The 72,089-nt window shown below is 35.8% G+C and overlaps 4 protein-coding genes and 1 long non-coding RNA gene across 5 annotated transcripts; 4 read left to right on the top strand and 1 right to left on the bottom strand.

Moving 5' to 3' along the window:
- Nucleotides 1-5,055: 5,055 nt before the first annotated feature.
- On the top strand, nt 5,056-6,226 carry LOC114301563 (uncharacterized). The gene is made up of 3 exons (XR_014341009.1): nt 5,056-5,237; nt 5,350-5,439; nt 5,981-6,226. It is a non-coding gene; the product is annotated as an uncharacterized LOC114301563 (long non-coding RNA).
- Nucleotides 6,227-7,555: 1,329 nt separating this feature from the next.
- Nucleotides 7,556-8,557, top strand: LOC114257440 (uncharacterized). Its single transcript, XM_028197203.2, has one exon. It carries the CDS (start codon nt 7,556-7,558, stop codon nt 8,555-8,557), a length of 1,002 nt encoding a protein of 333 aa, XP_028053004.2.
- A 42-nt stretch (nt 8,558-8,599) lies between these two features.
- Nucleotides 8,600-9,751, top strand: LOC145799003 (uncharacterized). Its single transcript, XM_082888508.1, has one exon. It carries the CDS (start codon nt 8,600-8,602, stop codon nt 9,749-9,751), a length of 1,152 nt encoding a protein of 383 aa, XP_082744634.1.
- A 17,470-nt stretch (nt 9,752-27,221) lies between these two features.
- On the top strand, nt 27,222-43,761 carry LOC114257422 (subtilisin-like protease SBT2.2). Its single transcript, XM_028197167.2, has 10 exons — nt 27,222-28,113; nt 28,686-28,839; nt 28,954-29,351; nt 30,297-30,392; nt 34,283-34,355; nt 36,257-36,539; nt 36,977-37,308; nt 37,458-37,728; nt 37,981-38,262; nt 43,068-43,761. The coding sequence occupies exons 1-10, from the start codon at nt 27,887-27,889 to the stop codon at nt 43,487-43,489; spliced, it is 2,538 nt and encodes an 845-aa protein (XP_028052968.2). The 5' UTR covers nt 27,222-27,886; the 3' UTR covers nt 43,490-43,761.
- Nucleotides 43,762-44,767: 1,006 nt separating this feature from the next.
- LOC114257421 (alpha-glucosidase) lies at nt 44,768-67,407 on the bottom strand. Its single transcript, XM_028197166.2, has 5 exons — nt 66,965-67,407; nt 49,350-50,038; nt 48,447-48,677; nt 46,960-47,606; nt 44,768-45,840 (listed from the first exon to the last, which is right to left on the bottom strand). The coding sequence occupies exons 1-5, from the start codon at nt 67,267-67,269 to the stop codon at nt 44,938-44,940; spliced, it is 2,775 nt and encodes a 924-aa protein (XP_028052967.2). The 5' UTR covers nt 67,270-67,407; the 3' UTR covers nt 44,768-44,937.
- Nucleotides 67,408-72,089: the final 4,682 nt, after the last annotated feature.

Here is a 72,089-nt window from a genome sequence, read left to right as displayed (position 1 = left end):
TCCAAGTCATCCCAATATGCAAAATCTTTATTCTTGAAATCACCGAATTCTTCAATGAAGTTCTCTGCTTCGTACTGGGCATGAACTCGAAGAGACGAAAGTTGGTCTAAAGATTGTGTAGTGGCCATAGAATTTCGATGCCAGTAGAGGAGCAATGGAAGTTGGTCCAGGAACATATGAAGTTCTGCTTGGGCAAGGGGATTAAGGACATGGCCCCTAGTCAGAATATCACAAGCCCATCGAAGGTTCTTGAGAGGGACTTCGTCTTCAAGAACATTGAAGGGCAAGTGAGAGAAAGCTGCAAGTAGAAGTTGAGCTTGTTTCCGCTCAGCTGGAGTAGGGGAAGGTAGAGGTTTGTAAGGTGGAAAAACGTTACCTATGGAAAGAGCAAGCTTCAGTTTCTCTGTCCAGTAAAGAGTTGGTAAAGGAGAAGGTGTGAATGCTTCAATTTCAGGAGATGGAGAAGAAGGTGTGGATGCTTATATTATGGGAGATGGCACGGGAGCAGAAGGAACAAAGGCATTAATATAATCGAGCCAGTCAGAAGAACAAATCTTCGCCTTCTGGGCTAAGAATGATGGGTTGTACCCTTGTGCTTCTTCTAGGCGTCGGGCAGCGTGCACTATCTTTGTAGGCATGGAGGATGTATACCATGCTACAAGTAGATTCTCCTCCAGACTACGTCGATGGTCAATGGGCATGTAGGGGTAGACCACTGAACTTCGAGCATAGGAAGGAAACTCTAAAGAGTCAGTGAACTCAACAAAATGATGGTTGATTCGCTCCCTCAAATCACAGGTCTCAGGTGTTGACCAGCTTGTCCAGTCAGAACCCCCAGAAGAGGAAGAAGTTGCAGCTTTTCCCCATATATAGGCTTGTGAGGAAGAGTTTCCCAAGTCCATATTTGCAACTTTCCGAATCAAAGGCTTGAGAGCAGTTTGTTCGAACTGTAAGGGTGAGTTAGAGGAAGAACTTCTTGTGTCTATATCTGCAATTTTCTGAATTGAAGGATTAAGGGCAATATGTTCGTAATCCAAAGGTTGGTGATTTGCAAAGGCTTCCATAACTTGAATATAGAAGGGTGGATAAAGGTGGCTAATGAATGCGTGGAGGTTCTTTCGAGGGGAAGCAGCATTATTCAATGACTCTTCATGTGCCCGATCAATAGAGAAGAAAGTTGATTCGGCCATAGAAGAGGTATCAGCCTGTACGAGTGCTAAGGTATTGGGGTATTCAAAAGATTGAAAGAGAATTAATGCAAATGATCATCAATAAGTGATGGTTGTGTTTCCAGAATCTAGACCTTATGCATGTTCTAAGACGTAGGAAAAAGACCCCGATCCACTAATATCACCAAGTCTTTGGTATATTAGTGCGGGGGGTAATGTTGGCTGCATATTTTGTACAAGCCAGTTACAATTCGACTCGTGGCAAAGTAAGGGTAATATGGGGAGACCATTCAAGCCTTCGATCCTGATCGTACACATGGCAGTTGATATTGGTTGTTATGAGATCTGAGTAGCAGTGGATCAACAAAGAGATGCAAGGTGATGTGGCATCAACGGTTACTCTCATTTAAATTCAAAATTAGGAGGGGAGCTTAACTGCAAATGATGGCATAGTGGAGCTAATCTTGAGGCTACATAATCAGCGATCATGGGGGAGCAGTTCGACGGTTGGAAATACAGTTCGATTGTCATCTTTGAGCAGTATAAATAGAAGGGAAGGCCCTGAAAAAAGGCCCCAGACTCAGATCCAAGAAACCAGTCTTACTTTACATATTTCGTTCCAGTTTTTATATTTCCTGTTCTTTACATTCCTGTACTTTAAATTCCTGCATTGCACTTCATTCATAGGAGTAGTTTCAAGTAGATTGTCGCTGTAAACCTCTACGAGGCTGAGTTTGGATCATTGTAAGTTTTTCATACTAATGAAATGCTTCAATTGCTCTTTATTTAACTGTTCTTGTGCTTAAATTCTCCTAAATCAAGCTACCAGTAAAAGTCTTCTTCATTTAGGCTGAAAGAACTACAACACAATCGTCTGATAATTGGTTGGCAATCAAAATTCTGTAAGGACTGATTGATCCTTACTGTTACGCTCATAATTATAAAAATAACCTTTAAAAGCCAAAAAGCCAACAAGTGGGTTAATGAATATTCTGGATTAATGAATGAACTCTCTCGGATTTCTTTAATGCTCTGGAATTTTCATGTTTGGTCTTCGAATTTTCAATAATTAGATTACACATTAAGCTTTTAATGTTTGGTTTAGAAAGAAGTCTAATATAGTGTGTATAGTTATGTATCTTGGTATACAACTGTTCAATTTCTATAGAATACCATTTTTTTTATGTATTTATTTTTTTTTATAGTTGGAACGTATGATGAATTATGTGAATGCTTATGTCTTTTTTTTTTCAATAATGATATACAAGTTCATTTTTTATACTCATTTTATAGACCCAGTGATGTGTCAAGAAAATGTGGGTGAGAGTGAGATAATATTTAATTATCAACCAGTCCTCTTCTTGACATATCACTGGACCTATAAAATAGGTCTAACTTAAAAGATTTTGTTACAAGTTTATTTTTTTAAAAAATTTTCAAGTTCATATTTAATTATCAACCAGTCCTCTTCGTACAGTTACAAGTTCTTTTTTTTTTTTACAAACATTTTGTTACAGTTTAATTTTGTAATATGATAGGTCTTTTTTTTTTCTTTTTTTTTTCATCATCTCTCTTAGGCTGTATTTGGATTTAGGATTTAAAAACAATTTGTTGATTGAAAGGAAAAGAGAACATTAAAAAGTTAACTCTCTTAATTTGATGACCCTTATTTTTTTTCCTTTTAAGGAACTGTTTTTAGTTTGGTTTTTTATTGAATTGCTATTTTAAAATGTTTAGGCTTCTCTCTCTTTAAAAAGAGTCCAGTTTATTTAGCTTTTTCAATTTTGTTTTTGGAATTTGTCAAACAAAAAAAAAAGATTTTTTAGCTGTTTATCAGGACTTTTGAAAAAACTTAAACTTATTTTAAAATTTTTTTATAATAATTTTTTAATGATTTTTATGAGAGTATTACTCATTGGAGTAAATAAGCTACCGTGTAATATAATTTTTTGTGATGTGTATTGAAAAAGACATTTGTAATTATATAGATAATACAAAAGGTATTTGTAATTTTTCAGTTACAGTGTAGAGAGCCCTTTTATAAATTTTTATTGTAATTTTTTTACTTATTTTGTTTTCACATTTTAAAATGCAAATTTAGTAATTAAATTTCTGTAATTAAGTTTTGCTAAAATTTTATTCATTAGTATAATTTATATTTTTTTATAATTTACTTAGTTGTTAGTAGGAAAAATGGGCAATACAATCCATAAGAATTAACCTTTGTCAATGCAAAGTTACTATATAGAATCAACTACAAAATCATGTATTGCAATAGTTCTACATTTTGGTCAATAGAGAAAAATTATGAAGATTTCTATGAGAGTATTTAATTTTTCTTCTATCCTTTTTAATGCATATTGAAGATATAAAAAAATTATAATTTTTCTTCTATCCTGTAGTAGTTCAATTTCTCCATCTGTGATATTCATGCACAATTTAACTTCTTAAACTAGGTTGTTAACTAAAATATGTTAGGAGGTTGTTAATTTTGTAGTGATTAATTTCTCTTTATGGCAATTATTAAACCTCATTTTACCTTCATAAAGTTATCTTTGTCAAATTTATATAACCAGGCACTTTTAGGTTGAGACACTATTGACCTTCAACTACTAATTATGGACAACATTACTATTTTTGGTTACATAAGTTGTTTTCTTTTTTATTTATTTGAAAAAAAAAACATTTTTCTTATAAGCAAAAGTCAATTTTCTTTTATTTTCATTATTTTTTTTAATCTAATTCCTTATAACAAAATGCTCTTTTCTTAAATTTATAGATGATGGAGACTTACGTCGAACTGTAATATTGACTCATTTTACTCATTTTCTTACATGTATAATTTTTTTATTGTTTTTTACCTCTAATTCTTTTGTATTTTTAGGTCCAATTTCTTCAAGAAAGAAATGTTAATGTTGTTATCCGTGATGAACGTGACCTTAATGTCATCCGTGTTCGAGAGGTAGGCCCAATTTAATTATATAGATTTTTTTGTTTCAAAACACCGTATACACCGTATATTCTTATTTATATATTTTTTAAAAACTTTCTACATATATTTTTTTATTTTTTGTAGGCAAAGGAAAAGGAAATTGCCAAGGCATTGTTGAAGAAAAACGAAAAGACCACCTTTTCGGGCAAGAGAAAGAAAAATGCATGTTCAGTAGTATGGCTCTTCAACATTTCCATTTAAAGTTCTTTTTTTGAAATATTTATTTTTGGACCATGAACCTCGATTATTTATTTATTTATTTATTTTTAAATGTAAAATTGGCATATTACTTGCACAGTGACATATACTGTTTTTATAGTAAACAGTTTTATGTAAATTTGTGAAATATTTTTTTTGAAGCATGCTAAAATAGCATTTGTACAAAAGCATTATATTTGTTTTAAATTATTATTATTCTTTTTTGGCTTTTTGCTATTGACATGAACATCTACAAGAGAAGAAAAAATGAATAGAACAAAAAAGGAATGAAGGAGGGGAAGGATACAAAATTAAAAAGTTTTCAATTTTTTTACAAAATATCAGAAGGAAAGAGAATTAAGATAAACTAAATTAATAGAAATGAAAAATGAAGAGAAAAGTAGATGATAATATTCATATTTTAGGCATCTTATGAAATTAGTCTTCATGTTTTAGGCACATAACAATAATATTATATCGAAAGCTGTATTGACTCAACGTGCATGGCCAGAACGCGAAAGAAATGATAAGGCAAGCTCTTCATATCAATTGGGACAATGTTCGTGACGTGAACGAGAGAGATCGAGAGAATTGATTCCACCAAGCACAACTAATACTCCACCGGCTCAGAAAGGAGTAATGTTTACACATCTTACTTTGCCAAGCACATCTTTAGCTTTACAAAGGAATTGGTAAAACATTGTATTTAATTCTACAAATGCATATGCTTATTGTTAAGATTTTATTTTATAAATTTTATTTTGTACACAACAAATATTTGTAGGCCTACTCATGCAAGCCCATTCCTCCATGAGACTAGGAATATCGGTGTTGTTATTTGCGATGAGTGCAATCTTAATATTATCAGCAATTCTAAGGTAAGTAGAAAAATCAACTTCAACATATTCTTTTTTCGTAATCTTAATAAATTCTATAAATACATGTTCTTTTTTCGTATTCTAATTAATTTTTTTTTTTAATTTTTGGTAGGCAAAGGAAAAGGAAAAGGCCAAGGCAATGTCTAAAGGAAAAGAAAAGGCAACTTCTTTTGACAAAGGAAAGGAAAACGCATGTCCAATGGTATATATTCAACATTTTTAAAAAAATATTTATCGAGTAAAACAAAGCCAATCATATTGTTAAAGTGAACATTGATCATGTAAGTTTTTAAAATTTTAAACTGTGTTGTCAATTTTTTTTGTGTGCTCTTTATTTTCTGTACACTCAAACAAAGTATATTTAGCTCTCTTTAACATTTCCTAAAAATAATTGTAACCTTTATAAACTCCAAGAAAAACTTTATAACATCTAAGTAAAGGAACAGAGAAACATAGGCATAGAAAATATATTTAATTTTCTTAACATTATCATGAGGCAAGAAGAAAGAGAAAACAATAATTAAAAAACAAGTTGTTATATCACAAGGCATGAAGAGGGAAAATGAAGCAAAATGGAAAAGGAAGTAGGACAAAGAAAATGTAAAAATATTCTTAAAATTATCACAAGGCAGGAAGAAAAAGTAAAATATAATTAAAATAACAAAATTATTGAATCAAAAAATAAAATAGTATGCGATAATATTTGTATTTTAGGTATCAATGATATAATGTTCACATTTTAGGCACACAATAACAATGTTATATCAAAAGCTACATTGGCCCAACGTGCACGGCGAGAACGGGAGAAATCAAGAGAATGTATTCAACCGAGACAAACTTCTTTAATATCGTGTCGTCGTAGTCGTACTTGCTTGGAACTAGGAACAAAGGCAACTGAGGATACTCAGTCTGCGCAAAAACGAACAATGGTTGCACATCCTTCCACATGTTCGTTCTCAATGCCAAGCACATCTTTAGCTCCACAAACAAATTGGTAAAAGACTGTGTTTAATTCTTCAAACACATACTCCTACTATTACCATTCTATTTTAATTTACACAAAACCAATATTTGTAGGCCTACTCTTACAACTCCTTCCCTTCAAGAGGATCTATGTACTAATGAGAAATTAGAGGATATGCATATGAGTCCAATGGTTATTATTCGAGCACATATAAATTCATGTCGTCATTCTCTTGGCAAGATGGATGTATTATCTCCTTTCTGTTCAGCATTACATTGGATGGATGAAAAATTAGTAAAATCATCTCCAAACCGTCCTCTATTCGGAACATGTTGTTCAAAAGGGAAGGTTAAGCTTCCTCCGCTTATTACACCCCCTTCACTTCTTCAAGCATTATATGATGGGAATGATGATAAATCAAAATCATTTCGATGTTATACTCGAGTGTACAATGCAACAAATGCTTTTACAAGTCTTGGTGCTACATTAGATCCAAGAGTACTTACTGGAAGAGGCCCTACATCATTCACTATCCATGGGGAATTGCGACATCGAACAGGATCACTACTACCACAATCAGGGCAAGATGCAGCTTATGCACAATTGTACATTTATGACCCTGATTCAGCTTTAGAAGTTCGCAATCGTAGAAATCCTCAATTAAGAAGAGATGTTCTAAAAACTATTCAAGATAGTTTATTATAGGTTAATGCATTCGTTGCTAAATTTCGCCAGGCTCATGTAATTTTAAATCAATTAACCTTGACAGGATGAAATTTGCCTGCTCATCTCCACTACAGTTCATCGACAGATCGACGATGGTATAACCTACCAACTACAGATGAGATTGCAGTTGTAATACCAGGTGATGGAACCAAGGTTAGTGGAATGAGAGATCTTACATCTACAAGGAAATAATGAGCTAATGCAAATCATTGAATGTCACCCAGCATATTTGCCATTACATTATGTTGTATTATTTCCACATGGTGAGCTTGGATGGGAACCTGAGATAAAACTGTGGGATGTTCAACATGATCGGCCTTCAACTGATCGGCTTACTCAAATGGATTTTTATAGTTATAGTTTATTTGAACGACCCATAGAGTATTTAACAATTTTGAGAGCTGGAAAATTGTTCCAAGAGTTTTTGGTTGATGCTTCGGCCGCAACTGAACAAAATAGGTTAACTTACTACAAGCTTAATCAAGGGAAAATCTGTGATGAACTTTACCAAGATTTGACAGATATTGATCCAAATGATCTTCAGCCCAATCAAATTGGTCAAAGGTTTGTTTTGCCATCTTTATTTCCTTGAGGTCCTAGACACATGTTTGAAATCTTTCAAGACTCAATGGCTATCACACGATACAACCAACATCCAGACATTTTTCTCACCATAACTGCAAATCCTAATTGGCTAGAAATTACTTCAGCATTATTACAGCACCAAAAGCCTATTGATCGTCCTGATTTAATTGCCCGTGTTTTTGAGTTAAAGAGAAAGTGTTTGATGAAGGAGATAGAAACAAACCGAGTGTTTGGTAATAAAGTTGCGCATGTTTTTACAATTGAATTCCAAAAACGAGGCCTTCCTCATATACATGCACTTCTATTTCAGGGTCCAGACAAAATTCGGACATGTGCTCAAGTAGACAAATTGGTTTGTGCAGAATTTCTAGATCCAAAAGATGAACCTATGCTTTTTGAAACTATCAAGTGTTGTATGGTACATGGACCATGTGGTGCTCGAAATTCACAAGCACCATGTATGGAAAATGGTAAATGCACTAAGAGATACCCTCGAGCGTTCACAGAAACAACTACTATGGATCAAGATGGATATCCTATCTATCGTCGTCGCAATAATGGTCAAGTTCATATTGTGAGGGGGAAAAAAGTTGATAATAGAGACATTGTACCATGCAATGCATATCTTTCTAAACGTTTCAACTGTCACATAAACGTAGAAGTTTGTGCCGGAATGAGATGTGTCAAGTATATACACAAGTACATTTACAAGGGTTATGATTGCACAACGATGGTGTTGGGATTGATAAATGAGATGCAACAATATCTCGATGCGAGGTATATTGGACCTCCAGACGCTGCTTGGCGGATATTTGGTCATCCATTGCATGCTGAGATACCAACAGTTGTACGCTTAGCACTTCATTTACCTAGAATACACCGTGTTCTTTTTAATCCTGATGAATCATTAGAAGCAATTGTTTCTAGAGCTGGCCAACAAATGTCAACTCTTACTGGTTTTTTTGCATGTTGCGCTTCTATGGAAGATGAATGTCCATTCACTTACCAAGAATTTCCACAACATTTTGTTTGGCTTAATTCATAAAAGAGATGAAAACCAAGGCAGTAGGGCTATGCAATCGGTAGAATGTACTTTGCTAGCCCTAATTGTGGTGAGAGATTTTATTTACGTTTGCTATTAACTGTTGTCAAAGGACCAAAATCGTTTCAGTGCTTACGTACGGTCAACAATGTTTTGCATGATACGTTTAAATCAGCATGTGTTGCAAGAGGACTTTTAGAAGATGATGAAGAATGGATACAATGCCTTAAAGAGCCTGCAGTTATGAAAGTTGGTTATCAATTAAGGAGATTGTTTACTATTATTCTTACTCAGTGCTCTCCACTGCAACCATATGTGTTATGGAATCAATTTTCAATGCATATATGTGATGATCTTGCACATAAGATTCGAACGTTGTTTGCCATTTCTGAACCAACTGAGGCTCAAATTGAAGACTATGGTCTATATCTTTTGAATCAAATGCTCCAAGAATCAGGAAAAAGTTTAATTGACTTCCCGCCAATGCCACAACCTTCTACAAATTGGAGTGCAGTAGGTGGTAACAGGTTGATATTTGAACATCAACAACTGCAAAATGAGGCACAACAGGCAGATGTAGAAATTATTATTGATCGCCTCAACAATGATCAACGAACAGCTTATGATGCAATCACTTCCTCAGTCTTTGAAAATAAGGGAACTATTTTCTTTTTGAATGGAGGTGCCGGAACAGGAAAAACGTTTTTGTACAATGCGATTGCATTGAAGTGTCACAGCGTTGGTCATATTGTAATTACTGTGGCTTCATCTGGAATTGCATCATTATTATTGGTAGGAGGTCGTACTGCTCATTCAACATTTTCCATTCCGTTGGATGTATTGGAAAATTCAATTTGTGGATTTAGCAAGCAATCATTACAAGCAGAATTGTTTAGAGAAACAAAACTTATAATCTGGGATGAAGTTCCTATGCAGCATAGACATTGTGTTGAGGCAGTTGATCACACACTTCGGGACACTTGTGATAGTGAAAAGCCATTTGGGGGTATCACTGTTGTTTTTGGTCGAGATTTTCGACAAATCTTACCAGCTATAACTAAAGGAGTTCGTGAGCAAATTGTGAATGCATCATTAAGACACTCTTTTCTATGGAAGGATATACATGTTCTGTCTTTAAATTTGAACGTACGCTTGAATCATGCAATCTTGGAAATGTTAATTTTGCAAAATTCTTGATGGAGGTAATATTTCTTCAAACTTTTTCTCTATTATATGGTTCTTTTAAATTAACGAAATACATTTACGTTCATGTACTTTAATTGATTTTACTTACTATTTTATTTATTTATTTTTATAAATAGATTGGGACCAATCCTCAAGAAATTGTTAAACTTCCATCAACAATACACAAATGCTAAGATCTAAAAGACATAATCTCAGTGGTTTATCCGCAACTGGATGTGGCAATGACATCGATTGCAACATTTTTAACTGAACGTACAATTCTTTCTACACGGAATGATGATGTGAGTGCCATCAATACTGCAGCATTGAATATTTTTCCCGGTAACACACATACTTATTTGGCAGCAGACAAGATGTCTGAAGATGATGAAATTGATCATACTATAATAAATAAATATCCTAATGAATATTTAAATTCATTAGATCTTCCTGGGCTACCGGCTTTTAAGCTAGAGTTGAAAGTGGGTTGTCCTATAATGTTGTTAAGAAATATTGCACCAAAAGATGGACCGTGCAATGGCACAAGATTGATGGTTTCTAGATGCAATACTCGCATAATTGAAGCTCAAATTTTAACTGGAGAAAAATTTGGCAATTTGGTATTCATACCAAGGATATCCTTGACACCGTCTTCTTCAGAAATGCCTCCGAATGACAAGACGTCAATTTTCAGTTCGATTGGCATATGCCGTGACCATTAATAAATCTCAAGGGCAATCTTTGAAATTTGTTGGAGTTGATTTGCGCACACCAGTGTTTAGTCATGGGCAATTGTATGTGGCCCTATCTAGATGCACATCTTTTGATCGTATAAGTGTCCTCATTCCTAATGATGAGCCAGATTCTATTACAAACATTGTTTATCCTGAAATTTTGTTATAGTGTTACTTATGGATCAAACTACTTTTGTCAAAAGGTACAATTTACTTATTGATAAATTTGTTTCTATTGATTACAAATTGTTATTTTTAAAATATTTTACTATATGTGTCGACTTTTGTAGGATTGGGTTAAAAAATATATGGAGCTCAAAAAGATAAATACAACTACATTGTTTCGATGAGGATGTAACAAGGTAATTTCAATTTGAAAGTGTTTTGATATATTTATATAAATTTTCTTTTACTAATATATTAACTTTTTTTATTTTCATAAATTAGTAGATTGTCGTGCATGCTCCTTACTAGGGATACATACAAGTTGATACAAGGACTTTTTAGAAAGTGATGAGGCGCTCCTAGGATTTCTAAGAAAGAACAAGTTTGAATCTTATATTTATTTTTGTAAAAAGCGTACATATGCTAGCTACGATCCATATTTTGTAAAGTTTCCGATCGATGTGAAATTTATTACTTACAATAGTTTTGTAAAGTCTTTTATCTATGTGAAATTTATAACTAAGTTTAGATGTATGTTAGATAATATTCATTTGAATTATTGACTTATGCTATGAGTTTGTTTTTGTAAATGTAACACACTAGGTGATATAGTCTTTTTTGTTTTTTTGTTTTTTCTTCCTAATATGCTCTTGAATTAGGTTAAAGAAAACTAATAATATTTTTATTTGGTTGAATTTGAATTTTTGCCTCCATATATCTTTTTATCAGGAAGGGTGTTGCATTTCTTTGTATTACAGAACATTGGTTGGTGTGCTTAATTTGTTATTTGAATTTTTTTTTGTATTGTAGAGCACTGGCTGGTGTGCTTAAATTATTATTTGGCATTTTTTTTGTATTGCAGACCATTGGCTGGTGTGCTTAATTTGTTGTTTATTTTTTTCTATTGCAAAACATTGGCTGGCGTATATAGATGTTTCTGTGTTGTGGGACTTACATTTTGTTGTTTGTTTAAAATCTTATACTTTTATTATGCTTGAATTTTACGTAGCATTTATGTGTTTACTTTTCACTATTTCGTTTACCTATAAATTTGAAAATTTTATGTTTAAATTGATTTATTCACCAAGTAGCATACAATTTATTTATTTTTCATTTATTTAATTTTCTGCATAATAAACTGACCACCAAATCATAAAAATTGGTAGATTTTAACTATTACATTAAAATTGATGCAAAACTATAGCTATGAGATCTCGCTTCTTTATTTCAACCAAAACTCACTATCTAAAAAAATGTGGATATTGAAATTTATTTGGGTACTGTTATTGGCCAGGATAATAAAATGCTTATTTTCTATTACAAATTGCAAGTGGGTTACATAAACAAAAATACTATAATAGTAAATATTTGGTGATATGATCTTTGTTTGCATTTGTGTCATCACTATTTTTACATTTTCTTGGCCAAGGTAATAATTGTGTCATCACTATTTTTAATTTCTCCATCTCTCTAAATTTTATAATGCAAAATATTTAAATTGAGTGGATCTGAAAAGTGAAAAATATTGATTAAAATATTAAAAATATCACTAAAAATAATAAAATACAAATTAAAATTTTACAAACTATTTTTGAAAACTCTACAACCAATTAAGTTTTGAACTTTAAATTTGTAAAAATTATTTTTAATTTTTAACATATACAACCAAACAAAATTTTGAGTTTGGCAAACTCTTTTAAAAAATCTAATTATAAAATTCATTTGAAAAACCACAACCATACGGATCATCTATTTATATTTTCACCTCAAATTTTTTTTCTCAACAAATTAAATAAATTACATTTTAACCCAACATTTTTATATTCAATTACATTTTCATTCCAACAATATTTTCACCGTGCCTTTAGGCACGGGCATACCCTAGCATAGATACAATTCATAGTCTTGTAGTGATTAACATAAGTTTAGAAAATGTTTGGTATACATGAATAATACCATTGAAGCATGGTTTTCGGTTGCGCTTAGCATTGGATTTGGACCTTAAAGGAATTGAATTGGAATTTGATGCCCATATCATCATTGATGATCATGAGAAGCTCCTCCAACGAATACCAACTTATTAGGGTATCTCCAACGGTGTATTACTCTTTTCATCAAATTTAAGTAAAAACTCTCTTTGATGTCATCTGCTCTAATGGAAGGATTTGACTTTTCATTAAACCACTGGTCGACCGGGCGAACGACCAGCCAGTCGACCATCCAATGTAAAATTTTCACAATGGGACAAGGAACAATATCAGTGACGAAAATGATAAGGACTTTTGATCTTCTTGAGAGGACTTTTATAAACCCCTCTCACCTCTCAAATCTCACACAAAATAATCCTTTCATTTTTCAGCTTCTGATTTTGTTCCACGTCTTCATCATTCACTGATCACCCAAAAATAGCGACACAAGCAACACCTTATGCTCCTTTTCAAAGCTGCTCTCTCTCTCTCTCTCTAGTATTTGGGATGTGTTTCTTGTGTCTTGTTTTGTTTTGTTTTGGTTTGAAAGTATTAGTAATTGAAAACCAACCTAGGTTCGAAAAATTGGGTATTGTTTTTTTAAATCTTTGATCAAATTACAATCTGGGTATTCAATTTTACTACTTTTTCTCAATTGGATTTTCAACAAATTTTTATTTTAATCTTCTTTCTTCTTTTGATTTGGTGACCCATCTCAAACAATCTCTCAATCCCCTGTTTTTCAAAACCATCGGGGTGGTTTTTTTTCATTTAAATTTCCGTAGAGCTGGCGCCTTTGTTTGTTGAATTTGATTGCTATATATCAAATGGCAACACGAAAGAACGGTGGCAAATCAAAAAAAGCTATTGAAGAATCACAAAATTGACCCAGATGGAATGGGAAATGTGAGAACCCGAATATACAAATCAAATAAATAATTAAGTAATAATTAATTTTCAAACCTCAAATATTTTACTTGTAAATCTTAAGGTGCAAATTAAATATTACTGAACAATCTTTTAATTAATTTTAAACCTAAAATATTTTTTTTTTGTGAAAGTCTTTAATTTAGAGGCAAGATTTATTATTAAAAAAAGGGGACAAATTATTTTGATCTAATAATAGTTGTATTTTATTTAAATTAATGGAGAGAGAAAATAAAATAAAACAAATGATAATTATTTAGAGTCTTTTATGTTATGTATAACAAAGAAAAGAAAAGAAAAACCCTAGCTCTTCTAACAATTTCTTAGCAGCAACCGTGAGAGAGAGAAGAGAAACAAAAGGTTGCAACTAAGGAAGGATTTGGGTGTGTTGTGCTGTGTGTGATCATCAAAGGATAGCTCTCTTAGGTTTTCTTCTCTTCTTCATTTGTTCTTTGTCCGTATTCCTTTACTATTTAATTCATTAATGGAGAGGTTATAAGTGTTTGTATTTTTTTATATGTATATACTGCTAATAAATTTGAGGAGCTAAATTCATGTGTAAAGAATGGATGTAATTCTTTGTCCAAAAATTCTGCACAAAATCACAAACTTTAAAAAATCGGGTATCAGAAAGTCTTATTTACCAATCTATTACTCCATTTGGTCCCACATTCATTCTTTTGGATTGACAAGTCCTGTTTGGCATGTTTTGTGGACAGTTAGGTCCCATTTTGAATTTATGTGATTTGTGTGTGGACAGGTTTGCCCCTTTTTTGTTTTTTTTCTATAGAGGTGTATATTGGGATTGAATGCAGATGTTGTGGGATACGTTTGCCGATCCACGTTTGGTAATTTGGGTCTCATGTTTTGAACATGGATGAAAACTGCAGTGTTGGTTGGCTGATCCACGTTTGCTGACCCACGTTTGCTCATCCTCGTCTGCCTCACCGCTATTCTCTTCCTCCGCGAAATCCCACCTTCTTCCACCGCCGGCGAAGACAAAGAAGAAGCTCAGTATTTCGGAATCATCAACGTCGTAAAAATTGAATCAAATTACTAAACAATCTTCAGATTGATCTACAAACAATTCAATTGCTTCCATCGAATTAGAAAGATGAGTCCCTCAAAAGGACTCATAAGATCTAACCCAGTTCATTTCACTACAGAATTTGGTAAAAAAACAGAGTGATATAGCAATCAATCAATCTAACAAATGTGATTCGAGAAATCAAGCCTCTCTTTGATATACACACAGAGTCATTGTCGTTGTTGTCGTCGTCGTGGAGGGTGGTGGTGCACCGTGGTGATTCGAGAAATCACAAGAAAAATCAAGCAATTGATGGCGAAGAAGAAGAAGAAGACAGAATCAGCACTTTACCAGACTCAATTGTTCACGAAATCCTCTCTTCCATGGACGACCTCAAATCGGCAGTTCAGACCTCCGCGCTATCAAAACGATGGAGGTACGTTTGGACTTCCCTCCCCAACCTCCACGTCGATTTCGAGGAATTTCCATTTCCTGATTCAGATTCCAACGAGGCCAATCGGCTTCGTTTCTCGCATTTCGTGAACCAATTCTTGTCTCTCCGAGACGACGATTCCAATCTCTGCAAATTCTACTTCTTAGCCAAATACTGTGATGATCCAAGCTTCATGTGTTGGTAAGGTTCACGTCGATTATTTACCCAAAAAATTATTGACCAAAAAAGGTTCACGTCCAAATGTGGGTCACAAATGGCAATTGGAAAACAAAGGGTCAAACTGTGGGAAATCCGAAACGTGACACAACCCACGTCACGTCACAACCCACGTCTCATGTTTTGAGTGTTACACACTTGCTAAATTAAAAAAAAATATTAGTGTGCTTTTTCGATCAACGTGACATACAAACACCTATTCACCTTATCCCATACAAACTCACACCAAATGTCAATCAATAATACTAGCAGTGGCAAAACTGTTAACAAACAAATTAAGAGATCACTAAGAAAACATTCAGGACCTTATGGATTATAAGTTCACAAAATGGGATTTATTGGTCAATTCCCCTTAAAAAAAGGGGACAAATTATTTTGATCTAATAATAGTTGTATTTTATTTAAATTAATGGAGAGAGAAAATAAAATAAAATAAAGGATAATTATTTAAAGTCTTTTATGTTATGTATAACAAAGAAAAGAAAAGAAAAGAAAAACCCTAGCTCTTCTAACAATTTCCTAGCAGCAGCCGTGAGAGAGAGAAGAGAAACAAAAGATTACAACTAAGGAAGGATTTGGGTGTGTTGTGCTGTGTGTGATCATCAAAGGATAGCTCTCCTAGGTTTTCTTCTCTTCTTCATTTGTTCTTTGTCCGTATTCCTTTGCTATTTAATTCATTAATGGAGAGGTTATAGGTGTTTGTATTTTTTTATATGTATATACTGTTAATAATTTGAGGAGCTAAATTCATGTGTAAAGAATGGATGTAATTCTTTGTCCAAAAATTCTGCACAAAATCACAAACTTTAAAAAATCGGGGAATCATATCAAATGGATGAATTTTGAATTGAAATTTTTACAATAAATTAATTACATATTGAACCCCATATCAAAATTTTCTTATAATTTTTGGGAGTCAAATATATTAATTGGTGTGTTCAAATCTGTCCAGAAAACTGGTGTAAAACAGTAACTTTGGAAGTATCGTTCTCTTTGGGTGTAAATTTGAAAATTATCAAATTAGAGTCATTAGAACCGGTTACGAGTCTAGTTTCTTACAGTTTTGGCCTTGCATTGATTACTCGTGTATACTAAGAGAACCATTAATTTCTTTAAAGTGCTACAGAAAACAATCTGTTTGGATATAATTAATTGTAAATAATTATTTTGACATGCAAATCAAGTGAAACCAATTGGATTTGAAACTTAGGATATATTAGTTGATATCTAGAGGGTTTTGGAATATTTCTAAAAGTATGGAGTGGGTTTTTAATTTTCAAAGTTAGCGAATAGATTGGGAAAACTTGTTTAAAATTCTATTTCATCTTAAAGTTACTTTTAATTGAGTTTCGATTCGAACCCATGTCTTGGGTAATTTGAGACCTTGAAGAACATGAACTTAGGTATTATTTAAGAGTAACAGTGAGTGGGGTTGAGCTATGTTAGTGCGCTTTATGTGGGGTACTTAGTTTATTATTCTTTTTAATATTTTTAAATTAATAGTGACGTGTATTTTTCATACTTGGTTCGTGGCAGTAGTTGGATTCTCATACTCTATTCGATGATTATTTTATCCTGTTTTCAGGTGATTAGTTGCATGCTACATATTTTTATAAATGTTTTCCTACCCTGAATTGTTAGAAAATTAAATTGTTGTTTCAAGACTAAACTGTTTTGATAAATTATTATAGTATCAATGAAATTAAATTATTTCTAAAACATGTGTAAACTTGGCATACTGTAAACTATTTGTTATGGTCTCATGTTTATAATGGTGAACTACTATGTTTTGTGAAACTGAATTGTATTGATTATCGGGACCATCTGTATATTTTAGTCCAAGGAAATTATTCCACTGTATGTGGTGACTTTGCCCACTAAGGAATAGATCCGGGTTGGGCCGTGATGACTCTAGTACTCAACGATTGTAAGGAAAAGACCTAGGCTAGGCTAGGTGACCTTCAATCAGATTGTCTTAGAGAAAAGGCCCAGGTTGCCACCCCGAGGATGACTCTTGGTTCCATATTGGATCCAACGGGCTTATTGCCTTGATGTCACAACCCAAACCCGTCCCTATGAGTTTAAGCATCGCAACCGGCCAGTAATCCGTGATTACCAAAGGCCTGCTTAACAGTAATGACGGAAATACAGAGTAAGGGGCTGATGGAAGCCAAAACAGTAAATAAAAGATGTCCAATGAGCTGTGACAATCTGAATGTGAAAAGACTTTCATAAACAAGCCACATTCATAATCAAAACATATATACAATTAGATACATAAAAACCTTCAGGTTAGGGACCTAATCCCTTCACTATAACTGTACAGTACAAGTCCACAACGTTATTACAAACAGAGACAGAAGGGTGAAACTGCGACACCCTAAAACAGCCTTAGCTTGAGACGACTTGGAACCTCGCAGTGAGGCACAATGGTTGGCTTGACAAAACGAGAGCTAACCTGACGCTCCTAGCATCGATCCGGTGCCTGAACACCTACATATAAATATAAACAATAAGCTAAAGCCCAGTGAATAACAAATGCGTAAAGAGGTTAAGAATGAATGTCCTTTCAGTCATTAAGCAGTCATATCAGTCATATGTGGTACATCCAATAACAAACAGTACAGTAGGTCTTAATAGACCAAGCAGTCAGTTGATGACCATCATAACAGTATACAATATTGGTTCCAAGTATTGGAACAGACAGAGATTTCTGTGGCAGTAACAGTACATTAACAGTACAGTAAATTGCTATGGATGCCACGAATACAGTTCATAAGTAGGACATCATTCATTCAGTAAACAGTATCACTTCAGAAAATAGTACAGTTAATTGTTCAGGAAATAATCATCATTGAACATATCTTTACAACATTGTTACTCACAGAGCACTGGGCTATAAGCAGCTAATGAGCGTCCTCGGATGCCAACCCTACACAGTTGCAAAACGAACACACACTAAGTTACACACTTGGGAATCAACAACTTAGTCCCTATTTTGACTCGGTGTGGTTCTATATCAATATCCTCATTAAGATGCCTTAAACTAGGCCTAGGAATGCCTAGGATGGAATGAGGATGCAAAGATGCACTTTAAAACACTTTTCAGAATTTTTCAAAAAACAGGGGTCTCGCTCAAGCGTGGCTTTCTACACTCGAGCGAGCTTTCCAAAACAAAAGGGTCGCTCGAGCGTGGACTTTCTCGCTTGAGCGGTCTGTAAAAAATGCAAAAAGTGATGGATGTTAAAAATCTCCGCTCGATGCTCGCTCGATGCTCGCTCGAGCGTGAGACATATCCTTCGCTCGAGCGTAGGTCTCATCGCTCGAGCGTGCGTCTGCGCGCACCAAAAATCTGAGAGCTTGCAATCTACGCTCGAGCGAGCATTCCTTCGCTCGAGCGGAGCTTTGAACAAAATACGGTCGCTCGAGCGTGGAAGCTAAAATCTGAAATTTCCAGATTTGCCTCCCAAGCTCAAACCAAGTATTCAACACCTCAAAACTCAACTTCTTGGGCCCATTTTCTGAAAAACACTTGAAAACCAACAATATGACATGTTTTGAAGATCAATTGATAAAATCAAGGCCCAAAAGTGAGACAATTGAATACAATTTCAACTCAAAATTCAAGAACATGAAGAACAATGAAAAAATTATACATGCATGAGTTCCCATGAACTCTAATGTTTCAAATTATGACCAAATGCAAGTTTTAGCTCAAGAATATGGTGAATTCATGGACTACATTCAAAATATGAACATGCATGTGGAAATTCATGAAGAACAACCTCAAAATGCAAGAATATGTACATGCATGCATGGATTAAGCCTCAATTCAACACTTTAAACCATAATTTGACTCTAACCTCCAATAATCCCATGAACCATGTAAGAACAACTCAAATGTACAAATGAGAGGATGAAATCTCTACCTTAGGTCTTGAATTCCAATTAAGGAAGCTCAATTTTGCAAATGCTCTTCAATTCTACTAAAATTCAAGTCAATTCTTTGGTGAATTCTATTTTCTCCTACCTCCCTCTCTCCCACGGTTTTGGGGCAAGAAGATGAATGAAGAAATGATGCAAGACTAAGCTCTAAACAAGATTTGTAAAGTGGCCCACTAGGTGGCAAAAGGGTAATAACTCAAGTTGATGTAATTTAACATTATACAATCTAATATAATCATTCCAAATCGAATTTAAATTAAATCTACCATAAAATCACATAAATTCTAACTAGCATGAAATACTAATCAATTTTTGATTCGGTCGCTGATAAGACCTTCAATTCGCAGTTCGAAGTTAAAAACATGAACAGATCATTCTACGACCAACAGATAGAAATGCAATTAAGGTAATACACTTATGCAATCAATTCAGAATTTCAGTCCGATCAATTACTTATCATGCTTAATCATAGATTAGCACTAATCATAGGTGAGGGTTGTCACACTTGAGAACTGTGTGGCATGTTACTTGATATTCTTGATACCTAGAAAATTATTGGTGTTCTTGTTGCAATCTAATTTAAGTGGAAAATGTCACTTATCATGTTCTTGAGAGACATAAGTATTTTAACTGTTGAACTGTGGAACTTTCTTTTTGAAATGGATTATCTTTATCAAAAGTGTATGCCAATCTAGTTTTTTGTGATATGTATCTTATTTTGGAATTGAACTTTGTTTTCAAAACTGTGTTTACTATTCATGTGGCTACTCACTGAGATATCAGCTAACTTAGTTGTTTATCATTTCCAGGTGTTAGAAAGACTTAGAGTAGACTTGTGGCGTAGAGGGAACTCAATTGCATGGACCTTTAGGACATTCATATATTTTGTTTCAGATTGTTATGTCAAGTTGTGCATATTTCTTTTTATTTTTATTGAGGTTCATTTAGGATTATTTTGATATGTGGGCTGTTTATATCCCATAAGTTTGAATGGTATTGATTACGGTTGGTTTTACTATTTATAGTTGTGACTTGTCACTAGATTGGATTTTGATTTATTTATTTCTGGACTATCGTCATAGTTATTCTTTGTGATTTTGGGTTCATGTTTAGGTTTATGTGTGCCTTGGGCTAAATCCTTGTGGGCCACGGCCGGTCATGCCTAGATTTGGGATGTGACAGGAAAGAGACCAACTGAAGAACCTCGAGAGCCATCAAATGGAAGTCAGTTTTTGATCAAGCTTCCATGTCATCTAGGCCTCTCAAGAAGATCAAAAGTCCTAATCGCCAAAACCAGTCTTAACATTTGAAACTTAAATATTTGTTGTTGTCTATGTTTGATTGTTATTTATTTCACAAACCCTTTTAAACAAAAGGTTGTAGTTATTATTTATTTTTTTTGTGCGCGCTATATAGAAAATTAATGTCTAAAACCATTTTGATTCGGTATATTTCACATTATCTCCAATTTACTGACTGTTTAAGGCCATTGATGAACTCTGTTCAAGTAATAGAGTGCTTCTAATTAGTAATTGGGAGTCCATTCTCTGATCATCTTGCTCTATTCGGATCGCCTTCTTCGCTGCTCGACTTAAAAATTGTAGACGGCGCCATACCAGGGACCTCTTCTGCTTCCTCGTGTAGCGGGAGTACTCCATTTCCACCTTACGTATCTCTGTTATGATCATTTCCTCGGCGGCACTTGCACAGCGTCGGCGGCTAAAGTAGGGGCTGACAGACATAGCCCTCTTTCCTTGCATATGAAAAGTACCCCACGAGTCGAGACTGACGCCGCGTCCTGGATAGTCTCCCGATGACATCCTAAGGTGGAAAAGATTTTTATTTGTTAGTCTTCTTTAAATATAATAGCGTGATATAATAAAATAAGATAAAGGGGTAAGGGCTTCTAGAGTCGCATATTGGGTTGCGCGGGCTAAGGGTTGAACTTAGGCTCTGATACCAAATTGCGACGCCTCGAGTCCACACTAATGGTTGCAGTCAAGGGAGAGTCACTAATGAGTCCTATGGTCAATAACCAAGTAAGATCCCAGATCGCCGGAGGAGTCAAATTAGCTTCCCTTCTAAGTCCGGCTTTCTTAGGCAGTGCACTACCCTTTTGACAGATCTTAAAAGGTATTGACACAAGGTCTCATAAGCAACGATAAGGTGTATACATATATATATAGAATATAAGTACATAATAACCACGAATATCCTTAATTTCAAAAGCTTGTTCCATTACATTACATCCCAAAAGAAAATTTAAATCTTTATATGAGCCTTACAAAATATCAAAAGGGAAATTTCTAACTTTTCTAAGATAGCCAAAAGTCTTCGAAGGTTTCAGGCTCGTCGTCTCCAGCTATAAGCTCCTCTTCGGCACCTGGCATGATACGCCGTGAGCTTTGAATGCCCAGTAAATGCACACACACCCCGTCCCTTTTTCCCCAGTCCAATACACAATCACAAATATGACAGCAAGTAGTAAAACATGATACTCAACTAAATAAATAAAGGGTTACAAGGTTAGATGTTAGTAAACTAGAAATCCCCCAAAGAGATTTCGTCCTCCTAACCACAAGAATCGGACGCAGATTATTTGGTATACCTCCTCTTTTGTTGCTTTGTTGCAGACCTTACCTCGGATGCCTACTAACGGTTATGTACCGTGTAGCGCCAACCGCAGGGCCTCAAAAGAGACGATAATAATGGGCCTTGCCCAAATCCCTCCTTACACCAAACTACCTACGGTCCAAATACAACCGCTCCGTTCAAGGGTTCCGAAAACCACTTGCGCAAGATTTTAACTTCCAAATAGGGAACGCATCCCAACAATCCATACATCACATATTATCATCTTTTCATTACTTAAGTGATCAAAAACCCAATACCATCCCAATTAAGTTTTCCGTGGTATTAAATGTTTTAAATCAAGGTTAGACCAACTTAACAAGATAATAATATCCACATAAGCATGCATCATTAAAATGAAGAAGATAAAGAACATAACCATAACACATACAATATCATGCCAAGACATGATCATAAGCTAATAAGCATTAGCATAAAACACCCATGCACAACAGAATTTCCAGATTCAATATCACTTAAAAATTAAAATAAAAAGGGTTATTTTAGATTTTTACCGAACTCGACCTTTCTATGGTTCGTAGAGCATTTAATCTAGTTTCCAAAACATATTTCGGAAATGGGATAGCTTTTCTAGATTTTTAGTTATTTAAGAAACACTACAGCCCTGTCCAGATTCATCGACCGTTACGAAAATTTGAATTTCGTACAAACCGCTCACAATTTTTCAATGAAACCAATTTTAGTTGAAAGATAACTCCTTAAGGAAGATTTTGACATAAAATAGAGGTTCAGAATAATTTTCTACGTTTTTCTAGAAATTTTTAAAGTTGGCTGTGAAAACAGATTCTTAAGGCACAATACTCAAAACAAGAAGATTTGTGAGAAAAGAGGTCCACTAAGGGAAAATTTTCATTTCTTTTGTGATGAAAACATGCTAAATAACATATATTAAACTCAGAAAATTTGCTTAAAGGTGTGCCTTTGGAAAGTTTGAGAGATTGGTATGCAAAAGATAGTTTTGTACCGAAATGAGGGAAACTACAAGCGAGGTAGTATCATGGCTCAACTCTTATCATTTTTAACACAAGGAAATCATTAATAACACATCTGAAAACAATGTTTAGAACAATTAAGAACATGTATTTGAAAAAGGAAAATGAAAGAGAGGGTTATGTTGTGGCTTACTTGCTAGGCTTGAATAAGATTGCTCTCCTCTTCCTTCCTCTCCCTCTTAAGACTTCTCTCTTGCTCTCCTTTCTCTTCTCTAGGCCGAATGTATGTGGGTGTGTGTTGTTTGTGTATGCCATGCTAAGGGGGTAGTTGTATTTATAGGCAAGCGGCCTTAGGCCTAATCATATAGCACATGCCATATAATATTAATGAAATTTCTCATTTCAATCAAATCGCAATATCGGCACCAATTACCATTCATGGTTCGAGGTACATAATAAAGAATATATATATATATATGATATTATTATTCACAGTGCTTGGTTGGATGATATTCCTTAATGACTCAGTCTGTAGAAACATAACCAAGCATAACATTTCAAAACACATTACCTTCAATTCATTCAATTGATTTATTCGTTACATATGCGTTCAATCGTTCCCTATTTTTTAATTTCTCTCAAGTGTTTACATAATTCCTACAACAATTCCATATGTTTTTCATTGAAAATATCAAGTTTACATATTTAAGTTTTAAGGAAAAAGCAAGAAATGAAAGGAAACTAAGTTAGGGTAGGGAACGACACAAAATGATTAAAAGACAATAAACAGCCTACACTAATTTGAGCATATCTATTTATGTACTTAGAATTTGGATGTGAAGCCACCACCATTAGAAACTAGACTTCCATGGCTTGAATTTAGGCTCAAGAATCACTTAAAATAGAGTTCGGATGAGGGAGATATACTTATTTGAAGTTATCAAGTATAAGTTGAAACATGGTTGGCCGCATGTGCGCCCACTTTAACCGCTTGTGCGGTGACTGGGCCGCTTGGTGGTTTAAGCAGAATGAAATTTCTTGTTTTTGTTCATATTTCACTCATACGGAGCCCATGGCCAATCGTGTGGTCTGGGCAAAATAAGACAGTCCGAAAATTCATCAAAGATTGAGTTTTTAAACCCAATTTCAAATCAATATCTTATGTAATCTTCCTTTAAAACATGAAATACTAACCTTATATAAGTGTAATCACAACTCAAACACATCAATCTTGCTTAGAGTTCAAAATCAAAGTCTCATCTTTTCATAAATTCAAAATTTCGTAACATACAAGTTCAAAATATATATATCCATGAATAATCTTCCAACAAATCTTGTTTTCATGAATCACCTAGGGTTTGTTTCATGGGTCAATCACAAGAATGAACTTAAATCAAACAAAGATGGAGAGATTAGGGTTCAATTTCATGCCTTTAGCTCAAGCCACCATACAACTTAAAACCCTAACTCAAATTCCTAATTTCTTATTGATTTCATGACAAAGACGAATTAGAGACAAAGACTATAAGTAAATTAACATATCTTAACTCAAATCTAAGATTTGCCTCTTGATTCTTTTGCAATCCCTAGCTCTTCCTCTTCTTCTCTCTCTAACTCACTCTCTAGAGTTCTCAATAAAAATGAAGAATACAAGTGGACCAACACATATATGACTTAACCCTTAAATTTCCAATTTAATCATTATAAATCATAATTTTTCAAAATTTCACCGTAAGCTCTATAAATCATGCTAATCACAGATATGAAGTTGGTTTTTGTTTATTGCGCCTCTAAAGCTTTTAATTTCAGTTCAAAGTTGAAATTGTAACAGATATTCCTACGTTCAACAGATATTATTCCAAATTCACATAATTCACATATTCAAACTTACAAATTCATATCAAACATATAATTACATGTATAATTAAACAGAGTACGAGTTCAATTATCACAAGAACTCTATATATATAATATTTCGCTTTGTTATAAAAAAAATAAAATAATTTAAGATCACATTTGGTAAATCATGCTTTCACTTTTGGAACGTAGATGCCATGGACATATGTTTGCCTTCACTTCACATAGCCATTGTTTGGGAAGTGAGTTTGGGGCTAAAATAGTCACAAAAAATAAAATAGGCTTTTTAGCTCCAATAAGACAAAACATTACATCCAATTCATAATTATTACATTCTTTCTCTCACAAAAAAGTTAAAAAAGCCAAAAAAGTCAGAAGCCCTTCTCAAACTAGATTTTTTAGCCCCAAGTTAAAATAACCAAAAAAGCAAAAAAAATTAAAAAGCCAACCCACTTCCCAAACCAAGCCGTAATCAGTGTGTTTGGTTTGAGTTTTCTGAATTAAGTTTTTTAAAAATTGAGTTTTTTTGGTTTTTGTATTTTTTTGTTTTTAGTGATTTTTTTTTTAAATTTTAAACATTTTTTTTTACTTTTTTAGATGCATCAGTTAGATGTATCTAAAAAATAAAAAATTTGTGAAAAGATATTTAAAAAAATTAATAAATACATAAAAATACAAAAAAAAAAGTATTGAATTCTTGTATTTTTTTTTTTGTATTTTTGGTATTTAGTGAATTTTTAAATTTTTTTTTTATAAATTTTTTACTTTTTAGGTGTATTTATGTTAGGTGTGTCTAAAAAGTAAAAAAATTGCTTAAAATATTAAAAAAATTCAGTAAAAACAAAAAAACATAAAAAATAAGAAAATAGAATTTTCTGAAAGTATTTTTTGAAAAATAAAAACAAACAAGCTGAATGATTTCATGAAGTAATGCCATTTTTTAACTCCAATTGATATAATGAACGTCCTTATGTTTTAAAAAGCCCTTATGAACAAAGGCTTGAATTATATGAACATAAAAAATTATAATTTCATGGATTAATGATAAAATGTACTATTGTATTTAGTCTCTAAATATAAGTTTGTATGTTTTTTCTTAAAAAAACCATATGAATAAAAGTAAAAAGACAATTACGAGTTTAACTTCTGCAATGAAAAATTTATCTTCTCGTATGAAAGTTGTATGTAATTGTTTATTTATTTTTAAATTTGAGTTAATAATGGTTATTAGGCTTATAATAAAGGCGTATATTGGAGGGTATTGTTGGGCTCGTGAGGGGCCCACCACATGTTTCGTTTCGATAATTTAAATTGTTCAATATGTAAAATTCGTCGAGTACTATTTGTCTGTAAAAAATCACGTTGATCGGATATCGATAGCTATCTCATCATTTTAGATTTCTGTCAACCGTTTATTTTTTTACTGTCTATTTTTTTTATATATACAAAACTGATTTTAACATATAGCTATCAATATCCAATCAACGTAATGTTTTAAAAACATAAAGTACTCAACGAGTTATACACATTAAACGATTCAGATTATTAAAACGGAACCCGTGATAAATCTCTACGAGTCCAATAATATCCTCCAATCTACTCACGGACAGTGGGGGAAGCCGGTCCTTATAGTCACTATTATGAATTTCAGCTATTTATAAGATTTTAATTATATAATTTAATATAATATTTTTAATATTTATGATTATTTTCCTGGGGTGGGGATTAAAAGAAGAAAAAAAAGAAAAAAGAAAAGCACATTGGCATGTGATTTGAGGATAGAGTGCTCAAGACACCACCGTCCGTCCCTCACAAAACCAGCCGACACTACTTTTTTCGGCCAATCATGACATGACCCTTTTATAAAATTGGAACGTTGGAAACAATGGCCCACCACCACAAATCACCCACCAAGACAAAGAAGGCCCCAAAAATCTCGCTCACGGATCCACCATCATCTTTCTCAATATGGCCTACCCACACCACACCACACCACACCACACCACATCACACCACACCCGCTACCCAGCCAACCCTAATCTCTCTCTCAACTTTCTAATCTAAATTCATGAATTTTGATCCAAATTCATGAATTTTGATCCATCAACATGTAGCTCAAACTTGATATGACAAGCTAGATAATTTTATAGTTGACAAAAAAAAAAAGTTAGATATTTATAAAATTTTGTAATTAAAAATATTTTTATTAGTTCACTATAAAATTTTTAATATAATAATGTTTGATAATTCGAATTTTCATGATCTGAATGGCTCGAATGTTTTAAAAAAATATCGTTTTAAGAGTAAAACGACATCGTTTTGATGCATTCGAACCACACAAATTTGACCTACAAAGCATTTTTCTTTTTAATATCATTTGGATTAAATTAATTAAAAATAGGTTAGTATATATCTGTTAAATAAAATAAGAGTAAACAAATGTTAGTATAATTTTAGATTTTAAAAAATATCTGCCAAAATAACAAAAGAAAAACCTTATGTATATTGTGTACTAAAATAGTGCATGCAATTTAAAATATCTTATGATAAATATCTGTAATAATTACACGCTCCAATGATATTTCTCCTCTGTGTAATTAGCATTTATTCTTGGTTGATTATTTTGATATATGTTGTTTTCATAGGAAGGGGACAAGTGAAGTTCCAGAACAACATTCACAAGTTCACAACATAACACAACAGTCGAAAAATGGAATAGAAACAAAAATAAATGAAACGTTCATTTTTCTCGTCCCATTCTTATTTTGGTTTTTTTACTATTAAACAAAACGTTCATATGCGCAACACCCAAGAAAAAGTAGCAGCAGATTCTCTCTTCCTCCCCAGCCCATTAATGCTCTGCTTTTTCCCTACTCTCTCCTTCCCTCTTTCTCTCTGTGTGCGCGAAGAAAAGGCTTCTTTTTTCTCTCACCAGCGAATGGAAAGACCCTCCAAAATTGCCCCATTTTGCTTGTTTTAGGCTTTCAGCTATGGAGGTTTAATGGGGTTATTCTTGCAGTTCCTCTTCCCAGATATGCGTAGCTAAGCGCTAGAGGGTCTCTCCTGTTGTGGGTCTCCTTCACTCTTCTACACTTTTTTTTTTCTTTTGGGTAGCTGAAGAAGAAGAAGTAGAAGAAGCTTGAGCTTGAAAAATGGAGAAAATGGGTCGGTCTAGTTGTTGAAATTTGTTTATAGTTAACTCTTTCTTTGGGTTGTGTTGGTTTTTCTTCTTTGGGGGTTTTGATTTTGGCTTGATTTGTGGTGTTCCCAAATGGAGAGCATTCATGGGTTGCAATTAATGGTAGTGCTTTGCTTGGGGATTTTTATGGTGTCCACTTGGTGTCAGCACAATGGGGATGCCATTACTGCTGTATATATTGTCACTTTGAAACAAGCCCCTACTTCTCATTACTACGGTGAACAACTGAGAGTGAAAAGTGGAAATGGTCTTAAACATGATGGTGCTTCTGGGTCAACAACCAGACTGGACACGCCAAGGTACTATTTTCTTTGTTTTCATATTTCCAATTTGGATTGAGCCATAATACTTGTCATGTACTCACCAAAATGTAACTTTTTTTTGTTTGTTTGTTTTTTTGTTCTTGTTTTTATTTATTTATTAAATTACTATAGATTCCCTCTCTTCCTTTTAGTGGGCTTTCTGTTGAATTTGTCCGTTTCTGATAATAATTTTGAGACTTTGGTTCAATGAATATATATAGTTGTTGCTTTATTTTGCATTGATGTTTTCTCCATGGCTTTATTTTGCATGGCTATTACTGGTAAAAATAAAAAAATAAAAATACCCAGAGAAAAAAAAAAAAAAAAACACTATTAACAGGAGTGGTATAGTGAGAATGTCTAATGCTTAAGTTTATTTATTTATTTATGATTCTCCAGTTCACAGAACAGCAATGATTAATATTTGTATTAGGGCTTTTTCCTGTTTCCTGCATTCCCTTTTCTTTCTCTTTGTTGTTAATCTTTAATCACTATTTGGATAATCTGCAAAATTAAGTAAACTTGTGAATGTAATCATGATTCATTGTTTATATATTTTATTAATGCAGAAATAATTCAAGAGGAAATGGGCATAAGAGCTCTTATATTGACCGGGTTCATGATTCATTGTTGAGGAGTGTTTTGAGAAGGGAGAGATATCTTAAGCTGTATAGCTACCACTACTTGATCAATGGATTTGCTGTGCTTGTTACCCCCCAGCAGGTATGGTATGCTGTTGAGATGATGAGGTTCTCCATCAAAGAATATATTGTATTTTGTAATTTATTATATTGTTCTTTCTTAGTTATCAATCTTGCAATTTTGCTAAATCTGAAGGCCGAGAAACTTTCAAGGAGGAGAGAAGTTGCAAATGTGGTTTTGGATTTCACAGTTAGAACTGCAACCACCCACACACCACAGTTCTTGGGTCTACCTCAAGGTGCGTGGGCCCAAGAAGGTGGATATGAGCTTGCTGGAGAGGGTGTGGTGATTGGGTTCATTGATACTGGAATTGATCCAACACACCCAAGCTTCTCTGATGACTTGTCTGAAAGTCCATATCCAGTTCCAGAGCACTTTTCAGGCATTTGTGAAGTCACTCGGGATTTCCCATCTGGCTCCTGCAACAGAAAGCTTATTGGAGCCCGCCATTTTGCAGCCTCTGCTATAACCAGAGGAATATTTAATGCCAGTCAGGACTATGCTTCGCCAATTGATGGAGACGGCCATGGGACGTGAGTATTTTTGTGTAGTTGGTTATAATTTTTGGAAAATTGGTTGTGCTGTTTTTGCCTTTAAAGTCCATCTTCTATGCTGAAACTTTTTAAGTTTGTTGATGTCGCATTTTCCCCTCTAGGTGTGCTCAACAATTCTGTTGTAGATCTTGCTTGTGCATTACCCTATAAAAGAAAATTCAGTGAACTTGTTTCAAATCTGATGCTTTTTTCAAAACATAATTTTTAGGGTCTACAAGCACCTAAAAGGGAAAAAAAAACTTGGAAAAAAAGTTCACATAAAGCCAAAAAAAAAAAAAAAAAAAAGAAAAGAAAAGAAAAGAAAGAAAAAAGCTGTTTAAAAAAAAAAAAAACACCAAAAGAGCCAAGGCCAAACACCAAAGATCTGAGGATTGGATAGAAACCTCAATATTTATAAGGGCCTTCACTGAAGTTTAATCTGCTAGAATTATTTGATATTTTCCTTTGTCACTGTACAATATGGCTGCATGACAATAATATATTTTAAATGTTTTTAATCCCCCTTTCCTTTCATATTGGAAGCTGACATGTATCCACACAGCTTTAATACGCCACATTTCATCCTTCTCCTCTTTCCTTGTTATGTCAATGTTGATTGTGATGTGTAAAGGTGACTCCTGTGTCGAATCAAGTTCATATGTGAATGAAGTAATTCAATTTTTTATTGCACCCAAGTCTGTTATATTAACTTTTTCTATAACATTATTCTTTTAAGTTATAAGAGAGACAAAAATGATTTAAATGAGCTTATTTTTGTTATGTGAGAAGACCAACTAGCTTCTCATGTAACCTAAATATTTTGAATTGTAGACCAAATGCACCATTTCCATATGATTGATATGATCTCTTAATGTATTTTGTTCCCTTCAAATCTACATGAGCTGATGGTTCATTTTTATTTTTTATTATTTTTCCCAAATACAGCCACACAGCTTCAATTGCAGCAGGGAACCATGGGATTCCAGTCGTAGTAGCTGGGCATCACTTTGGGAATGCAAGTGGAATGGCTCCTCGTTCGCAGTAATTGATCCAAACATTTGATTTTATTTTTTGTATTTATTCTTTAGCTGCCAACCTTTGTCTCTTCAATTCAATGAAGGGCTTCCCTTGACCTTGCAATCTTAGAAATGCATACATTGCCGTGCTTAGTCTAAGTGCTTATTCTAGAGCAATGACTTTTTGAGTGGAATAGAGTACATGAATTATGCTGCCGCCATGTAGGATTCATTCTACAGTTGAACTGCTACATTTGACACAAAATTTGAGATTAGAGGTTATGACTAGGACCATGATGTGAGAAGCTCTTTCCTGAGGATTTAATCCTGTTTCTTGGCAAAACAATATCCTTGCTTAGTATTATGGGAATATGTCGAACCCTTTGGCAAGCGTTTTTGAATCTTTTGGGAGACACTATAGAAATGCCATTGTTAATGGAAAACTTTTCTGAAGCGTCTATGTAACACCCCACTACTTGCTGGCCCAAGTAACCTGTGGGTCGACCAACAATAACCAAAAGTTTAAGTCTAAGTTACTTAGTAGCAAGGTAGTAATGCTTTATATACTCAAGATCACCTATGCAAACTTCTGATGTGGTACAGGGTGTTACAAACTTCTCCATTTGTAAATCCTCGCGTCCTTGCGAGGGTTTATAATCAATCAGAATATCACGACAAGCTCGTGGCCAACCCAGAATAAGTGGCCTACATGGTTGCGTGCATGGGTCGGTTCTGATACTATTTGTAACGCGCCTCACTACTTGCTGGCCCAAGTAACCTGTGGGTCGACCAACAATACCTAAAAGTTTAAGTTCAAGTTACTTATTAGTAAGGTAATGGTACTTTATATGCCCAAGATCACCTATGTAAACTTTCGATGTGGAATAGGGTGTTATAGTTTGTTAAGTGGAGGGTTAAGTTTAATTCATTAGAAAAATGTCTATCCATCTTGACTATTAACTCGTGACCAAAGCTGTCCTTTTGCGCCACTAATGCAGCATATGAGTGGATTTTCACAGAAAGTAGACTCTGTTGCCAGATTGATAGCGGCCCTATATATATATATATATATATTTGATCAACAACAAAAGTAAAATTGTATTAGAGGAAGTGCCAAGGTGGCACAAGAAAGAAAATATCAAATATGTTGTTGTCACACCCCAAACCAAGGTATGACCGGCCAAGGCACACGTAAGCTTAAGCACGAATCCATAATCACATTGAACAACTAAACAAAAGTCCAATAATAAATAACCAAACTCAATCTAGTGACATGCCACAAGTATAAATGGCAAAACCAACCGTAATCAATACCATCCAAACTTATGGGATATAAATAGTCCACATATCAAAATAATCCTAAATGAACCTCAATAAAAATAAAAATAAATATGCACAAACTTGACGTAACAATCTAAAACAAAATAAATGAATGATCCTAGAGGTCCATGCAATTGAGTCCCGCTACACCATGAGTCCACTCTAAGTCCTTCTAACACCTGAAAATGATAAACAACTAAGTCAGCTGATAGCTCAATGAGTAACAACATGGATAGTATATATAGTTTTGAAAACAGGGATCAATTCCAAGATAAGATATATATCACAGAAACTAGATTGACATACAGTTTGGCAAAGACAATCTATTTCAAAAAGAAGGTTCGACAGTTCAACAGTTAAAATACTCATGTCTCTTAAGAACATGATAAATGACATTTTACACTTAAAACATATTACAACATGAACACCAATAATTTTCTGGGTATCAAGAAATAACAAGTAACACGCCACATAGAGTCATCCTCAGGGTGGCAACCCGGGCCTTTTCTCTAAGACGATCCGATTGAAGGTCACCTAGCCTAACCTAGGTCTTTTCCTTGCAATTGTTGAGCACTAGAGTCATCACGGCCCAACCTAGAGTCACCACGCACAGTGGAATAATTTCCTTGGACTAAAATATATAGATGGTCCCAATAATCAATACACATCAGTTTCGCAAAACATGGTAGTTTACCATTATAAACATGAGACCAAAACAAATAGTTTTCAGTATGCCAAGTTCACACATGTTTCAGAAATAATTTGATTCCATTGATAATATAATAATTTATCAAAACAGTTTAGTCCTGAAACATAATTTTCCAACAGTTCAGGGTAGGGGAACATTTATAAAAATATGTAGCATGAAACTACTCACCTGAAAACGGAATAATGTAATCCTCGAACAGAGTATAAAAGTCCATCTAGTGCCCTGAATCAAGTATGAAAACTACACGTCACTACTAATTTAAAAATACTAAAGAATAAGAAACTAAGTAACCTCAAACTAAAGCGCACTAATACGGTTCAACCCAACTCACCGTTACTCTTAAATATTACCTAAGCTCATATTCTTCAAGGTCTAAAATCACCCAAGACATGGGTTCACATCGAAACTTAATTAAAAGTAACTTTAAGATAAAACAGAATTTTAAACAAGTTTTTCCAATCTATTTGCTAACTTTGAAAATTACAAAACCCACTCCACGCTGTTTCAAAAATTTCAAAACTCTCCAGATACCAACTAATATATCCTAAGTTTCAATATCCTAAGTTTCAACTCCAAATGGTTTCACTTGATTTGCTTAACAAAATAATTATTTACAATTAATTACACCCAAACAGGTTATTTTCTGCAGCACTTTAAAGAAATTAATGGTTCTCTTAGTATATATGAGCAATCAATGCAAGGCCAAAAATGTAAGAAACTAGACTCGTAACCGGTTCTAATGACACTGACTTGATAATTTTCAGATTTATACCCGAAGAGAACGACACTTCCGAAGTTACTGTTTTATCCCAGTTTTTGGACAGATTTGAACGCACCAGTTAATATAGATTTTGACTCCCAAAAATTATGAGAAAATTCTGATATGCAATTCAATATGTAATTAATTTACTTTAAAAATTTCAGTTCAAAATTCATCCATTTGATATGGTTTTTTAATTTTTAAAGTTTGTGATTCTGTACAGAATTTTTGGACTAAGAATTACACCTATTCTTGATACATGAATTTAACTCCTCAGATTTCTTAACAGTATATATATATACACAAAATGCATACACCTACAACCTCTCCATCAATGAATAAAATATTAATAATAAAAAAAAAAAAAAAAACACAAAAGCAAAAGGAAGAAGAAAGCTAGAGAACACACCCAAAATTCCTTCATTGTTTGCAACCATTTGTTTCTCTTCTCTTTCTCACAGCTGCTGCTGGGAAATTGTTAGAAGAGCTAGGGTTTTTCTTTTCTTTTCTTTGTTATACATAACATAAAAGACTTTAAATAATTATCCTTTGTTTTATTTTATTTTCTCTCTCCATTAATTTAAATAAAATACAACTATTATTAGATCACATTATACTTTCTAATTTGTCCCCCTTTTTTTATATAATAAATCTTACCTCTAAATTAAAGACTTTCACCAAAAATTTATTTTAGGTTTAAAATTAATTAAAAGACCCTCCAATAATATTTAGTTTGCACTTAAAGATTTATAAGCAAAATATTTGAGGTTTGTAAAATAATTATTATTTAATTATTTATTTGATTTATATATTTGGGTTCTCACAGTTCTCTGCAAGCTCAGTTCTAGATCTTGTTTAAGAATTAAAACACGACATAAAGTAACAAATTTTGTGCTAGTTTTCCATTTTGATTCTTGAAGTTTTTGAAAGTTCTTTGCTACTAATATTTCCACTACATACTTTATAAGGGATGGCCAAAGTTGCATTTTGAAACTTGAATGGAACACACCTCGAGTTATATAGTTCATGTGATTTTTTTTTTTTTTTCATGCCATTAAGCTTGTTTCTTTGTTCCGGGTTATATTCCTGTTATAGTTAGCACTAAATATATGCCAATATTTTGTAGTATTGCTGTTTACAAGGCATTGTACAAGAGCTTTGGAGGCTTTGCTGCAGATGTTGTAGCTGCCATAGACCAGGTACATTTTGCCGCACATTAGATCTTGGGTTTGTGGAGGGAAAGGAAAAGGGTTGATAAATGAGAAGTTAATTTTTTTACACTTTCTCCTTTCCTTTTCTTTTCCCTACAGAAATCCCTCCACAAATCCATGATCTAAGATTCCAAACACATCAATAGTTACATCAAGGAAGTGGAGAACCTATGTATGGTTTGCTCCAATCAGATCTTATATGTCATAATCTTGCTTCTTGCTTGTGCTCCTCTTGGATCTATGATCTAGTACTGGCTTCATACCTTTCTTTCATTTTCTGTCCCCTGTCCTAGTTGGCCCCTTCTTCTCTCATTCTAGTTCCGGACATCATCACATGGAGTACAGATGCTTTTAACTTTCCCTTGGATGGTATTGGTGCACCTGCATTTATGTTGTTTCCGCTTGATGCTATCTCATTTTGAGTTTTGATACCTATGATGTGAGGTAGTCAGTGTAACCTCTCATTTAGAATGGAATGAAGACCAAATTTTATTTTTACTTGTGAAGACTTTTTTGGAACTGGTGTGGCAATGTGAGATTCACCCGTTTTGTGTTTGATTCCTCGAGTTCTTCAATTGTTGGTTGCTGAAAGGTCTATCCAAGGTTTTGGGAAGTGGTGGGACCTCATTTGCATCCTTTCCATCAACTTCCTCAATTTCCCTCTCTTCCATATCCTCATTATTAGGAAGACCTTCCTTTTGGCGCCTCTTGTTAATACAATTTATACTTACCAAAAAATAAATATTAGAAAGACCTTATTAAATCATTGGTGAACTTTGTATATTTTACAATATTGGAGTTTAAAAAGTGTATGGATAATGGACAGAGGATGCAGGTACAGCATGATACAGACACGCTGGTACTACAATTTTAAAAAAATTAAATCACAAATGGTGACAAAGAAATATATATTTTTTATTCATGTACATAAAAATAATAACATTTTTTTTACGTTACACATATTTTATTATATCAAAATAATCATAAATTAATAATTTTTTCACATTTTTTATGTTGGACAAAAAGTCCTACTATTTATTTTTAAAAGCTCTTATTCCTTGAAAATTTGTAAGTTTAGTCTTTAGATTTTCAAAATTAAAATGCTTAAAGGAGAGATAATAGGGTAAATTCACATTGTTTTGATTTTAATTACTGCCACCCCAAGTTATTCTTTTCAAATTTAGACCGACGCTTATGTGTATATCATGTCAGGCGAATAGACACAGTCCGTTGAATGTTCGAAGTATGTCCAGTTCTAAAAAATTAAAAAAGAACATGTTGAATGCGTTTCTAACACGTGTTGAATGATCTATGTCAAGTGCCATTGTGTTCCCGTTCGGACTTTGCAGTCTATTTCCCTTTTATTTTATTTTTTAGTTTTATTTCATGTTTTAGTTTCTCTTTCCAAACTCAAGTTAGTATCCCTACTTGAGTTTGAGGGGTGTTAAATAGAGTAACTATATATTCTGTTTATCATACTTACCATATTAGCTTCTTACCATATTGTGTTATTACCATATTAGCTTCTCCTTCTCCTATATAAAGGAATCTTGTATTCACTCATTGAAATATACATAGTTACATTCTTTCTCTCAAAAAAAAAAAAAAAAATTGTATGTATTCTAATTTTTATATTCAATAAGGGCATGCCATGGACACAACACAATCACAGTGGTAGAAGTGTCCGTGCTTCTTAATTTGGAATGTTTCCTTTGTAAATATTCCCGCCCCCTATCATGGATAACATACAAAAGAATGGGATCTAATGTTTGAATGCTCACTATTAGAAAGTTATCTTAAAGTTTAGGGTTTCAGTCAAGAGAATTTATTTATTTATTTTTGTATTTTTGATATATTTCACTTTAATTGTCCATTTTTTGCATTTACAGGCAGCTCAGGATGGAGTGGACATAATAAGCTTGTCAATAACCCCCAACAGGCGCCCTCCTGGAATTGCAACTTTCTTTAATCCCATAGACATGGCCTTACTGTCGGCCGTAAAAGCTGGTATTTTTGTTGTACAAGCAGCAGGCAATACTGGGCCATCACCTAAGAGTATCTCTTCCTTCAGTCCATGGATCTTTACCGTTGGTGCTGCCACTCATGACAGGATCTATAGTAATTCTATAGTCCTTGGCAACAATGTCACTATTCCTGGAGTTGGACTTGCATGTAAGACAGTGTTCCATACATTTCGGATTTGCTTCATTTTGTTTCTTGCAAGAATGTACAACAAATTCAGGGTTTTGGATGGAACTCCATATATAGGTTTTAAGCGCACCTTTGGCTACTAGAACCCGCAGTGAGATATGACGTGTAAAATATTTTGACTATTAGATGCTCTACTAATGATTTTTTTGGCATAACTGCCCTTATGTTCGTGCTCCAGTTCTCACTCTCATTCTAAGGTCGGTCTTTCCTAAATGTAATAAAAAAATCAGCGGTGTTTAGGTTTATCTTTTGTATGCATCAGTAGAAGACCTGAATTACCTTGATTGGTATACCTGAATTAAATGGCAATTGTTGATTGTGTGCATACATAGCTATCACTATTGTCATCTAAATACAAATATGTACTTATTTAATAATGCTTTTTGTTGTTGCTCCAGCGGGAACAGATAATGATACAATGTACACTATGGTTTCTGCACATCATGCTTTGAATGACAACACAACAGCTGAAAATGATATGTATGTGGGTGAATGCCAAGATGACAGTAATTTGAATCAGGATGTTGTCCAAGGCAATCTCTTAATCTGTAGCTATTCAATCCGGTTCGTGCTTGGGCTTTCCACCATCAAACAGGCCTTACAAACGGCCAAAAACCTTAGTGCAGTTGGTGTTGTTTTCTACATGGATCCTTTTGTCATTGGATTTCAGCTTAACCCAGTTCCATTGAGATTGCCTGGCATTATAATTCAATCTCCCGATGATTCCAAGGTGTGGTCCATGTGTGTTTTGTTTGTTCATACTTTAGTTTGTAATGCTTTTATAAAACATCTAGTGATTTAAATTGAAGTGAGGTAGAGTTGAAGGACTTGAGATCAGATGTGTGGGCACTTATTTATGTTTCAAAATCTATGTTGCAGATCTTACTTCAATACTACAATTCTTCCTTGAAGAGAGACGGGCTTACAAAGAAAATTGTTAAATTTGGGGCGGTTGCATCAATTTCGGGTGGACTAAAAGCAAACTATAGCTATTCTGCTCCAAAAATCATGTATTATTCTGCTAGGGGACCAGATCCAGAGGACAGTTTTCTTGATGATGCTGACATACTGAAACCAAACCTTGTTGCTCCTGGAAACTCTATATGGGCTGCTTGGAGTTCCCTTGGCACTGACTCGGTTGAGTTCCAAGGTATTGTTTCACAAATGCAAAAATTCATAGGCATGAGAATATGTAAGTTACATATTTCCTTGAGGCTGTGTTTGAATCATGGATTTGGAAAGGGAAAGAAAAAGGCGAGGGAAATGGAGAAAAATTTAGCTTATATTTCATTCACATTTCCCTCATCTTTTCATTTTCCTTTCCAAATCCCTACCCAAATTTATGATCCGAACACAGCCTAAACTTTTTACAATAGTTTAATTGATTATGCTTAACTTCTAGGTGAGGACTTTGCAATGATGTCTGGGACAAGCATGGCTGCTCCTCATGTTGCTGGGCTTGCAGCCCTCATTAAGCAGAAGTTTCCCAATTTTAGCCCTTCAGCCATTGGATCTGCACTTTCCACAACAGCTTCTCTCTATGACAAGAATAGGGGACCCATAATGGCCCAGCGTGCATATACCAACCCAGATTTGAACCAGTCTCCTGCAACGCCATTTGACATGGGTAGTGGTTTTGTGGATGCAACTGCAGCACTGGATCCGGGTCTTATTTTTGATTCAAGTAAGTCACTATGCTTTTTTGCACAGCTATCCTTAATGTGAAAATTCAACACAAAGTGCCAACCTATGAGTTCTCATAGGTGGGATGTAGAAATTTAATGTATAAAGAAAAATGATTGTATTATTGATTCTTGTATTTTTTTTCTGTCTATTACAAATGGTTCCTTATATAGATGTAGGTGTAGTGGATGGTGGTGGTAGGTGAGTGTAGTAGGTGAGTGTGTGGTAGGTGATGGTAAGTGTGTGGTAGGTGATGGTAAATTTTAACAGCCCCCTGCAAACTCAAGGAGGATAGGAACTAATCAACTTGAGTTTGGAGAGAGTTACAAAACAAGAAAATACATAAAAATAAAAGAAGATAGGAGACACTGTATGGTCGTGTCAGACCATTGGTGAAGACACTGGATGGTGGTGTCATAACGTTGTAGAGGACACTGGATGGCGGTGTCAGACCGGTGTAGAAGACAGTTTATGGGGTCATGTCGGACCGTTGTAGCAGACAATGTTGTGACAGTTTACGGAGTCTTGCTGGACCCTTGTAGAAACTAACCGGAATTAATGTCGGGACAGTTTATAGAGTCTTGTCGGACCCTTGAAGGAGCTAACCGGAATCAATGTCGGGACAGTTTACAGAGTCTTGTCGGACCCTTGAAGGAGCTAACCGGAATCAATGTCGGGACAGTTTACAGAGTCTTGTCGGACCCCTAAAAAGTCGCACCCTCAAAAGGTGTGCCCAATCTTTCAAAAGGCGTGCCATCAAAAGGCGTGCCCAATCTATAAAAAGACGTGCCATCAAAATGCGTGCCCAATCCATAAAAAGGCGTGCCATCAAAAGTTGCGCCCTCAAAAGGCGCCCTCAAAAGGCGCGCCCACTTCATCAAAAGTCGTGCCCGACAGAAAGCGTCGAGCCATCAAAAGGTGAGCCGGAGACGCGGCGAGGCACGTGAGCGACAGAGCGGCGTGTCGGCCGCGTCGTCTGTGTCAATATAAACCAATGCGGAGGCGGAGGAAACCAAACCAGACTGAAACCTCTGAACTTGTTATTCTGAAACAATCTGTAAATACTCTGTATCCAACCCTTCTCGGAAACACTCAGCAACCCAAAAAACATGGCCTCTTCTTCCCGTTCAGCTACCCAGAACATGGCCTCCTCTTCCCGTGGTCTGCTCACTCTCTTTCCCGTCCTCAATGAGTCAACAAGAGAGAGAACTGGTGTGGTGGCCAGTGAACCTCAACCAAACACCTCTGTGTTTGCTCCGTTGAACTTTCCGATGCGGTCGGTGGAGCAAAAAATGGCGGTGCAAACTGATATTGAGGCCAATCAGTATACTCTGAAGTCATGTGTGGAAACCATGACTGCGGTCACAAACTTGTCGCACCGGCTGCAGAGTAGGACAAATGAGGTGCAACAGTTAAACTCCCAGCTGGCTCTGCTCCAACGCATGTATAAGGATGCGCGAGCAGAGATAAGTGTGCTAAAGGCAGAAAACAAGGAGCTGAAGCGGAAGGCCACCGTGATGTTCCGATTTGGAGGTCCACCATATGCTGTAGTGGAGGAGCAGGGAGGAGGCAACGTGCTTGGTGGTCTAGGAAACACGGAGGCAACACCGTCAAGGGTCGTCCAGGACGGAGGCAAGAAGAAGAGACCGGCGGCAGAGTAGAGAGGAAAAATCCCACTGTTCCAATTTGTGTTGGTTTTGTTTTGTTTTGTTTTTTTTAATTTATTTTTATTTTTATTTTTTTATTTTTATTTTTGTTTTTTTTTTTATTTTTTGTGTTGTAAAATGGTGATCGGGATGAGCCCCGACATGAATAAAATAAGTTGGTGTGCAGTTCATCTTCTTCCTCTTTTTTTTTTTGGTTAGCCCACGGTTTTGTGAAATAAATAAATAAATAAATAAATAAAAATAAAATAAAAGAAAGAAAGTGGAGCAACGTGGGGAGGTGCAAAAGGTGATGATAATGTTTTGTGGGCGGTGGAAAAAAGTAAAGTGAGAGAGTGAGAGAGAATTTTATGTGTAAATAAAAGAAGAGTGGTGTTTGGTCATACATGGGGTGATCAAAGAGAATAAAAAAATAGAGGGTGAGGAACATAAGGATATGGGATAAAGACAAGAAAAAGTAAAAATAAATAAAGAAAAGAAAAAGTAGATCGGTTTAGAATCATTACTGAATTCAAAGAGAATAAAAAAAAACAAAAAGGTTTGTAATTTTATTTTTTATTTTTTTTATTTTATTTTATTTTTTTTGGTGTGTATCCAGAAGTTGCAGATGTACATATGAATTATCTAATGGCTTTTATAATAAAAAATAAAGTTTGGTTTTAAAGTAAGGGAAATATTAAAGTGGGGCTAGTGGAAAAAAAAAAAGAACGAGAGAGAGAGAGTTTTTGTGATAAAATAAAAAAAGAAAGTTGGGTGTCCCCCCGAGAGAGAAGAGGATGTTGGGTTTGTCAATGGAGGTTCTGAGTGAGAGAGAGATGCCGAGAGAACAATTCCATCGGCGCAAAGAAGGGTCTGGCCATCGGAGTCCTTGGCTTGGCCTTCCCAGGAGAGAGAGAGGTTGAGCTCGTAGCCGGGGATGATCTTGCCCTTGCGAACGTTGACATGGGCCTCGCCGGCGAGCTTGTCGAGGTTCTTGGTCTTGATGAAGAGGTTAGATTCGCCGTCGAGGAGGGTGTGGTTGGAGAGGAGCTTGGTGAGGAGGGTTCGAGACCATTCGAGGCAATCGGTCTCGGCCCAGTGCCAGTTGTGAACGTTTGCTCCGTCGGGTCTGTCTTCCACGATCCACCTCTTGTCTCCTTCACTGTATTTCGCCATTAGAGAGAGAGAGAGAAAGAGAGAGAGATCCAGCAGCTTTGAGTCACAGCGGCTGGAGGAGGTGGAGCTGGGATAAGATGGTGGTTGCGATCGGAGTTGCAGCAGCAGGAATTCTCTAAGTATTGTACAGACAGAGCTTTCCTTCCAGAAGAAGAAAGCTGGGTTGATCTTTTGGAGAGAGATATCGCTGTGTTGATGAGGATTGATTTCACATAACCATCAACAAAGGTTGTGATGGCAGGTATGTGTAGAAAATAAGTGGAATAGGTTGAGGTCCGGCAGGCGGCTAAGGTGAGGTTGCCGCCCGCCGGGGAAGCGAAAATATGCGAAAATATTAGGTTCTAAACCTGCTCTGATACCATGTAGAAATTTAATGTATAAAGAAAAATGATTGTATTATTGATTCTTGTATTTTTTTTCTGTCTATTACAAATGGTTCCTTATATAGATGTAGGTGTAGTGGATGGTGGTGGTAGGTGAGTGTAGTAGGTGAGTGTGTGGTAGGTGATGGTAAGTGTGTGGTAGGTGATGGTAAATTTTAACATGGGACATGTTCCAAAGATGAATATTATGGTCATCCACTCTTTCATATATACGTATCTAATAATTATAGTATTTATGATTGAGTTTATTAAATTGATCCAGAATCTCAAAGTTGATAGTTGCAGTTCTGGGACATTGGATCTCCAAGGATAAGTAGTAGTATCAATTTAATTTGACAGTTATATGATTTGAAAGAATAATGAGCTTAGGTAGAAGTGAGTAGCAAAAAGGTGGTGTGACCAATCTTACAAGGTTGAATTTAGTCATTTTAGATGATCAAGTGTGTATCTCCCAATGCCTTGATACAACATGTCAACCTCGTGACACTAGGATCAATAGAATCTCACCATGTGTCAATTCTTCCTCCATGACATTGTCTGCTAGTACTAGCCGAGGGTGACATATGCGGTGCCTTAGCCTGGAGCTGAGTCACTCAGAGTCAATCCCCAAGCAAGCCTTCCTAGATGCACTTGGGACTTCCTCGGACGAGAATACTCTTCACCTGAGGTCGCCCCATCTCCAATCGAGCTGATATGCTCGGACCTCCCTTAGCTTTACTAAGTGTACTTGTCCTATAGTTCTGTGCTTAGGCTTGGTGCTAGATGTGGAGTGTTCATCAAGTTGCTCATCCTATTCTCATTCGAGGGACTTGCACATTGACCTACCTTAGAGAGAGAAGGATCTTCATGATGTTGACACGACTCTAGATCATGACAAAGGCATGTGATATGCTTCGTGCTTCTATGTACCTGAGGAGCATATTTGACCAGCTTTGCAGGCCCTTGTGTCCTCTTTAAGGATTTCAATGCCACTAGTGGGGGTTGTTGCCTTCGGTTTTCTGGTCGAGTAACTAATATTTTTCTCCTCACTTAGACCTAGGCACGTGACTAAGTGAGCTGGCCTTTGTGACTTGACCCTCTAAATAGAGCTTTTGTCTCCATGCATGTAAGAGAGACCTATTGGCTCTGATTCTCCACTCCAAACCTCTATCTATTACTGTTCTCTCTCTCTAAAAGACTGCCTTTGCACTCATCCTAATGACCTAGCAACCACTACACTTCCCAGAAGGCTCTGTCCACCTTATTCAGTCTCCCCTTCATCTGTAACTATCAGTTGTTTTAGAGGGTGAAAATGTTAGGCAAGGCCGCAAGGGATTTACTCCTTCCATGGCGAGTGGCAAGCATCAAGGCAAATTTAGTTAGCCTTTTGATCCTTTATCTTATATTAAAAGAAGTCCTCTAATCTCCTCTATCATATGTCTCATACATGAAAATCAGTACATGGTAATGTGGACAAGGATCAAAAGAAAAACAACAATTCATTGATTGACACCCACTCCATTGCCATTTTAATTGTTTGTCCTTTATAATGTTGCCATCAGTTCTATTATGCACACACTATATTTATCTCATTCTAACTATGAAAATTTGTATTGCATTTGTAGGTTACGATGACTATATGTCATTCCTTTGTGGCATAAACGGATCAGCTCCCGTGGTTATGAATTACACTGGTCAGAACTGTGGGGTTTCCACCATGAGTGGCGCTGACCTGAACTTGCCTTCAATCACAATAGCGAAATTGAACCAGTCCAGAGTGGTCCAAAGAACGGTAACTAACATTGCCAGCAACGAGACATATAGTGTCGGTTGGAGTGCTCCTTATGGAGTGTCTGTGAGTGTGGATCCGATTCGCTTTTCCATTGTAACAGGGGAAAGATTGGTGTTGAGTGTATACTTGAATGCAACAATTAACAGTGCTGTTACAAGCTATGGAAGAATTGGGCTCTTTGGACATCAAGGTCACATTGTCAACATTCCTTTATCAGTAATTGTTAAATTCTCATACAACACCACTACTAGCTGAGGAACTGCTGATATTTTATTTTATGTTTTTAAAATTTGTCTTCTTTTTTGTTTTCTAGTTGTTTTGTTTTGTTTTGTTTATTTATTTTATGTTTTAATATTGTAATTCTGTTGGGAATATGTATGATTTTTTGATTCGTTGCCATGTACATGCTGAAGCTGCTGTTTGCCATGTAAATAAGAATGAAATGCAAGTGAGACATGTGCCCCCCGTTGCAAGTGAAAACCTTTACTTCTTGGGGGCATAGTTTTCACTTGAACTCTTTGCAATTAGTTTTTCTATTTTTCATTTCTGTCTGATATTTTCCCAGAACTTAATTAATGCTCCCTGTATAACTGCTGAAAAGGTTTTGTATATGAATAATAGGGTACCGCGTGGCACTACCTTTCACCAATCACAAATATATATCCTCTATCGTTTCCTAAACACTCAGCATAAACGTAATGGATTTTATTGTTGAATTCAATCACAATAGTAAAATGTATCACATGGCATATATTCTATTTGCATACAAAAATTACTCATAACTGCCAGTCTTTTTTCATGGAAATAGTTTGTGAAGAATTCATTTGCCCAGGGATAGTGTAAGCATAATGTTGAAGAGTTCATTAGTCTTGTTATCCATCCATCCATCACACACACACACTCAAATACTTTCTTTTAAATTTCATTTTAACTTTAAATAGAAATAGACAAGGGCACAAAATACGGTTACACTTTTCACCCCTCCCATAATTATTGGGCTAGCAATAGGTTTGCCTTTGTTAATTAATGCAGTCATCACTGGACAAGTTTCTGAATGCTTTTGACTTGTTCCAAACTCACAATGTTTACTCGTGTCTGCTAAATAACACGTCAAAAGTTTAGTTATAATGCAGAAGGTTATGATTGCATGTGATTTTAAATTGCTCCCAATAGTAACAAATCTTAATCAAAATTGTATGTGATTTTAACCCCCACTACATTAAGTCTTAATCCGATCACATTAAAACCGTTGCTTAGTCTTTTTAAAAAATATCCTAAAAATGAATCAATATTTTCTGCCATGAACCTATCTGCAATGATTTTTACTGTGATAATCAGAAGAAAATAAAAACGATTCAAGAATGGTTTTGGTTTCAAACTTTCTTGTTATCATCTCCAAAATTTCCATAAACAAAAAACACCAAAACCATAACAAAAAATTGAGAACTAGAAATGGAAAATTAATAATAATGACATTAACAACACCAATGGAAGACCCAACTTTCTTAGCATCATTTCTGGATCAGCTCAGTATAAAACAGTGAAGCAAGTTATAACTGCAGCTTTGTAATTTTATTGATAGTCTTGGTTGCATTTATTTATTTATTTTTCAGTTCTTTTACGAACATAGAATCTGATCCAGTTCTGTGATCAGATATTGTGCACTAATAATTTTTTCATTCTTTTTTGAATACTACCATTAATTACTTGCTGAGTGTCAACTCTATTTTGAACTCTTCCCCAATGAGTAGTGACAGTCCTAAGATCTCCACAATAACAAATGTTCCATTACCAGACAAATGCACTCTTGAGTTTCCATGTAGTTTTGCTCCTCCCTTGGTAATAATCAACTCATAACCCCCCTTCTTCAACTTATTAGCCCTTCCATTCAATTTCAATCCCAGAATAGTCACTTTCTCTATGATCCATTTTTGACTCACAGCAAATCCTCCATTCACAACCTCTGATCCAACCATCACTTTATTCCCCACGACACCACCGTGAAATTTCACTGAACTCCACCTCCCTCCCAACCCTCCACCCATTTCCACGTCATCTCCCTCATCCAAAAACACTTCCCCGGTACTGTTTCCACCACTGTTAACCACCACCAATATCTCAAATGGTGTTTTCCTTGCTGCATCAGTAGTCATTCCTTCTCCCTGCATCGCCAACACATTCCCTTCGTGCACATACACGTTTATATGATCAGGTGGCGCATCAAGGATGACATGCTTTCCCCGATCCACGCTTACTGAGTTCGAGTAGTTGAATAGGTCAAACCAGTTTCCAGCTGGAAAGTACGCGTCAACGGTGACTGCTCCCGACTTGAGAACAGGGGACACCATTACACCTTTACCAATGAGGTACTGTGAGTCGATGTCATAAGTTGAGATGTCTTGAGGGAATGAGAAGAAGAGGGGACGAGCGATGGGGGTTCCTTTTGTGTGTGCTTCATAACTCAACGTGTAGAAGTAAGGTAGTAGTCTGTAACGAAGTCCGAGCACCTTCCTGGCTGTTGCAGCGACTGAGTCCCAGAGATAGAGCTCTTGACGGATTGTGAACTTGTCTGAGTGGTCTCTTGCAAAGGGATAAAAGGCCCCTAGCTACATTATAAGCAGAGATTTGAGAGTAACTAGATGTTCAGTTTAAGAAATAAGAGCTAGAAGGCATTGGCTTTTGGTTGTGCACTTCGTTTTCTGTTTTCTGTTTTCGTTGTGCAGTTTAAATTTGATTGAAAATTGTTTCCGAAAGTTATTTTTGGATACATTTTCAAAAAAACAACTAACTTTTGTTTTCGGAAACATGAAAATGAAAACAAAACAAAAAACAAGAACACAACCAGACATTATGATGTTTTTTAGTTCCCATTTGGTCAAACCTAAGGCCATCTCCAACTCTCGTACTTTTACTCAAATTTGAGTAGAAGCTTGAGTAAAAAGCTTCATTTACTCAAATTTGTGTAAAGTTAATAATTGTCAAGTTTTGAGTGGATGCTAGGAGTTGGACTAAAGAAGAAAAATGAAAACTTTGGGTAAAAGCACCTACATGTCAAGTTGTGAATGGATAGAAATTTAAGCAAAGGTAATGGGTATCTCTTGATTTGAATAAATCTCAATTTGGTATTATTTTAAGTACAGAATTTTGGAAGGGATTTCAGTGGTTTTTCACTCAAATTTAATTTTGAGTCAAGATTTGAGCAAGAGTGGAGATGCATAAGGAAAGAAGTGTTCCATTTTCTTTTGGACAGCTCTAGACAAAAAATGAACCTATAGTTGTTCCAGTGTATAAAAAGAGAGAGGAAAAAGGTTGTTATCAATTCTCGTAAAATGTCTGAAACTTTTCTGAAATCCCGAAGACAGTCTTATAAATTTAGCAATGTAAAACTCCATTCCAAATACCGTAGAGCATGGTTATCAAAATTGCAATCCTTAGGATCTTAAATTGCCAAAATGATTCAAATCATTGTAAAATCAGTATTATAGCAGAAACACAAGTAGGATTGTCATAGGATTGTACGTAGGATCATAGGTAGGATTACAACTAGAATCTTTAGGCCGGTATTTTTATAGAAAGTAGAATTTCACGATCCTCAATCCGGTCCCCTTCTAGTGATCACGCATAAGATTTCAATTTTTACTACCATGTACAGTAGGTGGGATAATCTATTTTTATGTTCCATAAAAAAAAAAAAAAAGAAGAAAAAAAAAACCATGAAGTTTTACCTGAATCCATCGGCGGCAGAGTTCTTCAGTTGTATTTCCAGAAAAACCACAAATATCAGCTCCAACCATAGGAATTCCATAGAGCCCAAAGCTCAGTATGCCTGGAATTGAATATGCCAAATCCTCCCATGTGGCAGCATTGTCTCCAGTCCAATGTGCCGTGTACTTGCCAGAGCCCACAAATGTCGACCTACTGAGGATAAATGGTCGTTTACCGGTCACTCCAACCAAAGCTGCATTAGTAGCTTTAGACTCCAACAATCCATAAAGGTTATGAATATTGTACTCTGTGATGTTACCGAAGTGTATCGACGTTGCCGGAACAGTTTTCTCATTGATGGGGCGTCGGTTACCAGCATTGTTAATCTGATATGGAGGATTGTCAAGGGTGGAAAATGGGGTGGGAGAGGATGAGATGAAATTGGAGATCTCATTCATGTCGAGCCACAGGCCGTCGATGGGAAGGAGATCTCGGAAAATTTTGATTTCCTCGGCCCAGAAGATTGCTCCAGCAGGATTTACAAAATCAGGGAAGTAGACTGGCCCAGGCCAAACAACTCCCAGGTAAGGGGTACCGTCGCGTTTTATGAAGATGTTGGCTTTCATCCCTCTTATGTATGTTCCATATGTCATATTCACACTGATACCTGTACAAAGGCGACATTAGGGCAACTCCAGCATTATTAGTCAAAATAGCTATTCAAAATCCCAATTTTCTATTTCAGCTAGACACTTTTTCAATGCACACTCCACCAGAACTCTCTATTTTAGCTATCTTTTTAAATATTATTTATTTCATACTTTTTTCAAATACAACTCTATTTCTGTTCTACTGGATGTGTTTTTGTTCTGCTGGATACCTACCATTCAAATGAAACCCCCAATTTCAGTTTGTGACCTATAGATACAAATAATGAAACCCTCAGTAATGTTAGTTACTGCCAACACCACCAAAACTAGTGACAAATATTCAACCAAAAAAAAAAAAAAAAAAAAAAAACTACTGGCAAACTAAAGAAACAAAACAAACCAACAAAAATCTCAGCAAATGAGTTCATGGTTTAAGAATAAAAATTTTAAGTGGCTCTAGACTACGTCACCTCAATGGATGAGGCGAGGAACTGTAGCATCAAGTGTTTTGTCTAGTTTGTTGAAGGCATTTTTGGAGTGTTTGGTTGGCTACTTTAGCTATGATGGATGTTTAGCTATCCTTTTGAAGATGCTCTTACTGTCGTCAATAAAGAGCTATAGCGTGGCGCCAGTGTAACTAGCCCAGCACATTTAACTTGAGAGCAAAGCTAGTGCAAAAATCCAGATTCAATATAATTTTAATTTTAAGGGACTTAAGAGACACGAACTAAAGATGACATGACATGAACACCACCAATATGACACGATGCTCACCTCTACTAGCAGATAAATCCACATTAGAAATAATTTCAGCAGAGAAGGAACAATCTGTGTTGGTTACATACAATACAACTCACCAGGATCCAAAATGACGACATATTTCTGACCATTCCGGTGAAGTGCATTGACGAATTTCCGCATCTCTTCCAGGGGAAAATTAGTGGGATCGAGTGTGAAATCCTTGTAGCCATCCATGTAATCAATATCAGTCCACATAACTTCTAGAGGGATTCTAGCTTTTGCATAGTTAGCAACCACATCCTCGAGATCATAAACGTCTCTATAACCATAGCGGCACTGGTGAAATCCTAAAAAGACAAAATATGAAGAATGGAGAATTCATCTCATGCTACTACTATACTAGTAATCATGTAAATAAGGAACCAATATATATGGCTCGGAAAAAAAGATAATATATGCATGATGAGAGGGCTTAAATATGCAACCAAAACACATGGAATGGATAAAGAAAAAAGGTAAATTAAGTCTTGCTTCGTAATCGTAATCGTAATCAATCAGCCAATGAGACAAAATTTAAATTGTCTATTGTGGAGAGGTTCTAAAGAGTGGTGATTGGCCTGCAAAATGTGGAGGGTCTCTCTCCTCTCCTTCACACCTTTTTGCATAAAGTGTTACATTACAGGCTTCTAAGGGAATCATTGAACTTTTTACTCATCGTTTAAAATACTAGTAGTGTTGGCTTGCAAAATGCAAAGGTCTCCTTCATAGCCTCTTATCTGCAATAGTTTTATTGCGGTAATTCAACCACTTGTGTTTAAAGTCGAAGAAAAATTATGTCGTTTCAAGGTATGTGGTTTTAATGTCAAATGAATTTTTTTCTCAAGTTTTGAAGTAAAAATTTTAGTCTTGGAGATGGCCTAAAAAAGAAGATAGAAAAAGAAAAAGAAAAAGAAAAAGAAAAAGAGAAAGAAATAAATAATACGACTACAAACAAGGAATTAGAATTGTAGGTACCGTACCGAAGGACCAGTATGGCATAGGGGCAGGGCGGCCAATGAGGAGGGTGTATTGTTGGATGACCATCTCAGGGGTGGGTCCGGCGAAGAAATACAAGTCAAGAATGCCACCAATCACCTTATAAGTGATCCTATCACCACCTTCATTGTACACAATGTCCATGCCATTGCTGTTGAGCAACAACACACCGTGTGTGGTCCCCGCGGGGGACCTGACCTCCATGTACAAGGGGTGGGAACCATACAGATTGAGGTCGAGATTGGCGCTGGGTATGTCGGCGTTCCACAGGGTCAGAGTCTGGTTGCGAAGGAGCTTGAAGGACTTCTTGGTGTGCTCTCCGAGGCCGTAGAGGGAGGAGCGGTGGGAAGGGAGAGAAGATGAGAGTTGCAGGTACTGATCCTTAAAGATGAGAAATGTGCTGGAATCGGAGGCATCCGGCGAGGTGTCGAAGAGGATGTCGCCGGAGGAGAGGCGGGAGATGGTGAATCCGAAGGGAGTGGTGTTGTGGAGAGTGAAAATGAGGTCTGAGCTGGGCTGCCAGATGCAATGCTGCTGGTATTCTGTCTGGGAGGAGAAGCACTGATCGGAGCTGCTGCTGCTGCTGCTGCGGGGGAGGATTTGCTGGGGGATCTCCCATCTCTGCTGCTTTGCGTCTGTAATTCGAATCCTCAGACGATCGTTTGTCTCCAAGCTGCACACATGATTTTTTTTTTTTAGTTTTTAGTTTTTTGTTTCTTGTTTAATTTTATTACTATTTTCTTTTTTTTTTTTTTAATAATGAGAAACTAGGTGAAAAATTCCTTTTCAACTTTACGTAGCAGGGAGATTCAATATATATATTTTTTATTACTATAGTTAAAATCTGAATTTTTTTTTATCAATAATTAAAAATTTCTCTATGAAAATATTAAGAGATCTTAATTACTATAAAAATATTACATGTTCTTTATTTTTTAACATCCTGATATTAGGGGCCTTAAAACTAAATACTTCAAATTTTAATACATCTAATTCAAGGTCACTTAATTTTTTTTAAATATAATTCACTAAATATTTATATATATTTATATATTTAATATTTTTTTAAAATTTTTGACAAATATTTTATTAAAATTATTAAGGGTTAATTTTTAATAAATTCTCTTTCTAAGTATTTTATTCCATCTAACTCATATTTTTTTTGACTATTCTATTAAGTCTTATTTAATGTAATATGACCAAATCATCATTTCTAATTTTCTAAACATGTTTTTATTTTGAAACTATACATAACAATAGTCCATCATTTTATAGAGAAAATCTCTCCCTCATTTTAAAGAGAAAATCTTTCATTTATTCTATGGAGAAAATTTATTCCTTATTCTAAGGAGAAAATCTCTCCCGCATTCCATAGAGAAAATCTCAAATTATGAATTTTGAATCTTTTTATAATTTGAAAATTTTAAAAATAACATAACAACTAATCTAAATGAAAATCAAAATACAATGTGAATGTTCATAGTGAACAATAAACATACAATTAACTTTTGAAAAAGCAAAACACATATTAAAGTACAATGTGAATGTTTACAACAAATAACAAATACATAACTAACCATTGCAAAAAAAAAATCCATACTAAAATACAAAATGAATGTTCACAATTTATAATTAACATACAACTAACTTTTAAAAAAATAACTCATACCAATGTAAACATTTACACTGTAACGTGAAAATATAAAATAAAATTGAAAAAAAAATGAATATCGACTATTTTAATTATTTAATGATAATAAAAATGATTGTTCAACTGACAAGTATGGTAACAAAAATAACAAATATACAATTAATTTTTGAAAAAATAAAACTTATACCATAACACAATGTGATGAATGTTCACAATTTACAATTACTATACAACTAGTTTTTTTTTTTTTAAAATAAACTCATACCAATGTGAACATCCACATTGCAACGTGAAAATATAAAATAAAATTGAAAAAAAGTGAAAATCAACTATTTCGATTGTTCAATAATAACAAAAATGATTGTTCAACCAACAAGTATAGTAAAAAAATAACAAAATACAACTAACTTGCAAAAAAACTCATACCAAAATATAATGTGAATGTTCACAATTTATAATTAACTTCACATCGCAACATGAAATAAAATTAAAAAAAAAAGAAAAAAGAAGACTACTTCAATTGTTTAATAACAACAAAAAATGATTGTTCAAACAACAAATATAGTAACAAATAACTAATAATATGTGAACATTCACATCTTGTAAAATATATAATTATGTCCATATTTATATTTCAATATTTATTTCTCAAACTTTCAAACAATGTGAAATGTGAATATTCATATTGATTGACAAAAAAATAAAAATAATAGCAGCAATAGAATTGGAAATCCAAAAAAAACTTAATCACTTTAAAAACAAAAAAAAATGTTACTCACATCACATCCACATTCTCATCTTCATCATTATCTTTATCATTATCACTATCATTAACAATCTATGAAATTTCATCATTCCACCAATCTAAATCAAACCAAACCCACATTTGAAGAATATGTTTGTAACAAAATTGACTGGACATAAACAAAGTTTCGACTTACAATAATGGGGAAACATAAAGTTTCAAACACAAAGTAACAATGGACGAACACAGAATTTCGAACACGAAGTGACAATAGAGGAACACAAAATTTCACCACAATAATGGATGAGCATAATATTATTTCACCACCATGTGTAAACTAGAGTTTCTAAATCCTATCAAATAGAGAGTTTTGAAACTCTAACACAATGAAACAATATCACAAATGTGAATGAAACCGATCAAAAAGAAAAACGTGAATAATGGTAACTACCAAAATAAAGATAGCAACAAAAAGAAAATGTGTATATCCTTTTTCTATATAATACATATCAACAATAGATATAAGGGTATAATAGTCCAACAAACAATATAAATCATGAAAAAATGATCTCATGGAATAAAAGTATAAATATATGAGACTAATTGAGTTATAATTTTTCTTAGTGGATTTATTGAGTTAGAATACTTTAAATGAAATTTATCAATAAAAAAAATCTAATCTATATCTATACTTACTATATATTAAGCAAAATGGGGTTTTTAATCCCAAGTCTTGTGGGAACTCCAATCTCTCAATCTAAATTTTTTGATTTTTTGATTTAAAAAAAAAAAAAAACTTAGCATTTATTAACTTCTCCCAACTCCCAAGTCTTACCATCATAATAACACTTTAATGCATTAAGAACAAGCATAATTTTTTTTTTTGAAATTTAACACATATGAATTCCTTGAAAAGTCCCAACACATATGACTATTATCCCTCATAATAACACTCTAATGCATTGAGAACAAGCATAAAAAAAATTTCTTGATAAGTCCAACAAATATGATTATTATCAAAATATTAAACTTTAATATAATATAATAAAAAAAAGACATTTAATTTGTTGAAAAGTCCAACACATATGATTATTATCAAAATATTAAACTTTAATATAATATAAAAAAAGGAAAAAAAGAAGACATTTAAAAAAAAAAAACATTTAAAAATCACAATTCACATATATAAATAATTGTAAACACAATCCGTGCATAGCACGGATGATATGCTAGTATTATATAAGGAAAATGGAGTTTTTAACCCACAAGCCTTATGGGAGCTCCATTATCTCAATCTTAATTTTCTAATTTTTTGATTTAAAAAAAAAAAACTTAGCACTTATTGACTTCTCCTAAGCCTTTTTGAATTCTCCCATACACACCCTTTTCAACTTCTCCCATACCTATTTTATTATTTTAGAAATAATAATTATCCCTTAATTTATAGATTTCAAATGGAAAAATAATAAAAATACTTTATAATCTCTCCATCCTAATCTCTCTCATTAATTTTTAAAAGAAAATATTAAAACTTACATTCATTCCCTCTCCCTAAAAAAATCAGATAATATTTTTTATAAAAATTATAAATATCTATCTACATTTTATATATTATATTGCTAGCTTAAATTGGGTGAAAAAAAAAAAAAAAACCCATTGAGTTAGACAAGCCTGAGCATTGGCTTGGCCGCGAGCCTTCCAGCCAATTCATTACCCGTAAGCTGCAAATTGGTAGCTTAATGGTTGTTTGTAATATAGTACAAAATATTATATAAAGAAAATGAGATTTTTAATCCATAAATTTTGTAGTAGTTCTAATATTTTATTCTTAATTTTTTAATTTAAAAAAAAATAACCTCAACATTTATTGACTTCTTTCAACTCACAAGTCTTTTTGATTTTTCTCATAGTTACTGCAACATCATTTTCAACTTCTCTCGTACACTATGATTAGTGATGGAATTGTTAAATTATTTTTTTATAAAAAATCTAAAAAAAATAGTTTGTATATTAAAAAAATATCTAAAACAAATATAAATATATATATATCTGATGATACAGTTATGATACAACGGGTTCCTGGTAGAACTGGTCGGACTAATCCACGCTTCTCGAGCCAATGTCCGAGTGGTCAAGCCCACCTGAGAACCTGCACAAGAGTTCAAAGGGGAACGGGGTGTCCCCCAGTGAACCCTCTGACGAGCAAGTTAGAGAGAGGGAGAAGTGGAATGTAGAGATGTGAATTAGAGATAGAAAGCTTAACCTTCTTCTTGTCTTCAACGTCTGCTTATATCCTTTGGTCATCATTTCGTTGTCCCTTCCGATCTGTCACCTTGGCCAAAAGTCTATACTGTAGCTTACCTTGTTCAGGGTGAGGGCGTGTTGTTCCGACGGAGAGGTATTGTCGTAATAAATACTGTGAGGGACTGTATTAATGGCGATGTGCAGTGGCAACAACTTTGCAGATCTTTGTCTGCTGATGTGGCTTGCCCTTTGCCTGCCGCGTGCCTGGGTATTACTGGTCCTTCGTGTCATGTTGGTTTCCAATTGTTCTGGACCTCATCAATTGGGTTGTGTATTGGGCTCTAAGTGATAGGCTTGGGTTATTCGTAGTGGGCTATGGCCTTTATGGGCCTAACCACGTCAGTAGTCTCCCATTCCCGAGTGCAGCTTTAGTCAAACGAAAGGAATACAAATGAAGAAGATGAGGGTTGTTAGAGATCGGCAGGATGGAGGCCGACCGATAGGGATGACCAAGGGGATGGATCAACCGTGAGGAGGAGCGACCGTGTAGGGTGGCCGAGTGGAGGGGCCGATCATGAAGAGGGACGACCGTAAAGGATGGCCGAGTGGAGGGGTCGACCATGAGGAGGGCCGACCGTAAAGGGTGGCCGACTGTGGGGGGGGCGCGGGCCTCAAGAAGCGGCGTGTCATGTGGTGACTTGAAGTGGAAAAGACAGGGTAAGGGGATGGGGCAGTGAATCGTGGTCGAACACGTGGCAGCATCTCGCGGTGGGAGAGGTTAAGCGTTGGGCCAGAAATGAAACGATAGGTCATAATGGGTGTTGAAAAGACAGTTTGGGCGGACGTTTGAAAAGATGCAAACTGGCGAGAATTAGTTGTGATCCTTGGAATACGGGCAAGCCTTGGGCCTTTGGTGTTATTCGTTTTACCTACCTTTTTGCAAAAAATTAAAACATTCCAAGTGTAAACTCCTTCGTTGCCAACGATACACCCTTGCAGCACTTTTTGAACTTTCTTGCGCCTGAATTTGAAATTATTCGTAGACACACCATAGAAATGGCCCAAGAAGAAACTGGAACTGCCAGGGTTGATCCACTTGGGGATGACGACGCGGTGGAGTTGGCGGAGCAGTACAGGGTGGAGAGGCAAGCGGGGAGGGTAGGGGAGCCGGCGGTACGATCTCATTCTTCCACCATGATAGTGGTTCCGAAGCCAATCAGCCAGGCGGAACCAGATTACTGGCATACGAAGGCTGACAAATCAACGGTGACTGCGGCAGAATTGGAGGGTATGCGTGAAAAATACCAGATTCCTGCCGAAATAGAGCTACTGTTGCCGACGTCAACGGAGAGGCCGTCCGACGCCCGACCGGGGGAGTTTTCCCTTTACGAGGAGGCATTGAAGGGAGGACTGAGGCTGCCGAGACAAGGGGAGGGAAACAGCCCCAAGGGGTCCTGCGCTCCAAGGAGGGAGGGTGAGGCCAAAGTATGCCATCTACCATGCTCCAACAGTTTCTGGGCGATTGGAGGGAGAAGGAGGCCCAGCCAGGACGGCTGCAGATCTTTTTTTGGGGCTGGTGGACGAAGGAGCTGTGCGCTCTGCAGCTAGGTTCAATGAGGCTGAGCTGCTAAGGAGGTTGTGCTCTACTCAAATGGAGGCAACCACTCTAGCAGGGGCTCTGCTGAGAAAGGCAGCGGCTGCGAAGGTCAAATTGGAAGAGGCTAAGGCCCAGCTTGCAAGTTTCAAGAAAGAGAGTGCAAGCTGGAAGAAGGCTGCGCGAAGCGCGTGTGCCAGGGGTTGGCAGGAGGTTGAGAAGGCAAAAAAGATGGAAGTATTGGTGATCGTGCAGGGCAATGTTGCCGACAGTGCCCATGCTGAGCTGTTGGCGGTCAGGTTGGAGCTAGAGGACGAACGCCGCAAGGTAGTGTCGCTTGAGTTCCAGCTGGCTGGCGAGCAAAAGAAGCTGGGGGATGCCCAAAATGCCTGCACAGTCGCCACCGAGCGGTTTGAAGAGGTGATGATCAACAATGAAGAACTGCGCGCTCAGCAGATCAAAGAGAATGATGAAGCAGACATGAACATTGCTGGGCTACAGAAGGAGCTGGAGGACGAGCGTGCTAGGGCAATGAAGGAGAAGGCAAGGTTGCAGAAGGAGCTGGATGATGAAAAAACCAAGGCCGCCTCTGAAAGGGCGGCATACCCTGATCTGTATGTCGCAGCAGTGGAGCAATTCAAGGGGTCTGCTGAATTTCAGATGGCGGTCGATGCCGCGGTCGCTAGCAACTTGGCAAGGGAGGTGTCTGAGGGGGCGGGCCCATCAGGAACGACCGCTGGGGGCAGGACTGAAACAGAAGTTATTGAGAGCTTCTAACGGTCGGACTTCTACAAACACGAAATGGCTGAGTTCTGGGACAGTGGCTGGAAGATGTTCAAGCGAAAGGCAGCAGAACTGTTCCCAGACTTGGACCTGAGTGGTGTACGGATTGATGAAGATGATGTGGCCCAGACCCCCCTAGATGAGGGCGTTGAAGAAGAAGACCTCGTTTCAAGTGAGGAAGAGTGATTATAGGTGTGAGTTGTACAAGTTTTTGTTTGTTGTTGTTGTTGTTGTTTTTTTTTTTTTTTAGATTGCTGTAAAGAACGTATGTACAAGTTTTATGAATAAATAAAATTTGAGTTGTGTTTTCAGTCCATTATTTTTGCTTGTGCATCTGAAATGAATGAGAATGACGACTTGTAAAAGGCTTATGTAAGGGAAACTCAGCGCAAAGCCAAGGTTGAAATGTAAGAAGAACTGAATGCAGAGTAAAGTTAAGAAAAACTCAATGCAAAGTAAAGTTGAACTTGTAATGAAAACTCCACGCAGAGTGAGGTTGAAAATGTAATAAAATTATAAATTTGTGTTTGCCACACTGTTGTCTTTATTTTGGTGAGTCTGAAGTGGATGAGGGTGACTTGCAAAAGTTGATGAGTGAGAAAACAATCTGACTTGTAAAGGAGACTTGTAAAAGCGTCAAAGATGTAAAGTGCCAAATTACCCACAAAATGGAGTTGTAAATCATGTTGTAAAAGTGTTGGTAAATAAAAAGGTAGTTTGGAATTTGACTAAGGAATTTGACTAAGTAAAGAGTGTTGTAACAACATGGACCTGGGATTTTGACCAAGTGTGGCTACTAATGCCACAAGCGTGACGTTTGCATGAATGACCTTGACCGAGCGCGCGCACGGTTTCGGTTAACTGATTCTTCAAGTAATTCAGGAGCTTTGAGTAGTCCAGTCTGGCTGAGCTCTTCATGCTCAGTTTGGCTGAGACCTGAAGTAACTCAAGTTGGCTGGGCTTGTCATGCTCGGTCTGGCGAAGGTTTGTCGCGCGTAGTCCGGCTGAGGCTTTGCATGCTCGGTCTGGCCGAGGCTTTTATGCTCAGTATGGCTGAGGCGTTGCATGCTCGGTCTGGCCGAGGCTCGTCATGCTCAGTCTTGCTGAGGCTTTGCATGCTCGGTCTGGCCGAGGCTTTTATGCTCAGTCTGGCCGAGGCTTTGCACGCTTGGTCTGGCCGAGGCTCGTCATGCTCAGTCTTGCTGAGGCTTTGCACGTTCGGTCTGGCCGAGGCTCGTCATGCTCAGTCTTGCTGAGGATTTGCATGCTCGGTCTGGCCGAGGCTTTTATGCTCGGTTTGGCTGAGGCTTTGCACACTCGGTTTGGCAGAGGCTCGTCATGCTCAGTCTTGCTGAGGCTTTGCACACTCGGTCTGGCCGAGGCTCGTCATGCTCAGTCTTGCTGAGGCTTTGCATGCTCGGTCTGGCCGAGGCTTTTATGCTCAGTCTGGCTGAGGCTTTGCACACTCGGTCTGGCCGAGGCTCGTCATGCTTAGTCTGGCTGAGGCTTTGCATGCTTGGTCTGGCCGAAGCTTTTATGCTCAGTCTGGCTGAGGCTTTGCACACTCGGTCTGGACGAGGCTCATCATGCTCAGTCTGGCTGAGGCTTTGCATGCTCGGTCTGGCCGAAGCTTTTATGCTCAGTCTGGCTGAGACTTTTCATGCTCGGTCTGGCCGAGGCTTTTATGCTCAATCTGGCTGAGGCGTTGCATGCTCGGTCTGGCAGAGGCTTTGATGCTCAGTCTGGCTGAGGCTTTGCATGCACAGTCTGGCTGAGGCTTTTATGCTCAGTCTGGCTGAGGCGTTGCATGCTCGGTCTGGCCGAGGCTTTGATGCTCAGTCTGGCTGAGGCTTTGTATGCTCGGTCTGGCCGAGGCTTTGATGCTCAGTCAGGCTGAGGCTGCAATCAAAGTGTTATTTGAAAGATCATGCAGATATTTGAGATATAAGCTTGTTGTCATTAAAGTATAGCCCATTGGATCATAAATTTACACCATATGCGGAGAAAATGAGAACATTCGGGTGTGCAGATTATCAGAAAGAACATACATCAATTGGGCAATACAAAAATACAAGTTTTATTGAAAATAGCGCTTCAAATGCTCAGCATTCCAAGGATGGGGGAGGTCTCGACCTTCCATGTCCTGAAGTCGGTAAGTGCCTGGGCGAGGTCTGGCTTTAACAACGTAAGGTCCTTCCCATTTGGCTGCTAGCTTGCCCTCAGTCGGATTCTTGGTGGCGAGGGTTGCTTCGCGTAACACAAGGTCCCCTACAGTGAACTCCCTTGGTCGGACTCTGCGATTGTAGTGTGTTCTCATTTTCTGTTGGTAGGAGGCCAGTCTGACAGCAGTGGTTTCTCTGAGCTCTTCGATTAGGTCAAGGTCAGCCCGACGGAGCTCTTCAGCCAGTTCTGGGTTCGGGTGTAAAACCCTTGGGGTAGGCAGACCGACTTCCAATGGGATGATCACACTTTGCAGTCCTTATCCGTTCGCCAAATGGGGGATCGACTTAGTTGGTCCACTTCTCTCCGGCTGAGGCCAGACCAAGTTTGCGATTGTCACCATTGATTACTTCACCAAGTGGGTAGAGGCAGGACCCCTTGCCATCATTACCGAACGGAACACAGACAAATTCATTTGGCAGTCAATCGTATGCAGGTTTGGCATCCCTCAAGCCATCGTCTCCGACAACGGCAAACAATTCGACAACGCCAAGTACAGGAAGTTCTGCACAGACCTCCAGATCCAACCCTGTCGCCGATTTCATCCTGGAGTTTACAAATCCTACCCCAACCATGGCCACTCCATCCCCACCAACCCCTACCGAGCCAGAGGACCTTCATTCTTGGACTCTCAACGTCGACGGATCATCCCGCAGAGAAGGCAGCGGGGCTGGCCTCATCCTCACCGCCCCTGAGGGTGGTTATTTCAAATGTGCTCTTCATTTCTTGTTCGATGCCAGTAACAATGAGGCCGAATATGAGGCATTGATAGCAGGGCTCCGTCTAGCCAGGGACATTGGTGTCAGCCCACATTCGGGTGTTCAGCGACTCCCAGCTCATTGTCGGATAAATTACGGGGGAATTCGATGCAAAGGAGAACACAGTGCGGGCTTACAGGGATATTGCCCTTCTCCTTGTTCGCCTCTTCAATACTTTTCACATCCAACACATTCCTCGGGCGGAAAACTTAAAGGCAGACGAGATGGCTTAGTTGGCTTCTGCAGACCAGTCCGACCTCAATCATGGTGTCCGTCTTGAGTACCTAGCCTACCCTGCCATTTCTCCCGATCAGCAAGAAGTACAGTTCCTCCAGAATGAGCCCATCCCTTGGGCGTCGGACATCTTTCTATTTTTGACAACGGGGGAACTTCCAGATGACTAACAGCAAGTCGCCAAAGTTAAGGCTCGGTCGTCCAATTACATCATCGTCAGTGGTGTCTTGTACAAACGTGGTTTTTCACGCTCGTATCTGCGATGCCTCAGTCTAGCTCAAGCAACCTATGTGATGCGAGAAATCTATGAAGGTATCTGCGGTAATCATTCAGGAGGCCGGTCCCTAGCCCACAAAATATTTCGCACACCCTCAACCAAGATGCGACCGACTTCGTACTCAAATGTGATAAATGTCAACGCTTCGCCAACATCTCCCATGCTCCTCCCACAGAGTTGATCACACTTTGCAGTCCTTATCCGTTCGCCAAGTGTGGAATCGACTTAGTTGGTCCACTTCCCACCGGCCGAGGCCAGACCAAGTTCGCGATTGTCGCCATTGATTACTTCACCAAGTGGGTAGAGGCAGAACCCCTTGCCACCATTACCGAACGGAACACAACCAAATTCATCTGGCAGTCGATCATATGCAGGTTTGGCATCCCTCAAGCCATCGTCTCCGACAACGGCAAACAATTCGACAACGCCAAGTACAGGAAGTTCTGTGCAGACCTCCAGATCCAACCCTGTTTCTCCTCCCCAGGTCATCCCCAAGCCAATGGCCAAGTCGAGTTCACCAACCGTTCTCTTCTAAAGATCATCAAAACTAAGTTAGAAGTTGCTAAAGGACTTTGGGCTGAGAAATTACCGAATGTACTCTGGGCTTACCGTACTACCGCTCGGACTCCTGCTGAGGGACTACTGACGTGGTTAGGCCCATAAAGGCCATAGCCCACTATGAACAACCCAAGCCCATCACTTAGAGCCCAATACACAACCCAATTAATTAGGTCCAGAACAGCTGGAAACCAATATGACACGAAGGACCAATAATACCTAGGCACGTAGCAAGCAAAGGGCAAGCCACATCAGCAGACAAAGATTTGCAAAGTTATTGCCACTGCACATCGCCATTAATTTAGCCCCTCATAGCATTTATTACGACAATACCTCTTCGTCGGAACAGCACACCCTCACCCTGAACAAGGTAAGTTACAGCATAGACTTTTGGCCAATGTGACAGGTCGGAAGGGACAACGAAATGATGACCAAAGGATATAAGCAGACGTTGAAGACAAGAAGAAGGTTAAGCTTTCTATCTCTAATTCATATCTCTACATTCCACTTCTCCCTCTCTCTAACTTGCCCGTCAGGAACGACCGCTGGGGACAGGACTGAAGCAGAAGTTATTGAGAGCTTCCAACGGTCGGACTTCTCTACTGACGTGGTTAGGCCCATAAAGGCCATAGCCCACTACGAACAACCCAAGCCCATCACTTAGAGCCCAATACACAACCCAATTAATGAGGTCCAGAACAGCTGGAAACCAACATGACACGAAGGACCAATAATACCCAGGCACGCGGCAGGCAAAGGGCAAGCCACATCAGCAGACAAAGATCTGCAAAGTTATTGCCACTGCACATCGCCATTAATGCAGCGCTTTACAGCATTTATTATGACAATACCTCTCCGTCGGAACAGCACGCTCTCACCCTGAACAAGGTAAGCTACAGTATAGACTTTTGGCCAAGGTGACAGGTTGGAAGGGACAACGAAATGATGACTAAAGGACATAACAGACGTTAAAGACAAGAAGAAGGTTAAACTTTCTATCTCTAATTCATATCTCTACATTCCACTTCTCCCTCTCTCTAACTTGCTCGTTGGAGGGTTCGCTGGGGGACACCCCGTTCCCCATTGAACTCTTGTGCAGGTTCTCAGGTGGGCTTGACCACTCGGATATTGGCTCGAGAAGCGTGGATCTAGTCGTGACCATACACGTTGATGGGTAGCAGGAAAAGGTTATTGGAACAGGGTCCCTGGCGACAATGAGCACAACTGGCGCGCGGAGCAAAGCGACTTCCCACAGACGGTGCAAACTGATGATACAGTTATGATACAACGGGTTCCTGATAGAACGGGTCGGACTGATCCATGCTTCTCGAGCCAATATACGAGTGGTCAAGCCAACCTGAGAACCTGCACAAGAGTTCAACGGGGAACGGGGTGTCCCCTAGCGAACCCTCCGACAAGCAAGTTAGAGAGAGGGAGAAGTGGAATGTAGAGATATGAATTAGAGATAGAAAGCTTAACCTTCTTCTTGTCTTCAACGTCTGCTTATATCCTTTGGTCATCATTTCGTTGTCCCTTCCGACCTGTCACCTTGGCCAAAAGTCTATGCTGTAGCTTACCTTGTTCAGGGTGAGGGTGTGCTGTTCCGACGAAGAGGTATTGTCGTAATAAATGCTGTGAGGGGCTGCATTAACGGCGATGTGCAGTGGCAATAACTTTGCAGATCTTTGTCTGCTGATGTGGCTTGCTCTTTGCCTGTCGCGTGCCTGGGTATTATTGGTCCTTCATGTCATGTTGGTTTCCAGCTGTTCTGGACCTCATCAATTGGGTTGTGTATTGGGCTCTAAGTGATGGGGTTGGGTTGCTCGTAGTGGGCTATGGCTTTTATGGGCCTAACCACGTCAATATCTATATCTATATATTATATAAGAAAAAAAGAGATTTCTAATGAGAAATCTCTTAAGAATTCCAATCTCTCGTTCTAAAATTACTAATTTTTCAATTTATAAAATAGATTAAAAAAATTTATTGGCTGATTTATTTATTTAATTATTTTAGAAATAATAATTATTTATTAATTTATAGACTTCAAATGGAAAGATAACAAAAATGTTTCATAATCTCTCCATCATAATCTCTCTTTCCCATTTTCAAAAAAAAAAAAATAAAAATTTGCATTCCTTTTCTCTCTTCCAAAAAATCAGATAATATTTTTTATGAAAGTTATAGGTATCTATCTATATCTTATATTTTATATTATAACATAACAAAAAAAAAAAAAAAAAAAAATTAAAATCAAACATACAAACAAATAAAATTAATAAATTTGATTTTTATTTATTGAGTTAAAATATTTCTTTTACCTCTCAATATCCAATTTTAAAATTTAAAAATCTATAAAATCTATTTAAACAAATCTGATTTGAAAATATCTCCCATTATCATATTTTAAATCAATAAAACTCACATATCTATCACATATTTAACTCGCATCACAACTTACCTAAATAATATTAATTAAAAACAAATAGAAATCACAGATAAATTAAATTTAAAAAAAATAAAAACCCACAACTCCATCTTAAATAAATTGAAAAAAAATATGCACCACACAAAAATAAAAAGATAAGAATTTAGATATGGATCTCAAAAAAATATGACAATATTTAAATTTGAATTATGATTAATAATATAATTATCTATTTTATTAAAATTTTAAATCACTTAATGTGACAAATTAATCAATTTTCAAGTTTTATTTAAAGAATAGTATGATTAGTTATCCCAACTCCAAGACTTCGTGGGAATTAGTGGAGGAGCTAACGGATTGGGTTAGACGAGGTCAAAATTGTTGGAGGTAACATTCTCCTACTCTATAAATTTATTTGTTTTTTAATTTTATTTTTTTCCCTGTATGACTCTCTTTCTCTACTGTTGGTTTTGTTTTGGTTTCAATTTTAGTGAGGTTTATGTGTTTATTTACAGGTTTGCATGATGGAGAAGAATTATTGGTGATTATGATTGTAATCGAAGTATCTATATTTGTTCTGTGCCAAAGATTTTGATCGGATTTTGTTTTTTTCAATGAAGACCATAAAATTGAAGTAAAAAAAAATGGGTATCAATTTTTTTTTTATTTTTTATTGTTATTTTATTTTATAGAAAATGTGAAAATTTATTGAGAATTCAAGTTTTTACTATAACATTAGATTTTTGTATAACTTCTTTATTTTTATCCTTTTTCTATTCCATTACACCATTACTGCTATTTGTTAGTTTGTTAATTATAATTCAATTAATTAAAAATGAAATCTTAATATAACTTTTCATATATATTATAGTTAATTTGTTATAGCTATAGTTGTATATAATAGAATAATATATAGGAATAATATCTCATTACATTTTCTATTTTTTTATGTGATTAAATAATCCATATTAGATAGTATATAGAAGAGTTAGATGACTTCTTTTATCTCTAAAAAATCCAATTTTTTTTTTTTTTACTTTTTAATTTTTTGAATTGAAACATCAATTGTTTATGTCCATAAAACAAAATTGATAAACACATATCCAAAAACTACACATTTTTTTTTTCTTTTTTTAATATGTAGGATATTTACTAATGGAAAATGCTTGACACCTCAAATTTTTTTTCATAATCTGACTTATAATGATGTAGTCATAAGTGTCAATTTTTATACAAATATGAGAAGAGAATTAATTAAATTATACATTTCAACCAATCACTTACTCAAACTTTGATTATTTTAACATATTATTTCACTATAATTTCAATTAAGAGAATCTTCAACCCTTAATTTTTTTTTATCAAATTATAATTTGATAAAAATTTAAAAAGATGAAACGTTGAAAATTATGTTTTTTCCATCAAAATTGGTGAAAAGAAAAAAATTGGGAATAAGAATGAAAGTTCTTTTAAAGATTGATAAAAATTAAATAAAAAAGTTAAAGTAATTCATATCAAATCAAAATTTTTATTCGAATTTAAAATCAAATTAGATAATAAAAAAATTAAAAGAAAATGATAAAAGTTTAAAAATATTTTGAAACCTTCTTATTCTTAAAGACTAAAAATCCGTATGTGTATTATATTCATATTGTATTTATAGTTATGAAATTGAAATTGAAATTGAAATCAAAAGAAATTTAACTTAAATTATTGGATTAATAATAGAAATATTATATTAATTATTGTTAAATATCACTTCACTTCACATTTAATAATAAAATTGTATATTTGTCTTAATTATAATTTTTAAATTTGTATATTTTCATAACAAGAAGAGGTATGTCATACTCATTAATCTCATTTAATCAGGTTTAACTTTTTTTAATACAAATTATCAAAATTACACCAAATAGATTTATATATATATATATATTTTAATTTTTTTAAACTAATAATTTAAAAAGTTATAAACATAAAAGTTAACTTATAAATTTTATATATACTACAAAGTAAAATATTTAATTATTTCAAAATAATTATAATATATATTTTTTAATTTATAAAGTTCCGTGCATAACACAGATTATCACTCGTTATAAATGTATCTAAATAATTTATTGTTATTTTATTTTCATCTTGGGCTTAAAATATACGGTTTTAGCCATTGGATGCGTTGATTTTTTTCCCCCTCAATGAGACTACTAAATGGGTTTTTCTGAGTTTGGATCCTCGGTTGCCCTTGTCTGTAGCCCTTTCCTGTAGTGCCCCAAAACGACGTCGTTTTGGGGCAACTTTTTAAGGAGGAAAAAAAAAAAAAAAAAAACAAAACTCAGAAAGGGGAAAGAAAGAGAGCAGCGTTGGGTAACCCACACCACCGCGACCCCTGTAGCCGGCGACCTTCGGCCTCCTTCACCTACGGCACCACCACCTCCCTGCCCTCGCTGCTGCAGCCCACCTTTCCTTCCTTTTCTCTATCTCTCTCCCTCTCTCTCTCAAGCAAATAATCAGTAGAATTGTGCCCAATTCACTACTATATAAGCAGATGCTATGAAAAAAAAAATATACATCTCTTATTTCTGATTGTTTTCATCAACATAACAAACCAAAAGAACAAATAAACATATAGAAAACCCATGTCTAAACAATCAAAACCCAAATATCAAACTCAAAACCCATCAAATTCACATCAATTCAAGTACAAAACAGAGTGAAACCAATCAAAATCTCTGAAAAACATATACCTACAGAGATCACAACTGCCAACAATAACAAATCAAGCATGATTCACCCAATTCAGAAATAGGGAATTCAGAATTAAACCGATTTGATTAAAAGAAAATAATTTCAAATAATTTTGTGAGTTTTTGGTGTACCTCAGAGCTCAAGTCAATTGTATGGAGGCTGCTGAGTAATTCAGAGACGATCTGAGTGAGTATTTCTAGAGAGAGAAAGTAAAACTTTTAAGAGAGAGAGTCTCTCTCTCAAATCATGGGCTAAAAAATATGATGAAAAATCAAAGTTCATCACCAAAAAATCAAAACCTTGAATTCTCTCTCAAGTCTCTCTCTCGACCACCACAGCACTCAAACCCACCCCACCTCCTTCATCTTCCTCTTCTTCTTCTTCTTCTTCTTCTTCTTCCTCTTCCGATCGAGATGGTGGCGAGATCAAGATTACGAGAGAGAGAGAGAGAGAGGAGAGGAAGGAGAGGAGGGTAGCGGCGACAATGGTGGGGAGGTGGTGGTGCCGTCTCAAACCCACCCATCTCCTTTCTGAGTTCTGTTCTGTTTTTTTTTTTTTCTTGAAAAGTTGTCCCAAAATGACGTCGTTTTGGGGCGCTATAGGGAAGGGCTGTAGACAAGGGCGACCGAGGATCCGAACTTGGGTTTTACTAGGTGGGGCATTTTACTTGACAATTAAATTAACACATAAAATAATAAAATAAAGAGGGTAGAAATGGATGAACTATTAACAATTAGAACTAGTCACCTTGGTTTTTAATTTTCAAAAATATTTTTTTAAATTTTGAATACAATTTTTTTTTTATTTTAATGATTTTTTTTAAATATTTTAATTTTTAAATTCACTTATTCTTAATATACTCAAAAGTAAAAAAATTATACAAAACTTAATACAAAAATTATTGAATAGAACAACATACGAAAATATATTAAAATTTTATAGTTTTGTATTTGATGAATTTTTTTTACCTTTTTTCACAAATATTATATTTTTTAAGTTTATTTAAAAAATAAAAAAATTACATAAAATATTAAAAAATTAACAAAAAATAAAAAATATAAAAAAATAAAAAATTCAACTTTTTGAAAAGTAAACTCAATTTTTTATAACCAAACAGGACGAATGGTATCAATTACAATCATCTACATAACAGGATTAACTACAGAGAGAGAGTGAGAGAGAGAGAGAGAGAGCCGGGAAGCATATATGTTGAGTTAGAGACCCACAGATGTGGTATGGGAGTAAAGCCAATCATTATTAAATGTGTAATAAATTAAAAATAAATACATATTTTATTTTATCATATCATTGTGGTTATTTTTTTTAAGGTCTCAAATATTTTACGGAAAATTGGAAAACTACCTGGCAATGAGGGTGAGACTCTGAATGTCAGGCCCGAAAACAGTGGAGTTTTTGATGAGTTGGAGATGAGCAGTCAGAGACTTCCCGGAGGGACTGACCGTCGCCGATCTGATTACGTAACCGTACCCAACTGGAATTGGATTTGGAACTGGAACTGGTTCTTGTTGTTTATCTTCGAATTCATTTGATATTATTGCTGTGGCTGTTGTTGGAGCAAACAAAGAAGCAATGAAAACAGCTAGGAATAGCAGATTATGACAAGAATGGGAATAATGCATACTTTTTTTTCTTCTACTTCTCTCCATTGTTTTTGGTCAACAAGAAACTCACATAAACACCCCCACTTGCCTTTTTCCCACCTACCAAGCTAAGATATACGACAACGTCCACACCCCACCACCACATATAGAGCCACTTGCCAAACAATATATATACATATATACATTATTTATTTCTGGTTTTTATATTTTTATTTAAAAACATTTCTTGACTCTTTGACACTCCTTCAACTTACGTGTTTAACATAAAAAAATAAGAATAAAAATTGGGACTCATTTTCTCCATCCCTTTTGATTCTTTTTCTTTTTTGATTGGTCACTTTTTCTTTTTTTTCTCATCTTAATCACTACCCGCCACGTGTGTATCGGGGGTGGTGGGAGTTGAAGTTTGAGGGAGTCTAAATCACTGTTGAAAAAATAAATAAAATTAAGCTGTGTAACATTAATTATTATAGAGACTTCACCAGTTCAGTTTGGCTTCTCTAGGCATATTACGATTCTATTTCGATGATTTCAAAATTTTTTTTATTATATTTTATTTTATGAGTTTTGATAGGTAGATCACTTGTTATATTTATTTTTAAAAAATGATTAATATATTTTTAAAGTTATATTTATTATATATTTTTAAAAAATCAATATAATAAAATTACATATTTATAATTATCAAATTAATATAAATTTTCTCATAAATAATCTATGAGCCATAAAATAACAATTAATAACAAGGGATAGTAAACTACACCAATCTAATATATTTGAGAGACAAACTGGTCTCTAATTTTTTGTTTTTTTTATGGGAATATACTAAGACAAGTGCTTCAAAGTAATTTTGAAGTATAAATACGTGATATTTTATAGTATTGTAATTCGTAAAAAAGATAAGTAGATAGATTATTGTATTAGATAATTAAAAAATATAAAAAAATATATTAAATGATAATTAGTTAAAAAGTATAAAAATGTGATATTATGATAATATTAAATAACTTTAATTGCCTAATCAATAGAGTTGTTGAAAAGGAGTACCTGGTTTACCTGGCCAATGCGAGAAATTAGTCAGTGCTTCTAGAATAACCCTAGATGTGCTCTAAATTAATAGTAATTGGTTTAAATGATAAGATTTAATATTTAAGTAATGTTACATTCGTATAAAGATTTTCCCAAAATTTCTCTGAATATGACTCTAATTGGTAAGAGAAACACATTTGGGGGGATTTGGAGAAATCATTAATCTTAATCAGTTTGTTTAGTTTCACTTTTCAGAATTTATTTTTTTAAAAATTAAAATTGTTTGTTTTCCTGTTTATTTGTTTTTACTAATTTTTTTAAATATTTTAATTAGTTTTTTTAATTTTTAGATACACCTAATATAAATACATTTAAAAAATATAATATTTGTGAAAAAATATTTAAAAAATTCACTAAATATAAAAAATACAAAAAATACGAAAATTCAATATATTTTCGTATTCTTGTGTATTTATTAAAATTTTAAAATATTTTCTTACAAATATTTTACTTCTTAGATACATTTAAATAAGATGTATCTAAAAAAGTAAAAAAAGAATACTTAAAATTTTAAAAATATTCACTAAAAAAAAAAAATGAAAAACAAAAAATTAATTTCTAGAAAATTGAATTCAGAAAATTAAAACTAAACACAATAAATAATGCTATATGTACCAATTAGTATACTAACTAGTGTACTAATTGATGATGTAACATAATTTAAGAGGTTTTTGAGATTTGTAATGTAATTAATGAGTGATGTCAATAATAATGTCATAATTAGTGTTGATACACTAATTAGTACATTAATTAATACATATAGCACCACCGAAACACAATCAATATTTTTGTGTTGATATTTAAAAAAATAAATATCAATTAATGAGCAGAGTAAAACACTGTTTCAAGAACATTCTATGCAAGTCATTTCAGTTCGATTTTAAGAATTTAAATATCAATCCCAAATCCTTAAAGAATTGAGATCGGTGGATTGGCAAGCGGGTGGGTGAGTCCATGCCTACTCCTACATGTTGAAAATGTAGGACTTTGAAAACTTGGAGAGTACTGTTTAACTTTGAAAATTGGGTGTTTCATCGCTTCAAACTCGTGTCTTGTCTTCTATTACATAACAAATAATGAGAGTAAAAATGCATTTGTACGAGAAAGAAATAAATCTTCTCGTATAATTTTATTAATCAAGTCTGTACTTTTTCGTACGTCGTCGCTTTACTCCCTGAAAACACAAACGTAAGCTAGCCGGCGGGTGTGTGTCGGATACCTCTCCGATGCCTAAGTCAGCAAAATAGACAAAGACAAAAAGCTCTGTGTATTCGAGAATCAAAATTGTGTGTTACCCCTCCATAAGTGATGTTGTGAGCTTTTATAGGTTTTGCGTGGCATAATCCTAGTAGGACTCTTACTCCTCTATGTAGAGTCCTCCTTAGATTCACACTCTTGAAAGATAATGTTTATCCTTCAACACCCCCTCATTGTTTAAACCAAGTGAGATGGTTTTACCATGACCAGAGTCCAACATGACCGAGGTAAGCATGGCTATGCTAAGCCGCAGACTAGACCGAGCTAACCTTAACTCGGCTTTTCCATTCACTGCTCTTATCCCGGTTTCCCTTGTACAAACCACAGTATGATTGGACCGAGCTAACTATTATCATGGTTCCGACCGATCTAATACCACTGCGCCATGACCGGTATAACTTTTAGTTTGGTGACCGAGCTAACCGTTGCTCTTTTAGGACCAGACTAATTACCAAGCCTTTTTACTTAGTCTGGCGGCAAGAGCTTTACTTTGGACCGAGATAACAATAGGCTTTCAGGGACCGGACTAACTTTAAGGCCGTCTGGGATCAGACTAATTTTCAAGGTCTTTTTACTCTATCCTCCGTATTGTGGCCCATAACGGCCCATTGCCCAGCTCGGCCCAATTTATAAATATAAATTATCCTCTCAATTGCCCCTTAATTCCATCTGCGAAGCATGATAGGGATTACTTGTCACCAGCCGAGCTAAAAAATTTCAGAATTCCAACCGAGCTAAAACCATTTAGCCTTTCCAGCCAGGTTAAAAACCCTTTTAGCCTTTCCAGCTGAGCTAAAAAACTCTTTTAGCCTTTCCAGCCGAGCTAAATTCACACCGGGCTGTACCTGTCCGGTCAAAACGTCTCTTCAATCACAGTAACTGAAACGCCTCTCATTTCATGGACACGTGGCAAGCTCTTATTGGCTGAAGACAGCTGTCACGCCGCCCTCGTACCTCGCATTTTTTGAACAGTTCCCGCCTTTTCGTCATTCCATCTACACAAAACATACCCTTGCTACTTTGAATCACTACTCATCTCCTTTTCTCTCTCTTCTAACCTCCACTGTCCTTCAACTTTGCAACTGTGAAGCTCGTGTTTTGCTGCTGCCGTTTGCTCCCATCCTCTAGGCTGTTCGATCTTCATCAGGTAAGCATTATAAATCTGTTTTATTTTTCTTGTTTTCGTATTTGTTCAATTCTCTGCATTTTGTTTTGTGTGTTTTTGCAAAACACACTCTTTTTCATTTTTGCTTTGTTTTGCGTCTTCTGAAAAAACTTATAAGAACCATTTGAATTTCATTACAACAACCTGTAGGACAATGTAGTTGATCCAAAATCACAATATAACCGAACCAATAAGTAGTTTGTAGTTGCTGTGAATCTTAGTCAGACTTATCTAACCGAACTAATACTTTATGCTATACTAGTAATCTCAAGAAATAAAACCTCCTTGTGATTCGACTAGCCGATCTTTTGAACCATACTAGGTCTATGCAACACTATGTTCGAAAGCCTTGACCACGACCGAGCTATGACTGGGGCTAAACCAGCCTTCGTAGTTCAACCGAACTACAAGTGCTGCCCCTAGAGGTTCAACCGGGCTAACAAAAACCCTTACATGAACTGAGATAACGAACTCCTTGTATAAACCGAGATACCAAATCCCTAGTGCAAACCGAGATAACCAAACCCTTGCTCAAAATGGGGCTAAGACACGTAGCATTTCACATAGCCGAGCTAAGATTTGATATATCTTGCCTTTATTTCTCTTTAGCATGGTCCAACGGTCTGTGCTTAACACCTTTGTTTTTTCACTTTGCAAACTTTAGGTTGCCCAGGCACTCCTTTGAGCGCTCAACCGAGCTACTCAGCCCACTTCTGCGACCAAGCTTAATCACAAGTATAATTTATTCATAACTTAAGACAAAATGGGTAAATATAGGTTTTTAGTAGAAACACCTGGTGGCCTGGCCGAATTTCGAAGGGAGTATAACATTTCTGACGACGTCCATCTCACCTTAGCCGAACAAGATATCATACCTTGGGAAAACCCTGGTTTTGTTCCCTTCACCCTCCTTTCCATTGTAGAAACCGGCCTAAGATTCCCTGTACATCCCTTACTTTGTGAATTCCTTAGGCAAATTAGAATATGCCCAACTCAGCTTTCCACAAACTCATACCGCATAATAAATGGTATAGCTGAGCTAAACCACCGAGCTGGCATTAACCTCGACTTAGCCGAACTCTTTCATTAATATTCAATAGGATCCAAAGAAGATGGCTTGGTCTATTATCTAAGAATACGCCGTCGTCGAGAGAAAATAATAACGGACACACCAGATAAAGACTTGAACGATGATGATTTCTTCTGGGTTTCTGGGAACTTCGAAGACCAAGAAGCCCAGATTCCTGGTGACCGAATAAACTGGAATAAAGGGACCATCGGTATAATTACCTCGGCTCTATTGCATACCTCTTTTTATTGTAGTTTCCTGTTCCTGAACCGAACTGACAGTTGT

The sequence above is a fragment of the Camellia sinensis genome, chromosome 9, assembly GCF_055761805.1.
Source record: "Camellia sinensis isolate YWXY chromosome 9, ASM5576180v1, whole genome shotgun sequence".
In the NCBI taxonomy this organism is placed as follows: domain Eukaryota; kingdom Viridiplantae; phylum Streptophyta; class Magnoliopsida; order Ericales; family Theaceae; genus Camellia; species Camellia sinensis.
This window is presented reverse-complemented; position numbering and strand designations above follow the sequence as displayed.

What these genes read in the sequence shown, in the direction of transcription:
- LOC114257421 (XM_028197166.2), bottom strand. Translation starts at nt 67,269, where the DNA reads ATGGAGAGAAGTAGAAGAAAAAAAAGTATGCATTATTCCCATTCTTGT. An exon ending in TATGCCATACTGGTCCTTCG is followed by an intron (nt 48,678 to 49,349) that starts GTACGGTACCTA and finishes TTGTCTTTTTAG; the next exon opens with GATTTCACCAGTGCCGCTAT. An exon ending in TGTCGTCATTTTGGATCCTG is followed by an intron (nt 47,607 to 48,446) that starts GTGAGTTGTATT and finishes GCCTTTGTACAG; the next exon opens with GTATCAGTGTGAATATGACA.
- LOC114257422 (XM_028197167.2), top strand. Translation starts at nt 27,887, where the DNA reads ATGGAGAGCATTCATGGGTTGCAATTAATGGTAGTGCTTTGCTTGGGG. An exon ending in GGAATGGCTCCTCGTTCGCA is followed by an intron (nt 30,393 to 34,282) that starts GTAATTGATCCA and finishes AATATTTTGTAG; the next exon opens with TATTGCTGTTTACAAGGCAT. An exon ending in AATCTCCCGATGATTCCAAG is followed by an intron (nt 37,309 to 37,457) that starts GTGTGGTCCATG and finishes TCTATGTTGCAG; the next exon opens with ATCTTACTTCAATACTACAA.
- LOC114257440 (XM_028197203.2), top strand. Translation starts at nt 7,556, where the DNA reads ATGGCTATCACACGATACAACCAACATCCAGACATTTTTCTCACCATA.
- LOC145799003 (XM_082888508.1), top strand. Translation starts at nt 8,600, where the DNA reads ATGTACTTTGCTAGCCCTAATTGTGGTGAGAGATTTTATTTACGTTTG.